Raw genomic sequence first — 72,089 nt, forward strand, 5'->3', positions numbered from 1 at the left:
TCTTAGTCTCCTGCCGACTCCGATACGCAATCAGTGACGTTCCATCAGAGTTCTTTCCTGAACAAGTCTGTGAGTTCTACTACACTGCAACAATTAATGATGAAAACAACGTCATCTCCGGGACTATTGGCCGTGGAAGACACTCAGTCTTTATTATCGCTGACCTCCTCAGTGTTGCGCTCAGATTACCAATCTTTGAACCCTTCTCTGAGCTTCCTCCTATTGAACGCTGTCGACGTCTCTTTGATCAACTGGGATATGATCACTCAAAGGCTGGTACTCGATCAGCTCTCATTCTGCGTCAATGTATGACGCCAGGATGGAAGTTCTTCACCGGTGCTCTGTGCAAATGTGTGGGTCACAAATCTCGCAGTGGTGATCAACTGAGCACTTATGAGCAACAAGTCGTCTGTTCCCTTCTTCTCAACAAACGACTTGATTATGGGGCTTTCTTCTTTGATCAACTTGTTCAACTTCTTCGTGCAAATGTACACGCTGATCATGTCCCCTTTCCATGCTGGATTGCTCTTGTGCTAGATAAATTTTTCGCTGAAGCTTACTACTCACACTCTGGAAACCCCATCCAATGCCCACGCATGTCAATTCGAATGTATCAGGATGATCCGTTGGAAACTGACATCGGCACCTCTAATCGGATGAGAGAATGGATTGCAAATCCATATACTGTTCCTTCACTAACCGCTGATACTGATGAAGGAGCTGATGGTAACAATGAAGATCATGCTGATCAAGAAGTTGAATCACAGATGGTGGTCATCTCTCTCCTCAACTTTCTCATCATACTCTCTCTGTCACTGAGAGAGTTCACTCAGCTCAAGAGGAACCACTAATTCAGGGGGAGCAACCATCCCAAGGGGAGCCACCATCCCAGGGGGGAGAACCCACCCCAGGGGGACCAACCTTCTCCGGGGGAGCAACCTCACTCACAAGAAGTTCCAGGTACTTCATTCCTTCATATTCCGGCCTCATCATTTAATGAGCTTCTGACACTGACTCGGGACATGAGTCAGCGTCTTCTACGAATTGAGGCCGATGTACATCAGCTGAAGGAGACACTGATGATGATCCAAAAGAGGGAGACACTGAATATGTTGAGCTTGGATCTGCGGACAACACTTTAGTCCAGACTGAGTCACCACAGCCGATGCACGAGTCTGATACTGAGGAGCCTGATAGACCAGCAGATACTGAAAAGCTTGCTGAAGATAGTGAGCATGATGATGAACATGATGATGAATGTCAAATGCTAGATATGAAATTCATTGATCCCATTATACCAGTCCAAGGAGAAGATTCAGATGTAGCTAGTGAGGATACTCAACCTCTATCTCGCAAGCGCAAGGCAGCAGATACTGAATTGGCTTCTTCACACACTGATACTTCTCTGCTTTGCAAGAAACCTAAGTCCATAGTCAGCATATCCAACTTGGCAACTGAATGGAACATGTCTCCTGATCAGGTTAAGCAAATTCTTGATGAAGCCAATCAAGCTCAGCTTCTAAAGAATATTGCTCAAGCTGATGAATCTCTCATTCAGCATCAACTTCAGGTCAAAGGATCCTTTGAAGCTCAGATGCAGAAGTTCTTAGAATATCAGTCCGAATTCAAATCTTCCCAGCCTCCTCCCAGTAACAGCAAGTCAAGGACTGAAAATGTTCTAGATAGGATTGATCGAAAGAGGTTTCAAGATGTCCTTAAACGACGAGTGAGTAGTGATAAAATCATCAAAGTTAAAGCTTCTAAACCTCGTAATGAGAAAATTCTTACATTGTTGATCACTCGTCAAGGTCCTCAACATCCATACACTGAAGTTGTCAAGAGGGATGAGCTGATCAGATACGGATATTCTGAATGGATGGAATTACTCGAATTAGCATCCAGGCAAACTTCAGCTCTCTCTTCAGAACTGATATGTGCTCTCCGTCTACTGATCAAGAAAGTTCAGCGTTTGGATCTTGTTCCTATACAGCACTCTCAGCAGCAAGGCCAAAGTTCATCAGTTCCTAGATTCCGAAGGACCAAATTTCAAGTTGACGGTGAAGATGTGTTGGTTCTAAATTTTGGTGCTGAAGGAATAATCAACTCTCTTCCTATCAGTGTTGAGTCGATTCAACATAAGTTCATCTCTGTTCCTGAACATGGAATGTTTTATCTCGATAAAAACAAAAGAATGTGCTTTCATCGCACCACAGAAATTCCAAGAGCTCCAACAGCACATCTTGTTGGCTTAAGACAAATGTACATGAGTCATCAAGATTTATCTGGAGAGTTTCACATACTGACTGCTATGGAGCTGCTGAATAGAAGACAGGAGCTGCTGGATAGTCCTTACTGGCCTGTGAAAATAGAAGCTGAAGCTGAGTATGAAGAATTTTTGTCCAGAGGTGTTCTCGTATAGCTGTTGTTTTGAACATCATCATATTGGGGGAGATTGTAAGGTCGAACCTTATAATATGATGATGTTTGAAACTGATCCATCAGCATCAGCATCAGCATAAAAGTTGTTCAGTATATATATTGTCTTATATGTAATAGATTTAGTATTTATCTTGTTTCCATAGTTATCATATATTAGTTAGTTGGAACATTCCTGATTTGTAGGGATTGTCTATAATAGTTCTATATAATCTTTTGTACGGGTTTGTGAAGAAGTTGTCTTTTACAAAACCCTAACAGTTGCTTTGTGCGAACAATAATCTCTTTGTGAGATTATCATTCTTAGTGAAAGCTCTTTGTACATGATATTTCGTTGTTCTGTTCTTATTATTAGTAATTGTTTGATAAATCGATTGATCTAAGGTCATTTTCATATCTTTATTTATTATGGAGGATATTGACATATTGGGTAGTGGGTTAAGGCGCTCATGCTTTGTGTTGTAGGCCAAGATACCCTGACGGGAGAACAGTGTGTGGCAGGCTAGATGTGGAACAATTATATGTTATAGGAGAGCGGTCCAGGTGTATTGTAAGCCTTGCGAGGCGGTCTAATCAAGCTATAGGCTCATGTGTGCATGCATTGTATGTGTATTGTGGGGTGTGATATTTTTGGGAAACTCACTAAGTTTTGGCTTATAGTTGTTGATGAAATGTTGTTCAGGTACCGATGGTGATCGTGGAAAAGCGAGAGTGTGATTGTACACACTCATCAGCAGCATTGGAGCATCTGCTTTTATTATACTACTCTAATTTTCAAACAATTGTATCTTTGGAATAAATGAGTTTTCTTAATTTGGGTTTTATGAAAATGGTGCTTTTATCTTAATTAAAAATGAAAATTTTGTTTGTGATAAATAGGACGTTACATTTTGCATCTGTGTGATTTTTTAAAGATCAAGATCGATGGTGGAGTTGAGGTGATTTTCTTGTTCATCTTCCTCTTGTCCATCTTCATCTGTTATTTACTTAGGCTCATTCAAATCCATAGCATTTTGAATTCCACTAATTCCATTGAAATCCAATAAACTCTCCCTAGTTAAAACAAACTGAAAATTATGTATAAATAGAGGTGGCAATCGTGTCGTGTCGTGTCGGGTTCGTGTCGTGTCGAAACACTAAACGGGTTGAAAGTGCTTGACCATAACCCAACCCATTTAATTAACGTGTCGTATCATGTCAACCCGTTTATTTTCGTGTCGAGTTCGTGTCGGGTTTCGGGTTAGGGTTATACCTTGAAATATGTCATGTCTTGTGAGGTTAAAAGATTGAGCATGTTGAAAGAGTAGGAGTTTGGTAGGCGGAAATGAAAAACTAATTGTTTTGAGGCAGAATAGATGAAGCCATAGCAAGTTTAGATGACAAATTAAAAGAGTGAGAGTTGGGGAGGCAGATGACAATGTCATGAGGATGTGAGAGTGGTGAAAGAGACTGGATAGTTTGAAAGAGAATAGAAAAACTGAAATGAAATCTTGATCTAGACGGCTAAGTCATTTCAACATTACAAAACAATTCAATTCGAAGGTTTTCTTTTACTTATGTTTTTGGTTTTGTATCTTTATAGTTTATTTAAATAATTCAAAAAACTTGCATATAAATAAACGGGTCATTTTCAAGTCATATTCGAGTTGAAATTCTCAACCTTAACCTTACCCATTTAATTTTCGTGTCGTGTTGTGTCAACCCGTTTATTTAAACGGGTTGAAATATCTTACCCAAACTCGTTTATTTCATGTCGTGTTCGTGTTGTGTCAATTTTTGCCACCTCTATGTATAAAGGGCAAAATAGTCATTTTAAGTTAGGAAGAGAGCAAAACCACAACCAAACCTTGCCACAGAGACTTTTTTAACAAGTTAAAACTTTTTTGGACCTTAACCATAGAAAATTGCAAACCACAAGGACTATTTTTGCAGTTTTCTTAAATAATATTGAATCCCACAAATTTCAAACTTGAGAGGGTTTGCTGTTCAAGATAGAATTGGAAAGAATACATAAATAGATATAAAGCATCATCTCAACACAAGCTTTTAACAAACAATCAACTTGGGTTCTTTGCATTAATCAATGGTTGTCAAAACAAAGAAGCACTTGAAACCACATACATAAATGAATTATGTCGTTTTAAAAGAATGTTAACATCAAAATCCTTAAACAACAATTATAATATCTGATTATGGGTTTTATTCAATTGAGATTAGGTTGTGATTCATGTATCTAAACCTGCATATCTCCTCAAAAAAATCATCAGCACTGCTATGACCACTTTTCATCCTAAGAATCCTTATCTTCATCTTCTTTAAATTCTTCCCAAACTTCACCAAAGACTCAAGTGTGCTCATTTTCTGCTCAGCATTCAAAGGTGATCTCACAGTGATCACTACCTCTTCCAGACAAGGAATCAAGAAGCTCGAATCCACCTAAAAAAACCAAAAACATGTTGTTCATGAACAAAGATTCTTGTTTTTGTTTTAGTAATTAGTAAATTAATTGTTGTTTTGAAACTCACATTCTTTAGACTATTCTTTTGGCATAGAGCAGCAAACATTGCACCATGGATGTCGAATGTTTTTAGCTTTGGATGACTTTTGAAAAAGTCAACAAAGTCAATTTCTGGAAAGGGGAGAAGAGCTTCAAAATCTCCAGTGAATTCGACTTTCATGTACAGATGTTTTACTTCACTTGCAAGATGAAGAATTTTGTTTATTGCATCCCAACACCATTGAACACCTCTTATGCATAACGATTCAAGTGCCATGAGCTTACTACCAAAGTCCACCATGTAAACCCTCCCTGCAACCAATAAACAACACCCACAAACACAAATTTTGATATTGTCATAAAAAATATGATCTTGAAATTATAAGGTAACAAAAAAAGGCTTAAAGATGATCTTGAAATTACCAGCATTGTTTGAAATGGAGAGATTCTTCAAGCAATTGGTGTCACGAACTCTAATCCAACTACACCCTTGAACTTCAAGATATTCAATCTTTGGAGCTGAAAGTGTAAGAGAGCAGCTACCTGATCCATAAAAATCAAGTTTACAGTGCTCAAGTTGAAGAAGCTCAATCCAAACAGTCCTCAAACCCTCACAACCAAGAAGCACAAGATTTGTCAAATTAGGAGTTGCTTTCAAAGCTTCAGTCAAAGCTGAATCCTCCAATTTTGCTCCAACAATTTCAAGATTCTTCATTTTTTGAAACACATCCCATTTTGGAGCACGAACCATTAGCACACCCCAAAGTCTTAATGACTCCAGATTTTTAGCAAATTGAATGCATTCGAGTTTAGACATGCTGTCTGTGTTTTGATCAGCAAGATTATCCATTCGGAGTTCAAGATTCTTTAGGGTGGGTCCCACAAGTGAGAGCCATGAGGTCAGCCCTGTGCTGGTGAATGGGCAGTAAACTACAAGCTCTTCAAGTTCAAAAATTGATGAGACTATCTCTAAGATAATGCAGTCAGGGGTATGACCGTCTTTTAAGTTGTCAAAGATGCTACGAGGGAAGTAAAGGCTTTTAATGTAAGGCATAGAGTCTTTAAACTTTCTTGAGACACAGTTACAAGATGCCACATCTTTAGCATTGTTCATGTTTAGTAAAATGTATTGGACTACAGCTTCTGGTAAGGATTCCATTCTGTGAGGATAATAATAAAAGATGTGAAAGTTAGTTTGAATTCAAACTATATACAAGACTGCAGAAAGATTAGGATTAGATTTCAAATCAGGAATTGGGGGATTAATGGTTTGATACTGCTTAAAATTGTATATCTGTTAAGTTCTTCAAATTTTATTTGAAAGACAAAAGCTATGTGGGTGAAAACCAACCAAAACTGAATTGATAACTTCGAAATAGAACAAAACCCAGAAACTATGATCAAATTGAATAGAAACAGATGAAAAAAATCAACTTTGAAAAAGACAAGCCTGTATATAAATGGAAAATGATTGATTCAATCCGTTATTTCTCAGTATTGTTGGATCTTTAAATTGAATTTTCTTTAGGTTGAAAACAAACTGCTATGAAATTTTACAAACTTAACGAAAGTAACAAACCAGAAATGTATAGGAGTATAGAACGACTCTACTGTGAAGATGACATGGATATACAGATACATCACATATAATATAATTGCAGATTTATTTCATAATTAAAGTAGAAGTATATCTCAACATCTGTCTATGGCAATTCAAGTATATGCAAGCATTAATACCCGTTATTGCGTATCTAGTTGACGATTAATCTCAAAATTGACGTTAAAAATAGTTACTTTAACATCAATCTCAAGATTTACATCTTCAATCAAGAAGTAATTATAAGCGAAATGCAACACAGAAATCCAGACAAATACCACCTTACAAGTAACAAAATGCAAATAGAATCGACCCACGTACAGCCCTAGTAGACAACATAGACAATTTATATAAAAACCTGGATCCAACAAATTTACATAAAACTGAAACCTAAAATAAAAATAATAATAATAATTTGAAACCCCCTTTACTGAAATCGGATACCTAATAAGCTTGAACTTTCAAAATCACGAAGTATCAACCAAATCGTACCTAAAGGGTAAGGGGAAGTTGATCAATCAAATTCAATCACGAAGCTTGAGAAGCGAGAAAGCAGATCTCCGATGCTGAATTTGAAGCTGCAAAGGGAGTGTGGAGAATTTATGCTTTTCTGTAAAAATTTGAACTTTGCCCGCCGTTGTATCCTCTTACCAACTTTTTCTTAATTTTGTTATTTTAAAAATTATTACAAAAAAGTTTGAATTTTGAATATAAGTTTTAGGCTAAATCACAGTTTTAGTCCTTGCCGTTTGGTAGACATTCCGAACTTCGTCCCACAAAGAATTTATAACGTTTTATGTATTTTACAATATTGGTCCCTATGGTTATATGGTTATTCACTTATTCTGAATCAAATCTAATTATTTTCAATTTTAAGGTGGATCGTAGCTGATATTTTTTTTTGTTACATATTTGGTTCATCGATTTGATGTCGTCTTATTTGTACCGTTAAAACCAGGTGAAATTGCTATATACTCGTATGTTTTTAATTACTTATTATTTATTTTATTTTAATTACTAAAGTTTATATCCAATAAAAAGAAACTCACCCCCACCGGCCCTTGTCTTTCGTACTTCTACACCTTCTCGTATCTTTATCTCATAGACATTCATACATCTTCATCTCATTGACCTTCATCGATTCTACTAGGGATGTAAGTGGATCCATACCCGACTGAATGGACCCAAAACCAAAATTTGAATATTAGTAGACTGGAAACCCGACCGGTATAAAGAAACATGTTACGGTTCGATTCTGGGTATGAATCCGGGTATAACCAATATGTAATATGTAATGTTACGGGTAGACCGGACTTGTGGTTTGGAGTTGGGTTAGAATCGGAATTTTGGGTATGGAACCCTGTTGGAACCGGATTTGGGGTTTGGAACTGGAAATTTTGAGTAAATCATGCATAAGTTATTGAAATTTTGAGGTTAAATGGTCATCTTTCTGTTGATAGCTATAGGGACAGAAAAGGGAGCTAAAGATTTCAATTGTTCAAGTAGAGTTCCCTAGGGGCTGTATGTAGTCATGTAGGATAGCCTGAGACTCTTGATCTAGGATATTTAGCCTATTTCTTGTTTGGTTGTGGCTCTAGAGTGGGATCATTTGTTTGGGTGGTTATCTCACCTCTGATTGCTTATGGTTACGCATTTCATGGAGGATAATTGGTAGTGGGATAGTGTGCTATGAGAGGACTAGTAGGCGGTATATGATTGATGTTTGTCTGTATTATGTGCCTACTTGATCCTTGATTGTTTATATGTCGACATATGGTGGTAGTGGGTTGAGGCGGTCCTACTTTGTGTTGTAGGCCAAGATACACGGTGTGGGTTGGCTGTAAGTCGTAAGCACGGAGGCTCGGGAAGAGCGGTTGGGTTGAGGCGGTAGGCCAACAAACCCTGGGTATTCCAGCCCGATGGCTAAGTGGATCCGTTGCATGTTGGCATTCCAGTCTGAGGACTAATCGGGCATAGGCATTCCATTCCGATGATTGTGGGATGTTATGCATGCTTGTACGTTTATAGTATGGGGTATTTTGGGGAAACTCACTAAGCTTTATGCTTACCAAGTTGTTTATTTATTTTTTTAGGTTTTATCGGTGATCATGGGAAGGCGAAGGCGGGACTGTACACACTCATCAACAACATTGAGGATTCCACGTTTCTTATATTACTCAGATTTTCAATAAATATATTTTGGAATAAACGGTTTTCTTAATAATGAATTTATAATTGGGAAGTTTTACACTAATAAAAATGAAAATTTTTTATTGTGAAAATGGGATGTTTCACCTCTCAAGGTCCCGAATCACAAAAACACTATGCTTCCAAAGAAGCAGCACACATACACTTGGGTGCTCAAACAACCACATCTAAACCCTCTACTACTCATCCTAAGTCGCTGCTCTACTATAACTTTTTTCTGCAAGAAGTCTTTGTTCAACCACGCCAATGGATTCGTGTAAACCAATTGTATATAACCCAAACTCAATAGATATTTGAATAAAGAGTTCCACCTCAAATCCATCACCAAACAAGGAATAGGAAGAAGGCTAGACCAAGTATTATGAGGCTATAAAATCTCAATTATGTACAACCATGCAATTTACATGAAGCAAATAGCAATCATAGTTTTAGCCCTAGTTAAACATCAAGAAATAATCTCATATGCTATAAGGCATCACAAAATCATGCAACCCTATCCTGAAACTCTTGAGGGATCCTTAGCCTATCAACTAGCATACATTTCTATCAGCTCAATATACAACAACTATAATACAACATATAACACAAATATGGATATTTTAGGATATCACTTCCTCGAGATCCGGCTGGCTGTACACTCTGCTTCCTCCGTTCTTTTCCTTGAAATTCATTCTTTTTGTAAAAAGGTTTTTATAAAACTTTCATATCCTTAGTTTGAGTCTGGAATTCCACGAGTGTTCATCCAATTCTCTCAAACCAATGCTCAGATACCAACTTGTAACATCCTAATTTTTACCACAAATTTTTTTATTTTTAATATAGAAAAATCCCAAGTATCATAAAGGCCAATTCGATAAAATCTAAGGTATATCTACAATAATCCCAAATCAGAGTATCAAAATGAGGAATCATTAAAAATCTGCAAGCTGGTAGTGTCCAGTCAAGCCTTCGCCTTTCCCCGATCATTAAAAGTAGCTGAAACACATTTAATCCATAACTATAAGCACAAAGCTTAGTAATTCTTTTCCAAAATATCCATACAACAAAGAATATTCAACAAATATGGGTTATCAGCAACCCTAGGGAGTATCAGCAATCCTAGTGAGCTAACAGCATGCCCAATGGACTAACATCATGTTTCATGGGTTAACAACAACCATAGGGACTTTTAGCAATCCAAAAGTTATTAACAGTTTAATTTAATTCACATACAACAACAAATAGAAATTATGACTCAGTTGGTCAACCTATATATCTACCATATAGGTATCCATAGTGAGAAGACTCACCTCGTAAATGCAGTCAAAATTCAACGGCTCAGACAATCAAGAAATAGGTGTTAAACACCACCTAGATAACCACACAAGATAAACCCTTAGTCTACCCACCTAAAGTTATCAATTTGACCAAAAATCAACTAGGTCAAAGGTTAACCCTCAAAGTCAGCGGTCAATGTTGCAGTCAAAATTGCCAACAACAGGCCTCCACGTTGTGGCCTCCCTTTGGCCACGTCGTGGGCACAAAACAAAAAAATAGTTGATTGAACCCCCAGTCGTCGTGTTGTGGCAACCAAATGTCACGTCATGGGATTTGGTCTGAATAGCTTAATCAAGTTAAACTGCTTTCTACCCATTTAAAGGGCTCCAAAGCCTAGATATGATCCTTCCCATGGTCTTGATGGGTCAATTTTACCCATTAAGACATCTCAATACGACAGGATCTCTAAACCTAGGTCCTTAAAGTCTTTAAGAAGCAAGACCTAGTCATTAAGTCCTTAATCACCAAAGATACTCATCCAAACTTTCCAGAAGGTTTTCCTTCACCTAATGGATCATAAAGATTGGTGCTTTATAGACATACATGTCCAATGTATGTCTCTTCCATTTTAGGTCAAAATGTAGATGAAAAGGACTCAAACTCATGCAAGATTCCCAAAGCAAAATTAACTCCTAAATCTATGAGATATAATGTTCTTAGGACACAGAGAAATCATAAAGTTGCAAATATATCTCTTTGCTTCACTCATATTCCACCAAAGGGTTCTAACATGCAAGATATATTTAGATTCACTAAGAAGTAACTAAAAGATTAGATCAAGAAACCTTACGAATGGTCCAACAAGGTACTTTCATAGATTGGGGAGTGTTTCTTGCTTGCTTCTTGCAAGAACCTTCCTCTACTTCCTTCAAAATGCACCAAAACACCAAAGAGAGCTTAAGAATCACCAAAACGAACTCAAAGATCACCAAAAGGGATTAGGGTTTGGGTTATAAGGTTTGAGAGTGATGGAGGTTGAGGGTATACAACCTAGCCCATACTTTTCTTTAAATACTCGAAAATTAGGGTTTTCTCATCAGATGGTCGTCATGTCGTGGCCAACATGTTTCCACGCAATTGGAATCAAATGAAGTCTCATGAACATTCCAGATGTGCCATGTTGTGGTGGTGTATTCACCACATCATGGCAGCCCAAACTCAACTTTTTAAATTAACTAAATAAAATAAGAATACCTCAAGGAATACGGATATTACAATGTTGTTATGGCAATCAACATCCTCACTGAGTTTAACGTAGATATTGGTGAAAAAGTTTCATCATAGTATACACCATTATTTTGCGTGTAACTCTTTGCAACCATTTCTTCTAAAATACCCATTTGCACCCAATTGTTTTATATTAAGGTGATTGATACATGATTTCATCTTGCTTTCCATATCCTTATTCGATGTAGCAGACTCAGGGCCCACCCTAGCATCTCGATCGTTGGTAGGTTCATCATGATCTACCAATAGATCATCACCATCAAATATGAATACCCCCAAAAAAAATTAGGTGTCTGGCATATACTGTTAGACTTGCAGATAGGAGGTGGTTCTATATTCGGATCCTACTAATTATTTGTTGAGGCTTAACAGGTTATACAACATATTTTTTGAGAACTAGTGTAACATTAGGTTATTTATTGGTTAACTCTTGAATCTTACCAACATCAATTTGGCTCCCATTGGCCTATTTGGATATATGTTCCCTTTCAAGGAATACTAGCCCTTCAAGCAACAAAAAATTTGTTCTTAGGAGGTTTGTAAAAGTCATCCTATAACACTCAGATTCAGGTATGTTATCTTGGATCATTGTTTATTTGCAAAAGAGGTCCTTTGTAAGTTGGGCGTACATATATGTACGCGTAGTATACATGGGTGGAGAGATCACGGACTTGAACCATGTATGCAGGGTGTACGAAGATATACGCAGGGCGTACGTGGCCAAAAGCAAAACCCTAAATTTTCGGGCATGAGCCTTATTTAAGCGCATTTATGACCTTTGGACCTTCTCCTTTATTAGCCTCCACACCTCTAAACTTTCCTTAAACCCTAGTTTGCTTTGGAGTGTGATCTTTGAGCTTGAAAGTGACCTTGTGGCCCTTTTTGGTGTGTTTGCAAGAAGAGGAGCTTGGTGTACAATCCTTGGACATGGTTGAGCTTCAAGATCCGACATCAACATCATCTTAGGAGACTTTTGGAGGTAAAAATTTCCTACCTTGTTAATACTTTTGATACTTAGAGTTAGGGTTTGTTAATAAGCTCATTTTGGGTCCATGGATTGTCTTTTGTGCATTCGAGCAACTCCAGAAGCTTGTAATGCTAGATCTTAGTCCCCTTGATGTGTTAGAGGCATAAAAATGCTATCTTGATGGTTTGTTTTGGCACCATGCATGATTATAGGTCCTTAAAGTAAGTCTTAATGCACAAAATGGGATGTTGGGCTCCCATAAGGCATGTAAAGGCATAAGTTGCCAACTTTATGTCCTAGGACCCCTTAAATGACCAAGATCTGGAAGTTAACGAAGCGACTGTATGGATTAAGCACTTAATGGATAAATATGCTTAACAAATTAGTATGTTGGGTGTACTAAGATGTATGTTGCGCATACTACCTGAAGACCGAGTATGCTAAGCGTACTGATGATCACGCTGCGCGTACGCCCAGTGGGCTAGTGGACAAGTTTTGAAACTTCAGGACTTTTGGGCCTTAACTAGTTATGGGCCTTGGTTGTTTAGGATAGGAGGGCCCAATTTTCTATTATGGGCCTTGCATGACATGGTTTAGGCCTTTTAGGCCATAGATTCGTTATTATGGATGGGCCGAATATGGTTAAGCCCATTATGGGATGGGCGAAATGGGGCATATTCTAGGAGTTGGACTTAGGGTTTCGCCCATGTCTTGAGTCTGTGACCTAATTCTAATTAGGGTAATTTGTGTATATTTAGTGTGAGATTGTTGAATCGGTATCCGAGCAGTCAGTATTTACCAGCAGACCGAGGTGGGTTTTCTCACTATATTAATGGGTCGAAGGCACCAATGTCCGCCCATTACTTAACATGTGGAATGCTAGTTGTTTATGTGTTTGTTGACCGTAAGACCTCGGGGGTAGCCTGTGACACTTGTATGGAAGACGATATGGGTAGCCCATTGCATGGAAGACTATGGGGGTAGCCCATGACACTTGGATGTCAGACCATAAGGGTAGCCCATGGTATTCTAGGGAAAAGACCATGGGGATATCCCATGGAAATCATATGTATGTTGTGTGGTATTTTGTGATTGTATGTTATGTGGTATTTAGGAAACTCATTAAGTTTTTGTTTACAGTTTGTATCGTGGTTTCAGGTACTTCTGATACAAAAGGGAAGGGCCTGACTTGATGGTGCAACATTCACTCCCCATTTTATTCTGCACTTAATGATATTGTTACTCTGATAATCAAACATGTTTTTTCTGTAATGGATTTTGGAAACAATTTATGACTATAATCTCCTATTTGAAAATGAAAAATTGCATATGGTTTTTGGGTTGTTACAAGTTATCAATTTTTGGGTTTTTGGGTATGCATTTAATTCAAGCATTTTTATGTTTTTCTCTGGGACTCGACGAGTTGGAGGACCCACTCGTCGAGTAGAGTCGAGATCCGCAGACATCTTAAGTGATCTACTCGACGAGTCGGGAGACGAACTCGGCGAGTAGGCGTTGTGCGAGTAAAACCCTAAATCTGAGGGTTTGCACCTATATGTTTAAACACCTTAACTCAACCTCCCTTGTCCCTAACACTACCTTAGAGCTGGATATCTAAAACCTAGCCGTTTGTGTGTGTGTGTGTTAAGGCCATTTTGGTGCTCTTGGTTGGTTTGTGAAGCTTGGAAGGAAGGAAGAAGCTGAGAAATTCGAGTTGGGGCTTGTTGATTCAGAGATCTTACTTCATCTTCAGCTTGAGCAAGGTAAATGCCCCTGTTTTGGTCTTCCTTTTTTGTTGTTCATCTTTAGGGCTTAGATTCATGGTGCAATTAGGGCTTCTTAAGCCATTTTCGGATTTGTAAGGTGATTCATGGGGTTCTACTTCCAGATCCGAGTCATTGGAGGGGTCTCATGGCATAAAGGTGCAAACCTTATGGCCATGAGAGCCCCATGCACATTGTAGAGCACCTTCCATGGACTTTTGAGCTAAAAACCCCATGCATGCACATTAGGAGGCCAGATCTATGGTTTTGGTGTGTTAAATCCCATTTAGATCGACTGTATAGAAATGGTCAAGGTTGGACTCGGCGAGTCGTTCTTGGGACTCGGCGAGTCGGTGCGTTTTCAGCCATCTTAAACCCTTCTGCGATGGTCAGTTGTTAGAAAAGGGAGTCCCATAACTGTTTAGACGTGTTGGGAGACCTGGAGTTCGTAGGAATCGACGAGTGCTAGAACAGACTCGACGAGTCCAAGGCAATCTCCTTATAGTTGAAGATGAACTCGACGAGTTGTTCATACGACTCGGCGAGTCGGATGAAGGTCCATTCGATGATCATATAGATGAGGAACTCGTCGAGTCATAGCTAAACTCGACGAGTAGAGTCGTGGATAAGGACGGGTAAAGGGTTAGGGACTCGACGAGTTAACGGCCCAACTCGGCGAGTCGGGTCAACTGGAAGTTAACTTTGACTTGGACTTGGTTAGGGGTAAAATAGTCATTTTACCCTAAGAGTAGATATCAGATTCTGACTAAGTGTTTTGTGGGGATTATAGCCGAAGGACTTCTGGAGCAACATCAGACAGAGGTTTCCTGCACAGATTATTAGCAGCTACTCGTACGAGGTGAGTTACCTTCTAGTAGCGGTGGGTCCAAGGCCACAATGCCAGTCCACCAATAGGAGTCATATGTTAGGTGATTGTCTTTGTGATATTCACCTAGGATTGCGAATACCTTATATGTTTATATGCTAGCATGATATGTGATTATGTGGTAGTAGTAGGGGTGAAATAGTCTCCGGTAACCGGGTGAAATAGACCGACAGGTACGTCAAGCACCCCAGAATGGCTTGACCTGGGTAAGTCAGACACCCCAGAATTGTATGACAGTACATTATGTTATGCTATGTGTTTATGTGGTAGTAGTAGGGGGTGAAATAGTCCCCAGTAGTCGGGTGAAATAGACCGACGGGTACGTCAAGCACCCCAGAATGGCTTGACCTGGGTACGTCAAACACCCCAGAATGGTTTGACATGGGTAAGTCAAGCGCCCCAGCATTTCCTGACAGTATATTGTATGGTATGCGGTACGATGGGGGAACTCACTAAGCTTCGTGCTTACAGTTTTCAATTTTGTTTCAGGTACCTCTTCAACGAAGGTGAAGGAGCCGGCGAGGTAGCTGCACATCATACATACACCTCAGATTCCGCATTATGAGATTCCTTGGGATTGTACTCTGACATTATCATTATTTTACGATTTGGGTTTTCAGACATTATGCAATGTTTTATGAGATGTTATGATTCGACAATATTTTCCTACGAATGTTTGTTTAAATTAATTAATTAAAATGAAATTTTTGGACATGAAAATTGGGTCGTTACAAGTTGGTATCAGAGCCTTAGTTTGAGGGATTCGGACACACCCTCAGGGGTATCTAGACTCAAATCGAGGGATTAAAAGCTTTTACAATAAAATGGTTTTCTAAAGAATAAAGTTAAAGGAGTTTTGGGAAAGAACGAAGTGTGTGATGTGCGCGACCGGCCGAGCTCAAGTAAGTATTCCCCAAAGTACCCATACAAGTTTATGTTATGTTTATCACCTTCAGTAGAACAACAAGCTAGAATAGGACTAAGGATCTAGGAATGATGCCTTATGTGCCTACTTATTGTGCTTTAGCTTATGAGGATTGCATGCTAATATTGAGTAGAAGTAGTAGGATAGCATGTTTAGGTTATGCATGATAGTATGAGCTTAGCATTGTATGCCAGTGCAGTTTCTCGTTATGAGAATAGAGTTGCTTGAGTAGTTTCCTGTGTCCGAATGCTACTTGCTTCGTGCTTGCAGGACTCTGAGTGATGGGAGTTAGACATTAGGTGGATACGTCATGTCACATGTGATTAGGGTTGAATAATCTCAGAGTGATGGATTTGGTCCTATTGCGCATCTCTCGTTTGAGTCTAACCGTTGTAGGGACGAGTCTTTTACTCAAAGGATTATCCGAGCCTCGTTACATGCGATGGTATTCAGGTGGTGGCTAATTGGCATTACAAGGAGGCCTTCAGCAGCTGAGGATCGGTTTGGGTGGAGTCAGATATTTTCCCTAGGGTAAGCCTAGGATGAGAATAGTAGAGATCAGTAGCAGTAATAGTGACTTGGTGGAGTCGAGGCGGTTCTTGAGGAAAGTACAAATAGATGTGGAAGGTAGTATGGGCCCGTACTACTGAAAGCAAAGGATCCGTACTTGAATCGAGGAAGGCTGAGGCAAGACCAAGGAACTCGTGATGGATGAGATCCCTCTAGAAGTGTCGGTATCACTAACGATTGTCATTATGTATTACAGAATGGTGGTACTACGTCCGAGGCTAGCAGTTGGCAGCTCAGGAGAGGGATCGGGTTCGGGTTCAAGCTTCGAACAAGTGGATGAGAGGCTATGCGAGTTCATCGCATCCGAGATCACTAAAGGCATCCTTGATGCGACCCCGATCATCTTTGGGTCGCTTAAGGAAGGGATTGTCGGGCTGATGGAGGATCGCCTTAAAGTGTTCAAGAGTGACATGGCGACCATCCAGTCAGGACCACGCACACTGTCATTTAAGGACTTCAGGGGAAGTGGCGCGCCGGATTTCCATGGAGCGAAGGACCCCATTGCTGCCAGACGATGGATTGCAGACATTGAGTCTGCACAGTTGACTAGTTTCTGCCCGGAGGGGTCGAAGGTGAGATATGCAGCAGGGTGCTTGAGAGACAGGGCCAGAGATTGGCGGGAGTCGGTTGGTGACTCTCTGGGAGCCTCGGCTGTTGAGGCTATGAAATGGACGGATTTTGTGACCCGGTTCAGGGCTGAGTTCGCACCCGCTGTGGAACTCCAGCGACTGGCCTGGGAGTTCCTCGACATGAGGCAGACGACTGAGACAGTGGCGGAGATCACCGCCAAGTTTCGAGAGAAGGATTTATCGGTGCCCCAATATGCGGGAGATGAGGACATGAGGAGGACCCGCTACCATGACATGTTGCGAGCCAACATTCGGGAGCATGTTATTTTTTCAGCTTGCGTTACCCTGGACTCCATGATTGTCAGGGCAAGGGAAAGGGAGATTGATTTGGAGCACATCCGGAAGAGGAGGGTAGAGGAGGGGCAGGTGACCGGGGCTTCGGGGAAGAAGCCCAAGGGATCAGATGGTAGGCCGAAAGGCCAGTCGGGACAGGGCCGCTGCAGGAAATGCGGCAGGTCACATGAGGGAGCATGCAAGATAGGATTGTCTGGCTGCTACAAGTGCGGTAAGACAGGGCATTTCAGTAGGGATTATACCGCCCCTGCACCTGCTATTCAGAATGTGACAACCCGAAATTTTCATTCATACAAACCCTACAGTCTAGAACTTCAATTAGAAGTTAAATGCTTTTCTGCTAAATTTTAGCCGGTTTAAAGTCCATTTGAGTATTTTTATTAGTTATTCATGAATCAAACGGATAAAAGGAAGTGATTTCTAGAATATCGGGATAGCAATGGAACAACCAACACCTTAGTTAGGTGTTCACGGCCAAACAAAGGGAGTTTGGGCTATGAACTCCCATAAGGACGCAAACTCGTGCCTTAGGCATGAGTTTACTCCCCGTTTCTTTCATTTCTAACTTCCAAACTCAAGCACACTTACCATTCTCTCTCAAGTAGCATCCTGTTCTTCACCTGATCTTCTAAAAATGTAAGTGTTTCTTAACTTGATTTGTTGTTATAACCTATCATCTAGTGTTTATACATCGTTTCATCCATTCATTATTGATTTTCACTTAGATCTTCAAGTGTTATTCAAAACACCAAGAACACACACTAGTGTTCTTGGACCTTAAACACCAAATCAAGCCTCTATCTTGTAAGTACACTTGCCCTAGCTTCTTTTGTGCTTAGAATGAACTTGTTTACACTTAGAAAACATCAAGAAACACATGATCAAAGGTGTTTATGGCCAAGGGATGTTCTTGGGCCGTAAACCCTTATAAGTGGGGTTAAATGAACCCTAGTCCCTTCCTAAGCCTTGGATGTGAGTTTTGATCCTTCCTTGAAGTGTTTGAGACCTTAAACATTATAGAAACATGTCCCCATAAGATTTTACGGCCGTAATCACCTAAGGAAATGGTCCTTAGGTTGTAAACTCTATAAGGTGGTGATATTGTGCCCCTAATGCTTCCAAAGGCTTGGACTTGATCATAGAATACTTACTCTTGACTTGTAAGATCTTAAATCACCAAATGGCACTTAGTACCATGAGTTTACGGCCGTAAACTCGTGGGGGAAGTGACCTTAGGCCATAAACTCCTTAAGGAGTGGTCCTTGGGCCATAAACTCCAATGCCATGACATACAACCTTTAGATGCAACCCTTTGGTACCTATAACACTTGAATCAAAGTGTTTCCATGTCCTAGGGTGTTTTAACTTGGTTAATTAGTTGTTAAATGGCTAATTAGATACATATATGTTTTATTATATGTTAACTAGGATCATTGTGTGTGTTCAAGTCCTCACTTGACACTTAGCATCCTTTACCGATCCTACTATCACATCACTCATTTCAGGTGAGTTCATACCCCTTAAACTTATCTTTTAAATGATTTTAAATGCTTTTATAGGGGGGAGTACAAGTAGAAAACATGCTAGTTATAAGATCAATCACAAGTGATTTATAACTGTGTTTCAAACAAGGATTTCATATACTTCAAACTGTGTTTCAAAACAATCTACTTTTAAATCGTTTTATAAACTGACATCAAGTCATTATTTATTTATTGCTCAAAACTCTTTAAATGTATTACAAAACCTCTTTTCAATTTATATATACTGTCAAAAGCATGTATATATATGTATAGTTATATACATAATGTTTAAAGGACTTAGGACTGCTAGCTCGCTTTATTTCCTTTTCCTTGTTTGGATGTGGACTTAGGGTATCGGTCAGTTGTCCGAAGGTTGTCTAAATATTAGATATATATATTATGTATACATATGTAGACATAAAAGTTCTATTCAATCAGTTCATTACCTTTGGGTAGCAAGGGTATACATTCATATATTCATATACATAACTTACTAGTAAACTATAATAGGTATAGTTTAGGAGAATACTATCATATACAAATACTATAACAGAGAATACTATAACAGAGCATACTATAACAAAGAATACTATAATAGAGAATACTATAATAGAGCATACTATAACAGAGAATACTAGACAGAGAATACTATACATAGAATATTATTACTATAACAAGTATACTATAACAAGATTCAGAGATAACATAATGTGAGATACTACTTCATGACACATCGACCATTTCGTTATGTCACGTTTTGTAACCAGAATCTCCTGGAGGGAGAGCGTGAGTTTGCGTATAGATCTATACTGGATTGACTATCCTATACCTTTGTTGTTCGCTACAGTGGGACTTACAAGTCTATAGGTGCCAAATGTCATTTCTTCCGACGTCTTTCATCATCGTGTTATATTCAGATTAGTATGGTAACAATCATATCACATTTTTCCTTAATTAAACCACTGGTTTTAAGGTAGTTATTACTTCAATGATTAATACAAATAATACTGTAGCACACATATACATTTTCCCATTATATTCAAATTGTGATCTTATCACTTAAAGGGTAATATAAAACTATATTTTGGTAATGATAGTCATACTTGGGAAAAGCTTTCACTATTACAAAGAGACAAACATATAAAACAATCGGGTCTTGGTAGAAGACTACTTTTTATACTAGTAGAAGATATAGGATTTTCTAGGAGTTTTCAAACATATACAAACATTTACATTGTTCAAATACAAACCTTGTCATCAAACTTATACAGACATTGACACTAAATACTTATGAACTCACCAACTTTAATGCTGATCTACGCTTTCAAAATAACTTGTATTCTCAGGTCACCAGTACACAGGTACCGATAACCAGGTTTTGAGAAGACGGAGCATCTTCAAGACTCGTCTTTTATTTTGATTATTCTTTTTGGTGTCTTATTACTATTAAAGAACACACTTGTATGAAATTATACTATTAATGTAATGGATGATGTTGTTGCTTATTTACTACTTTGCATTTTTATGATACTGTACATGACGTCCTCCACCCCAGAACGTTTCCATCGTTCTTGGTTTTGGGGTGTGACACAGACGTCGGAGTTGTTGTGTTTTCCACTGCAACCAGAGGGTCCACAAGAAGGCCAATTGCCCCTAGTTGACAGCAACAGTGCCAGTGAAGGCGCCAGCTCCAACGACCATGCGGATTACTGATGGCCGACAGGGCAAGGCGGAGGCTCCAGTGGTGAGGAGCCGAGCCTTCCAGTTGACTACCTAGGAGGCACGCGCCGCACCCGATGTGGTGACGGGTATGATTCTTCCCCCTGATCTATTTATACGGTGTTTATGGTATTGATATATGCTCTGTATATGCATGTTTAGGGTCGTTCCAAGTGAACGGTATTCCGGTGCAGGTGTTGTTTGATTCAGGTGCCACTCGATCTTTTGTTTCTCTTGCGCTTAGCAAGAGGTTTTCTGAGTCTTCGGGCATGTTGGATTGCCCTTTAGAGGTAGAGATTGCCGATGATCGATCGGTACGAGCATCAGCAGTATTCCGAGATTGTCTGCTGAGATTATTCGAGGAGCGCTATCTGGTAGATTTGGTTCCCATACCTTTGCGGTGGAACAAGGTTATTATCGGCATGGATTGGCTAAGCCCCAATGGGGCGGTGATCGACTGCGCGTAGCAGTTGGTGCAGATTAGGACCGCAAGTGGGGGAGAGTTGGTGATTCAGGGCGAGAGGCCACATCGAGGACCAACTTTATGTTCGGCAGCGAGGGCTAGGCGTTACCTTCAGCAGAGTTGCGCAGGATATGTCGCCTATGTCATGGATACCCGGGAGGCGGGTAAGGCGAAGGTGAGTGACGTTCCGGTGGTGCGAGACTACGTAGATGTGTTCCCAAAGGAGCTTCCTGGGATACCTCCAGAGCGACAGGTGGAGTTCAGGATTGACCTAGTCCCTGGTGCGACTCTGATAGCCAAGGCACCGTATTGGTTGGCTCCTCCTAAGATGCAGGAGTTGTCTACGCAGCTGCAGGAGCTGCTAGACAAATGATTTATCAGGTTGAGTAGTTCGCCTTGGGGAGCCCTGATTATGTTTGTCAAGAAGAAGGACGGGTCACATCGCATGTGCATAGACTACCGGGAGCTGAACAAGGTAACGGTGAAGAACCGTTACCCACTCCCGAGGATTGACGACCTCTTTGACCAGCTTCAGGGGGCACCTTGGTTTTCCAAGATTGATTTGCGCTCGGGTTACCATCAGATGAGGGTCAGATAGGAGGATGTGCAGAAGACTGCGTTTCAAACTCGCTATGGCCATTATGAGTTCGTGGTGATGCCCTTCGGGCTCACCAATGCTCCTGTCGCGTTCATGGATCTCATGAACCGCATATATATACCGATGCTGGATCGGTCCGTGATAGTATTTATTGACGATATACTTGTTTACTCCAAGACGCAGGAGCAACATGCGGAGCATCTGCGGGAGGTTTTGGATACTATGAGGAGGGAGAGCTTGTACGCCAAGTTCTCCAAGTGTGAGTTCTGGTTGTGCGAGGTGCAGTTTCTTGGGCACCTTGTCAATCAGAATGGGATTCTGGTCGACCCAGCCAAGGTGGAGGCCGTGATGAGATGGGAGGTTTCGAAGTCTCCATCTGAGATTCGGAGTTTCCTGGGATTAGCCGGCTACTATCGGAGATTCATACATGATTTCTCCAAGATATTTGTGCCTTTGACTCGGCTTACGAAGAAGGTCGTAGTTTTCCGTTGGGGGCCCGAGCAGCAGGCCGCATTCGAGACTCTGAGATAGAAATTGTACGAGGCGCCGATCCTAGCCCTGCCTAAGGGCGTAGAGGATTTTGTGGTATACTATGACGCGTCTATTGCGGGTTTGGGGGCAGTTTTGATGCAAAGAGGGCACGTTATTGCATACGCTTCGAGGCAGCTGAAGCCTCACGAGGTGAATTATCTGATGCATGATTTGGAGCTGGGGGCTGTTGTTTTTGCCCTCAAGATTTGGCATCATTACATCTATGGGGGTTCGTTGTACCATTTACACGGACCACAAGAACCTGAGGTATCTCATGGATCAGCCGAATCTGAACATGAGGCGGCGTCGGTGGTTGGACGTGGTGAAGGATTATGATTGTGAGATCCTTTACCATCCGGGGAAGGCCAACGTGGTGGCCGATGCGCTTAGCTGCAAGGCAGCGCTGCTCAGAGATATCTGCATGCGGATAACAGTAGTGAACCTATTATTGGAGCAGATCCGAGAGGCCCAACAGGGGGCTATAAAGGAGGAACATCGGAAGAGTAAGCGTATAGTGGGTCAGGTTTCCTCCTTAGACTATGACAGCAGGGGACTATTGACACTACACCGCAGGGTGTGGGTTCCATACCACGGAGGTGTGCACCAGGTTCTGATGGAGGAGGCGCATAAATCCCGATTCTCCATTCACCCCGAGGCGACGAAGATGTATAGGGATCTTCGTCTTGATTATTGGTGGCCCTGCATGAAGTGGGATGTAGCATGGTATGTGGAGAGGTGCTTGACCTGCAGGAAGGTCAAGGTCGAGCACCAGAGGCCACACGACAAGATGCAGCCGTTGGATATTCCCCTGTGGAAGTGGGAAGATATTACTATGGATTTCATCACCAAACTTCCCAGGACCGCGCGAGGAATGGATTCCATGTGGGTCATCGTGGATCGGTTGACCAAGAGTGCCCATTTTATACCGATCCAGAAGAGTATCTCGTCCGAGAAGTTAGCCGACATCTACATTCGGGAAGTGGTGGCACGACACGGAGTGCCAGTTTCCATGATTTCAGACATGGATGTGCGGTTTACTTCCAGGTTCTGGAAGAAATTCCACGATGAGTTGGGTAATCGTCTGCACTTTAGCACTGCATTTCACCCGCAAACAGATGGTCAGAGCGAACGGACCATCCAGACTTTGGAGGATATGTTGCAGTCATGTGTGCTAGACTTTGGTGGTAGCCGGGATACTTACCTCCCATTGGCTGAGTTCTCGTACAACAACAGCTACCACGCGATTATCGACCGTCCTCCTTTCGAGATGTTATACGGGAGAAGGTGCATGACCTCGATATGTTGGGGTGAGGTTGGCCAGAGGGTCATGGGGAGCACCGAAGTGGTGCTCAAGATGATGGAGAGGATTCAGCAGGTCCGGAGCAGGCTTCAGACTGCCCAGAGTCGGCAGAAAAGTTATGTCGACCAGTGTCGATCTGACCTGGATTTCCAGGTCGGGGACATGGTTCTCCTGAAGGTGTCGCCATGAAAGGGCGTCATCCAATTCAGGAAACGGGGCAAGTTAGGCCCCAGGTACATTGGACTGTTCAGAGTTTTAGCCCGGGTGAGCAAGGTGGCGTACAGGTTGGATCTGCCAACCGAACTCAGTCAGATCCACAACACTTTCCACGTCTCCCAGCTGCGGAAGTGCCTGGTGCACGACTCAACAGTGGTACCCTTAGAGGATATTCAGGTTGATGACAGCTTGAATTACATTGAGCGACCTGTAACAATCCTCGACCGGAAGGCAAAGGATTTGAGGAACAAGAGGATCGAGCTGGTGAAGGTACAATGGCAGCACCGGAAGGGCTTGGAATGGACTTGGGAGCCGGTGGATGAGATGATGGAACATTACCTAGAACTTTTCCAGGAACGAGCATCAGACTTCGAGGACGAAGTCTAAAATAAGTGGGGGAGATTTGTAGCACCCGATTCTTGGTACGCATTTAAGTCAAGCATTTTTATGTTTTTCTCTGGGACTCGACGAGTCGGAGGACCCACTCATCGAGTAGAGTCGAGATCCACAGACATCTTAAGTGATCTACTCGACGAGTCGGGAGACGAACTCGGCGAGTAGGCGTTGTGCGAGTAAAACCCTATATTTGAGGGTTTGCACCTATATAAACACCTTAACTCAGCCTCCCTTGTCCCTAACACTTCCTTAGAGCTGGATATCTAAACCCTAGCCGTTTGTTTGTGTGTGTGTGTGTGTTAAGGCCATTTTGGTGCTCTTAGTTGGTTTGTGAAGCTTGGAAGGAAGGAAGAAGCTGAGAAATTCAAGTTGGGGCTTGTTGATTCAGAGATCTTACTTCATCTTCAGCTTGAGCAAGGTAAATGCCCCTGTTTTGGTCTTCCTTTTTGGTTGTTCATCTTTAGGGCTTAGATTCATGGTGCAATTAGGGCTTCTTAAGCCATTTTCGGATTTGTAAGGTGATTCATGGGGTTCTACTTCCAGATCCGAGTCATTGGAGGGGTCTCATGGCATAAAGGTGCCAACTTTATGGCCATGAGAACCCCATGCACATTGTAGAGCACCTTCCATGGACTTTTGAGCTAAAAACCCCATGCATGTGCATCAAGTTTGGAACTTTACGTATAAAATGGACATTAGGAGGCCAGATCTATGGTTTTGGTGTATTAAATCCCATTTAGATCGACTGTATAGAAATGGTCAAGGTTGGACTCGGCGAGTCGTTCTTGGGACTCGGCGAGTCGGTGCGTTTTCAACCATCTTAAACCCTTCTGCGATGGTCAGTTGTTAGAAAAGGGAGTCCCATAACTGTTTAGACGTGTTGGGAAACCTGGAGTTCATAGGAATCGACGAGTGCTAGAACAGACTCAGTGAGTCCAAGGCAATCTCCTTATAGTTGAAGATGAAATCGACGAGTTGTTCATACAACTCGGCGAGTCAAGAACAGGTTGTTCATCAGAAGAAGGTGAACTCGTCGAGTCCCTAACCCTTTACCCGTCCTTATCCAAACGTGTCGGGTTATTCAAGTTTTCACAAAAAAATAATTTAACCCGACATCCGACCCTATTAAGGTATGGGTTGGTCGGGTTCGGGTTAATTGGGTTTCGGGTTAATAGGGTCGGGTTAGCCAGGTTAGTCGGGTTAATACACTAAACACTTAATTTAAACATAATATATATGGTTTTTTCAAGAGTGCAATCTGATATAAATTCAAACCATTTTTTTACTCTTTTCTTAACATCAAGAATGCATACAAATTGAAACAAATTAAAAATAAAAGATCATGGACCTCATGGTTATTACAACATACGAGAAAGCATGCATACCACAATAGCTAAAAGAGTTCTTCCATTATAAATATTAAATAGATGAACTTTCAATCTCTAGTTAACGTTCAACATCATGTAGTTTATTCATGTTTATAGTTAGTTTAAAGTAGAAATAACTATCAAAATAAAATCTTTACTTTCTCAGCCGCTCCACTAATTTTGAGATGTGGAGGTTTTATATCGTTTTTGGACTTCAACTTCACAAATGGGAGTTACTTGACCCTCATATGCTTCTAGAGTCACAAAAATTTACATTTTCAAAGGATTTGTAGTCTTTTTATATAGTTCAAGCAGAAAGCAGTGGAATATTTAAAGGTTGTGAATTCCTAACCGGGTTATTCGGGTTAACCCGAAACTCGATTTTTTTGTAAAAATCAACCCTAAACCTGACCCTAACTACAAATCGGGTTTGTCGGGTTAACCCGATTTGGAATTCTAACCCTACTGAACTCGACCCTAATTACCTTATTCGGGTTAGGGTCGAATCGGATTATTCGGGTTCGGGTTTTTTTGACACCCCTAAGTGTTGCAACTAAAAATGCCCTGAAATAGTGTTTTATCAGAATTGTTACAACAACACTTATACTTAGACAAATCTTTATTTTTATGTTTCATTGACATGAAAATCAATTTAATGACACAAACATATAAACACGCCTCATTATTTTATTAGTTTGGTTTTCATACCAAAATCATCCAAACAAAATTACAAATGAATCAAATATTAGACTCATTGAAATAAAAACCATTTTTTTAAAACCCTAGAAGTTCAATATGTATATATTATACACACAATTTCCATTTGTGTGTGCAATATCATACCTAGTCAATTTCTACATAAAAACAATTTATTTGCATGCAAGTAATCATGAACAAGAGTTTATGATATTCTTGTTTTCATGATTACTTGCTGGATCATGGTGGTGGTTTAAACATAAACACACACTAAGCAACATAAAAAAAATAATAATAAGAAAACCATCATGATTTACCATAGATCATATGTTCATCCAAAAACTTGCAACGATAGTAATCTAAAAGAGAGTATATGTGCTTTTACCTTAATTTGAATTCTATGAGTCGATGAGGATCTAGAAATCCCTCTTATTGTTCACACCCCAAAGTAGCAATTCGGAAAATCTAGAATGCCTTCTTATCTTATCTGAAGCCTATAACTCAATAACTTGAAGAGTAAGCAAAAACAATGCGTATGTGTGTTTCTTTGGTTAAAAAGCAAAGGAGGGAGAAAAGAGATCATAGGAGAAGAGTGGGAAAAGAGGACAATAGAAGTTTTTTCCAAGTCAACCCTAATTATCTGACTTGCCATTCAGACAATATTTGAATTAACTAGTTAATCACCAATAACACTGAAAGATTAATTATCTAGGCATAATCAAATATCCATAATTAAACCATCATATTGATGATGAATAACAAACTAGACCCTGTATCACTATACCTAATTTTAACTTAGATTGTACTTTATGTGCAACCCTATAGGCCTATGCAACATTTGTAAAGTTAATAACTTGTTTTGTTGATGAACATATTTCCAGCGATAATAACATCATAAGAAGATCCCATTTGATCATCTTCACACTTCTTATCATCAATAATTTCATGATTTTTAGTCCCAATCCATGCTTCTTCAACATGTATCTATTCAAGAATTGAGCACAATTATAGGGTATTGCTCATTCCTTTCGCAAGTGCAATTGCAAATTCATCAATTCTTCCTCCTACAAAATAATTCTTCAATCGTGTAACACTAAGATGAACAGTGTAACCTAAAATCTATATTAAAATTCTAATACCACTTGAAGCCAAAATAAACCTTATCAATCAAACATTTGAATTTCTACACCTACCTATAACATATAATACCCTTTGTCCAACTAAAATCACAACAATTGCAAAATCAAAAAGCAATCACATGGAATTAATAGCAACATTCTAGCATCAACAATGCTAATTACATCCAAACTTGAAAATCAAGAAATCAAAATCCATTTTTTCATGCACACAAAACTAAAGAATCGGCATCTCCCTACCATTTTATCACATAAAAGAAACAACAAATTTATAGCTAGAGAAAGATTCAGTATAGAATTTGACATTTGCATCATCATCATGGGGTGTCAACAATGAGCAGTGCCTCAAGTTCTGCTCGACGACGCTCAAGATCCTACAATGTCACCATGTCTTAATAAGTAAACGGATGAAAGAAATTATACACAAGGGTAAAATGGTCATTTTCATCATTCAGCACTACATCAATTCAGACGTTCTAACCAAACAACATATTAACTTCACAAACTTACCTGCAGATCTTTAATGGCTTGCTGTGATGATACTTCTTTATTTTGGCGAGCACGTTTGAGAAAACCAAGGCAGAGGACACCCTAAAAAAAATTCCAAAATTTAGAATGAAACTTTTTTGAAGTTAAAAAGGCATATATAGCATAATAGGAAATTAAGCTCAAGGACATAAAAACAATGAAATATAGATATATTTCATTTTGTCTTACTGAAAGAACATAGATGAATCCACAAGCAAGGAGCATGTAACTTGCAATGTCCCGAAGAAGGAGCATCTCATGTCTCTCTCCATATATATCAGGATAAGCTCTTGTCATAACAGCAACACTGAAAATATAACATGTATATAAATTACTAAAGAAAAAACTCCAAATATTATTCAGATTGCACATATTGATACCGAAAAACATGTAAACAATGTCTTTAGTTGCAATAAAAAGAAAGCTTAAAACCATAACAAGAAGCAATGAATAAAGTGCCAATCAAAGTAAACATCAATAAAAGAAGGTAAGAATAAGATCTCTCTTGACTTGTTTAATACAACTCTATTACTTTAGTAGAAAGACCAAGTCATAACATTTAACTAATTTGTCATAATGGGGATCCTCTTAAGAGCTTTCTGCTATCACTTTAGTAGATAATTCATAATGATGTTATTGGATAGCTTTTTATCTGTTCAAAAGACATGAATGCCCTCTCATCAAAATTAAATCTAAGTATCTAGACTTGGAAGGCATAAATTACTGCTAACGTATAGGATGGATGATATAATTCTATAAAAGGTAAAGTACATATAAAAATAGACTTACAAGATTTGCAGCATGCCCCTCCCAGCCCAATATTCCAGTACCTGAAACACACAATTTTCAATCAGCAAATCCAACAAGCTCTTAAGAGTTTGAAATCATCTCCAAATTGATAAGATACATGACTAATTTAGAGGATTTTAACTATTCATATGGTGATTCTTTGTTCTTGAACCACTATTGGCACATAATAAGGACAGAAATCAAGCAACGTAGCCCTTTATGTTGATTGAAAAGTAGCATGGGATAATATTTCCATCAAGGATGTATACAGTGTTTCATATAGACTGTAGGCAAGTAAAACGAAAGTCGAGATTCGAGACAACCTTCCAGAATTTGATGATGAATGTCCACTCTGTCTCACCGACAATCACAATAACAGCAATGATCACGGCATAACATCGAAAGATACCATCAAATATCTGCAAAAAACATAATATCACGACGATTTTAGCTAAAAATGTTTTACTACCTGTGTGTAGAGAAAGAGAAATAGATCAACGGCGTACATCTGAAACGTTTTTGAAAGATCTGATGGCAGACAGGACATTAACGATAATGCAGAGAACAGAAGCCATGACGGTTACGAAGCTGAAACACCGACATGTAGCGAGTACCGGGTCGGGTTTGGCCTTAATTTTGGGGTTGGTGCCGCTCGTGTTTGATGAACTGGAGGTGGCAGTAATTATCGGTTGTGACGTCTCTCCTTCTTCGATATCTTTCGCCATGTTTTCCGGCGAACTTCTTCGGCTGTCGGAACTCAGAATCGCCGGTGATCGAATTAGGAAAGGGCTTGCGTTGTGTGTTATTTTCCGGTGGGCTTCTGTTTGTTGTAATGGATCGGCGTTAATTTGCTCGTGTAAATCACAACCATACAAAAAAACGTGTATTCAATAGTATTATTATAAAGAAGATTCTATTTTTGAAAAAATAATTTATAGTAATAACAACGTCGACAAAATTGCAAAAATAGTACCTTTCGTTTGTCAAAAAATTTCATTTTGGTCCAAAAACTTTAAATCTAAATCACTAGTTCAAAATACGTTTTTTATGCCTCCTAAAAACAAAAAGACTTGAAATAAGTGATTTTCCATTTTTAATCGTTTTTCACTTTTCTTTTCATTAGATCACAATTTTTAATTAAAAAAAATTAAAAAGAAAATCACACATACCCATTCACCTCTTTGTCTTACTAGTAACCCAATTTCTCACTAGTAAGCCAATGTCTCACACAAATTGGGAACCATCCCCTCTCTTTCTCTCTCTGAATAACCATTTTTGAAAATCTCTCTCTCTCTCTCTCTCTCTCTCTCAATAACCATTTTTGAAAATTATAACGATCATTAGAGATTACAAGCACTATCGGAGATCCACTAGGTCAGACCAACTCCATCTTCGAAAATGTCCAACCCAAAGTCAGTTATGGTTTCCAGTGAGAAAGTAACCTAGTGTCGCCATACATCGAAATTAGGGTTTTCAAACCCTTAATGGTGGCAGTAGCGTTGACTGGTAGTGATGATCTCTTGGATATGAGCATTGTAAAATATAAGCATGAGCTTAGGGTAGGGGTAGAGATAGTATTTTAATTTTAAATTTTCTAATTGTTGTAGTAAAAATACAATGAAAAATCAAAATAAAAAAGCTAAATCACTTATTTCATGTATTTAAAAAAAATAGACCAAAACCATAACAAATTCTTGTTTTGGAAGAGTGACACTAATCCAAAAAATTTGGACCAAAATAACAATTTTTGACAAATCATTGGACCATTTTTTCAATTTGGTCAAATAGTAAACTTATATTTCAAGTTTTCCTCTCTTTTGGTTTTCTGAAATGCGGATCATTGTAGAAAAGTTGCGTTAACATTGAATTTGTATATTTAATACTACTTTATAACTTGTGAGAATCACGGTTATAAAATTAATTAAAATTTCAAATTAAAAAATCAAACTTATTAATCAATTATTTTAAATAAATTATTACTTAAGATATATTTTTTAGTTATATAAAATTATTATCGTTGATTTAAATAAATACGTAAATTATATCATCTTGTAATCTGTATTAACTTTATTTTATTTTTTTAATCTAATGTTATTAATTTAATATAATTAGAATGAAAAATTTTAAAATTTAAAATGGAGAATCAATTTTTAATTTAATATAATTAGAGTGGAAAATTTAAAATTTAAAATTTAAAATTAATAATTAATAGGTTAACAAGTGGCATGATAGGTGATATATAACATTAATGAATGTGACATCCCCATTTTCATGGCCAGAAAAGACCGATTTTGTTTATTCTTTATAAAAATCAGAGTACCTCTTTTAATAAAAATGTTGTGGAATTTGTTCCCAGTAAAACATGATAAATACGTTATCAAAGCATTTCCGAAGAAAAGTATTATTCATTTTAAAACATTTAAGATGTCATCATCAATACAGAAACATAAGCATAAGCAGAACTTACATTCATTATCACTAGTGATGTATATCTTCTTAATCTTTCAGTGTAAAGTGACTTCATATCAACACATGTGATATAAATAAACTGAGTGGGTCAGGTTGGGAAACCTGGTGAGTACATAGGGTTTTCAACCCACAATAAATAAGTTTATTAACTTTATCAAACCAAACAAACCCGATTACCCATTCCCGTTATCCTCACTTTATGTCCCTAAAACATCTAACACAAGGGACCTGGTCTAAGGACTTCCATCGGGGTGACAACACATGCTTCGGAGGTTCCTCAGCAATTCATGTCAAATAAGGCAACCATGTGGGGGATGGAGTACTGCTGATGAGCACACAGTTCAAATAAACACCTACAGGTTAAAAGCTTGCTAGCGTTCCACTAGACTGTCTAGAATAGTCCGTGGTCATCATCTATACTCCGCTAGATGACAATATCATCAATAAACATCTATATCGAGGCCTCTCATTATTTTATTTGGTTACACAGCAACTATTACATCTACCCATGTTTTACCCAACACATTTTGTAGATATAAAATACATATACAGTTTAAATCATTCAAAATGTGTAAAAATATTTCACCCAACATAGACAGCAAGTATTCAGACAATATGCACACATAGCAAGTAATTTATATTAAATACTTCATATCTATGTGTAAGATGAAAGAGACCATGCACTCACTTGAAAAGGTGGTGATTCCGATCTCAGAAAGCGCTTCGCTTCTTAAAAATAATTTCTTTCGACGAAACCTAGTATTATTACCACTAGAGTTTAGTCTATTATTCGTCGAGACTAATTAATAGTCTAGCTATTATTACTATTATATAAACGTTAAATAGTAATTATATAACCCATAATAATAGCCCAAATACATATTATAAGTTCTTAATAATGTTACTATAATTAAATAAAAGTTATATTAAAAGTAGCATAGGCGTAGCTCACTTACAACGGGTTTTATAGAAAACCGGGCTTTGCTTGGAGCAGCGTTCCTGGGCCAAAAAGCTCTTCTTCTTGGAGCCGTCGAGCACTCTGGGGATTTCTCCTCGTGCTAGGGAGGTTCCCTAGGCTTTTTTTTTGGGGGGGGGGGGGGGGGGGTTCGGGGCTAGAGAAAGGTTCTAGAGAGAGTAAAGAGAAGAAAGAATGAGAAAGGTGTGAAGAAAATAAGGGTGTGAGAGGTTCTATTTATAGGGTGAAATATGGCTGAACTTGGTGCCACATGTCACCATCTGGTGGCAAGACTTGGGGAGAAAGCAATGGCCAAGATTGTGTCACGTCACCTATTTTTGTACAACACACTTCCGACTTCTAAAATTCATAACTTTTACATACGAGCTCCGTTTTTGACGTTCTTTATATTCATGCGTAGGTAAAAATAAGATCTACAATTTTCATTTTGACTCTGTTGGCTAATTCTCAACCGATCTTAAATTTAATAGTACGAGGAGATTATATTGTTAAATGTCTGCGTAAAATTCATAACTTCTACATACGGACTCCGTTTTCGTCTGTCTTTTAACCGTTGAGTTCCTATTAATGAGATATTCAATTCTCATTTAGGTCGCGTAGGCCAAAAACCGCTCGATCTAAAATTCGAGTTTCGAGTTGTGCACTGCTAATCAAAATCTTAGAAAATTCATAATTTCCTCATACGAAGTCAGATTTGGGCGTTCTTTTTTTTGTATGTTCTCGGTTTAACGTATACTACAACTTTTGTTTATATTTCTAAGGCCAAAAGGTCCTCCATTGTAAATTCACTATTTAAATCTCCCAGTGTCGTGTCAGTTTTGCCGTAAAACTTCGACGGACTATAACTTATTCGTTATAACTCGGATTTCGGCGTTCTTTATATGTATGGAACCCTTGAGACGTATTCTAAAACTTGGTTAAGATTATTTATTTTAAATAATATTTTGTCTAAAAGTCGTTTTCGACACCTATTATCTATAAATTGACTAGCCCGGATCTACGGGCGTTACAATGAAAAGTTCTAATATTATGACACCTGTCAATAAGAGAATAAACATATTCATTTATTAGAATATGGAGATGCATATGGGATAATGACTTGAGAGGGTAACATATTATTGCTTTTGTTCACATTTGGTCACTAAACTTTTTTTTCGTGCTCTAAAAACTATTTAACTTGTTGATTCTTGTAAATTTTCCCCTTATGACTGATATTAGCCGGTTTCAAGGGTTGAATCGTTTTGAGGTATCTTTTTTATCCTACGTGGCCAATAAGGTGGCTTGTAGGCCCTGATTTTGTCTCCTTTCCTCATTAAAGTAAAGAGTGAAGTCTCATTTGGTCCTTAAATTCGATTAGGGCACAAAGTCTCATTAACCTCCATCAATCTTCAATCAGTCTCTATAATGGCTTCTTCACAATGTCCCATTAATCGAAGCTTCATTGTAGTGGATTTACACTACAATGGAACGTTTGCACCCAACCCATTAGTATACTTTGATCTCGACAGACATGTAACATCCCAAAATTCAAGACCAAAAATTTCATTTTTGATTTAACAATTCTTAAAACAATTTATAGAAACCAACATCAAGTTATCTTATTTCATAAAAACTGTAGATCATATGTCTCAAAAGCATGTCCTCAGATAATAATAATTTCAGAGTACAAATCCCAAGAATCTCATATGCGGAAAATTGTGTGTGTGATGCGTTACTACCGTTCTGGCTCCTTTCCCTTCGAAGAAGAAGGACCTGAAACAAAAACTGAAAACCGTAAGCACAAAGCTTAGTGAGTTCCCCCATCATACCACATACCATACAACATACAAATTGTCTAACATATACAGGTACTGGACTACCCCTTCGGTTTCTTTCAACCGGTAACTACCTAGCATATCAGGGTGTTAGCCTACTCTTTCGGGTCTGTCGACCGGTACCTAGCCTAGCATATCAAGGTGCTGACATGCCCCTTCGATCCTTTCGACCGGTACCTTGCCTAGCATATCAGGGTGCTGGCCTACCCCTTCGGTCCTTTCGACCAGTACCGGGGACTATTTCACCCCTACTTCTACCACATAGCATCTTAGTGCATAAGCATATACGTCATATACTGCCTAGCTTATCCGGGTGTTGGCATACCCCTTTAGCCCTATTAACCGGTACTGGGGTCTATCCTACTCCTCCTATCATTGTCACATAACATCATAGCATACTAGCACATAAAGCATAACATATAGTGACATACTAGATAATTATCACGAAGACAATCATCTCTATTATAACTCTTACTAGTGGTCCGACATTGGTGCCTTCGACCCACTTCTACTAGAACGTAACTCACCTCAATTTCGTGAAGTAGCTGAACTATCCTTGGCTCTGGGATTAACTCCTCTCAAACTTCTACACATAACAATCTCCTTTAATTACTCTTTCATACTCATAACCCCTTTAAGGGTCAACTCTAGTCAATGGTCAAGGTCAAAGTCAACATCTTGGTTGACTCAACTCGCCGAGTTGGTCCATCAACTCGTCGAGTTCCATAATCCATAAAAACCTTAAATCTCGATCCTACTCGTCGAGTCCTTTCATGAACTCGTCGAGTTCCCCTTCATACAATTTGGGACATTTTGCTTACAACTCGTCGAGTTCCTCTTTATATAAGTCGGGACATTTCGCTTACAACTCGTCGAGTTCAACCTTGAACCCATCGAGTTTGCTCAATAACATAAAAGGTTAGGGAACCACGACCCAACACGTCGAGTTGTATGAACAACTCGTCGAGTCCCCCATAGTTTAAATCCATACAGTCGTTTTAGTCGAGTTGAATGCTTCCAAACTATAGATCAGGTTCCCTAGGGTCGATATATCACATAAAGTTTCTAACTTTACGTCCACGCATGGGTTATTTAGCTCAAAAAGCCCTAAAAAGTGGTTCACAAGTTTCATGGGACTCCTATGGCCATAAAGTTGGCACCTTTATGCCATGGAGTCCCTCAAAGGATCTAGATTTGAAGTCATGACTCCAAAACATGCTTGCATCCAAGAATGGTTCCAAAATAGGCTCCTTAAAGCCCTAAACTACTTCATGAAGAGATCTAGTGAATGAATAGTCAAGGTATATACTTTATACATCAATAAGGCTGCTTTGACAACGAAATCTCTAGATCCAAGGCTTCTTCCTTCAACCAAGCACTTGTAGTTTCCACTCCTTCAAGGAAATACCAAAGAATCACTCTCTTTTCACTCACACACACTCAAAAGGCTCAAGATCACGAATTAGGGTTTTGATGGACTGAGGGAGGCGATGGGGAGTCCACAATAAAGTGTTAAGGTGCTTAAATAGGGTGCAAACCCTGAAAATTAGGGTTTCATTCTGGCAGCCCTACTCGTCGAGTTGAAGCTTCTCAACTCGTCGAGTAAACTTCAAGTCCCGCTTCCAACATCCGTTCCTACTCGACGAGTTTGGGGCCTCCAACTCGTCGAGTCCTTTACAAAAATGAATGAGTTTAATTTAAAATACATACCAGGATCCGGGCGTTACAAATATCCCTTACTTATTTTAGACTTCGTCCTCAAAGTCTACTGCGTATGGGAAAAGCTCGGGGTAGTGCTCCCTCATTTTGTCCTCCGGCTCCCAAGTCCATTCTAAGCCCTTGCGATGCTGCCATTCCACCTTCACTAGCTCGAAAGTCTTGTTCCTCAGATCCTTCATCTTCTTGTCGAGGATAGCTATTGGCCGCTTGATGTAGTTCCATATGTCATCCACCTGAATATCCTCTAGAGGCACCACCACGGAGTTGTCTACCAAGCACTTTCACAGCTGGGAGACATGAAAGGTGTTGTGGATATGACTAAGCTCGGCTGACAGATCCATCCTATACGCCACCTTGCCCACCCGGGCTACAACCCTGAAAGGACCAATGTACCTGAGGCCCAACTTTCCCGCTTCCTAAACCGGATGACACATTTCCAAGGTGACACCTTTAGGAGAACCATATACCTGACCTGGAACTCTAGGTCTGATTGGCGTCTGTCAACGTAGCTCTTCTGTCGACTCTGAGCAGTATGAAGCCTGCTCCAGACCTGTTGGATCCTCTCCGTCATCTTGAGTACCACTTTGGTACTCCCCATGACTCTCTGCCCTACCTCACCCCAACATATCGGAGTTTGGCACTTCCTCCCATATATCATCTCGAAGGGAGGAAGGCCAATACTCGTGTGGTAGCTATTATTGTAGGAAAACCCTGCCAAGGGAAGGCAGTGTCACACCCCCGAACCAGACGGCGGAAACGTCTGGGGGCTCGTGTGACTAACAATTGAATTATCATCACAATGAATATACATGAAACATAACACATTCACCACCAACATTACATATAACAACCAACATTGTTCACATCAAGTACATTGTTATGAATTACATAAATTCAAAGTATTAATTGTACGATGAGTGATGTTACACAAAATAAATCCATACATACTTGAAAATCTTCCTGCTTAACGATTACCTGAGAATACAAGTTATTTTGAAAACGGTCAACATATATAATGTTGGTGAGTTCATAAGTATGTTTGAGTAAAAGTCTTTGTATCTTTCGTAAAAACCCAAAAATCTGATATTTTCTGTAAAATTTCTGAAAATAATGTGAAAATCAAGTATAAATGCATGTATGAATTTCATAGTTGTAACATATATGAATGTAGTTTAGATTTCTTGTATTGTAAGGAAGTGATGATTGTAGATGTATATTTCCCCATAAAATCCGATATTTTCTTATTTATAATAATGTCGAGGTTCTTGTATTGTTAAATAGTTATTTTGTATTGACACAGTCGAAGGGTTAATCTTCGAAATGTTAAATTTGGTATTGAATCTCTATATGAGCCGTTATAACCATGCATGATAATGACTAGGCTGCCCGTCTTGGGATTTTTCCAAACGTCGGTATTGCTCAAGGTTTTGTCGCCCTAGACTGGCCTAGTCTAGCTGTAGCGAACATCTAAGGCGTGGGGGGTCACCCCGTATAGATCTATACCCAAACTCCCGCTCTCCCTCCAGGAAACTCTAATTATAACTACAGACTACGATTGTACACTCAAAGGTGTCAACTGACATGTCTCACTAGATTCTCAACCCTTAGTATTATTTTTAACGTTTACGTGTATGTTGTATGTTTTCATATTCTAAAGGTACATATATAAGTATACGAAGTTCAATGATTATGTAAAGGTACAGTAACGATCAACCAAGCATGTGAATTTCAATCCAAGCCCAATTAGCATGTAAATGGACCACAAATGCCCAATAACATGTAAGAGGGTAATTTGGGCCCAATAGGCATGTAAGTGGACCACCAAGGCCCAACAAACATGTGAGCCATAGATCAGACCCAGATTAACATGTAAATGGGTCGCAATGCCCAATAAACATGTCATGGAAAATATTGGGTTCAATATACAATTAAATGGGCCCTTATGGCCCATTGGGCATGTAATGTGAATATTAGGCCCAATAAAAATGTTATCGATGTATTACATCTATTTGTTATTATTTCGTTGTTTGTTTTAGTTCGAGGTTTACTGAATTGAATATAAAAAGTCCTTTTTTTGTAAAAACGACGTTCTTGGCCAATAAATCTGTCACACCCCAAAACCAAGAACGGCGGAAACGTTCAGGGGTGGAGGATGTCATGTAAAGTATCACAACAATGCAAAGTAGTAAACAAGCAACAACATCATCCATTGCATTAATAGTATAATTTTAAATACAAGTGTGTTCTTTCATAGAATAACAATATAATGAATATTCAAAATAAAAGATGAGTCTTGACTGCTCCGTCTTCACAAAACTTGGTCATCGTACCTGTCTATTGGTGACCTGAGAATACAAGTTATTTTAAAAGCGAGTATCAGCATAAAGCTGGTGAATTCATAAGTATTTAATGTCATTATTTGTAAATAAAACTTGTAATAAAAGACTTGTAATTGTTTTGAGGAAAAGTTTGTATAAGTATGAAAACCCTAGAAAATCCCAAATTTCCTACTAGTATAAAAAGTAGTCTTCTACCAAGACCCAAATGAAAGTAAGTAACTAGTCTTCTAATGAGACTCGCTGAAAGTAAGTAAGTAGTCTTCTCACGAGACCCGCTGTAAGTAAGTAGTCTTCTCATGAGACCCGCTGTAATAAAGTAAGTAGTCTTCTCACGAGACCCGCTGAAAGTAAGTAATAATGTGATTGATAGTCCCCATACAAAAAGTTCTCCTTAGAAGAGATTCTGGGAAACTAAAGGTGACTTCCGCAACGAATCGATAGGTCGAAATCCACGTTTACGTAATCATATATATATATATATATATATATATATATATATATATATATATATATATATATATATATATATATATATACCTAAAACTATACCTATAATAGTTTACTAGAAATATATGAACGTATACCTTTGCTACCCAAAGGTGCTAAACTAACTGATTAGAACCTTTATATCTATATATGTATACATAATATATAACTAATATTTAGACGACATTCGGAAAACTAACCGATGCCCTAAGTCCACATCCCAACGAGGAAAAGGAAACAAGGCGAGTTAGCAGTTCTAAGTCCTTCAAACATTATTTATATAATTATACATATATAGACATGCTTTTAATAATTGTACTAGGAATAGTAAATAGTATCTCCTAACTATACCTATTATAGTTACTAGTAATGTAAGTGAATAACCGAAAGTATGCCTTTGCTACCCAAAGGTACTAAATTGACTGATAGAACTTTTATGTCTATATAAGTATACATGATATATAACTAATATTTAGACGACATTCGGACGAATAACCGATACCCTAAGGCCACATCCCAACGAGGAAAAGGAAATAAAGCGAGCTAGCCGTCCTAAGTCCTTTAAACATTTCTTATATATCTATACATATATAGGCATGCAATTTACAATATAAAAGTATAAAAGAAGTTTTGGTAAAACCTTTGAAAAGTTTAATAAATAAAAGATGATGACTTGATGTCAGTTTGTAAAACGATTTGAAAGCAGTTTGTTTGATAAGAACAGTTTTAAGTATAAGGAAACCTTTATTTGAAACACAATTGTAATAAAGTTTGAAAGGAAACATTCAGTATATAAGACAGTTTGATAAGGAGTTTTAAACATGTAAAAACATTTGAGAAAGCCATTTGAAGTAATCTGTTTGGTAAAACAACTAAAAGTGTAGTAAATCCATTTGTATGCTAGTTATTAATCACATGTGATTGATGTACTAACTAGCATGATTCAACTTGTATTCCCCCCCCCCCCCCCCCCCCCCCCCGTAAAAGCATTTATAAACATTTAAAGGTGAATTAAGGGGTATGAACTCACCTGTTGTGAGTGGATTGTACGGAAGTGTTGGACAAGGTGCTAGGTGTCAAGTGGAGACTTGAACACACACAAAGGTCCTAGTTAACATATAATGAAACACATATGTATCTAATTATCCATTTAACAACTAATTATCCAAGTTAAGACACCCTAGGACATGGAAACACTTTGATTCAAGTGTTATAGGTACCAAAGGGTTGCATCTAAGGGTTATATGGCATGGCATTGGAGTTTATGGCCTAAGGACCACTCCTTATGGAGTTTACGGCCCATGAACATTTCCCCATGAGTTTATGGATGTAAACTCATGGTACTAAGTGCCAAATTGTGCTTCGAGGTCTTAAAAGTCATGATTGAGCATCCGATGATCAAGTCCAAGCCTTAGGAAAGCATTAGGGGCACACTAACACTACCTTGTAGAGTTCACGGCCTAAGGACCACTTCCTTAGGTGTTCACGGCCGTAAAATCTTATGGGGACTTGTTTTGATTGTTGTTTAAGGTCTTAAACACTTCTAGGAAGGATGAAGGTTGGCATCCAAGGCTTAGGACGAAACTATGGTCCATTTAGCCACCTTAAGAGGGGTTTACGGCCCAAGAACATCCTTGGCCGTAAAATCCTTTGTTCTTATGATTCTTGATGATTTTCAAGTGTTATTAAGATCATACTAAGCACACAAGAAGCTAGGGAAAGTGTACTTACAAGATAGAAGCTCGATTGGGTGTTTAAGGTCCAAGAACACTAGTGTGTGTTCTTGGTGTTTTGAAGAACACTTGAAGATCTAGTTGAAAAGCAATAATGAATGGATGAAATGATGTATAAACACTAGGTGATAGGGTATAACAACAAATCAAGTCGAGAAACACTTACGTTTTTGGAAGATCGGGAGAAGAACGAGATGATAGTTGAGAGAGAACGGGGAGTAAACTTGAGGGTGGATGTGAGAAATGAGGAGTTTGGGGAGTAAACTCATGCCTAAGGCATGAGTTCACGACCACACAAGGGTTTACGGCCCAAACTCTAAAAGTTTGGCCGTGAACTCTTTATTAGGGTGCATTGGGTGGGTTTGCTACTTCAAGACCCGAGACGGTACTTCCTTTCCTTCGTTCGTTTGAAGAATAAATAATTATAACACTCAAACGGACTTTTAAATTGGCTAACAATTTATTAAAATGTAATTGACTTTTAATTGAAATGTTTGACTGAACAGGATAGAAAATTTCGGGTTGTCACAAAATCTCAAATTTTCAATTAAGGCCTAAAGTTTTGTAAAAATAACACTTTAGTCCATAATTTATAAAAATTTGTAATTGCGTCCCAAATATTTAGAGATTCACGGATTTAATCCAAAAATTTATATTTTGACATTTATGGCCCAGTTTTGCCAAAAATTACATTTTCAGCCTCTTGTTTGTAAAAATTGTCACTTTCGGCCCAATTTTGATAAAAGTTACACTTTTGGTCCAATTTATAAATAAATGTTATTTTCACCCCTAAATTTGGTTTATTTACATTTATGACTCAAACTTTGGCCAAATAACATTTTTAATCGCAAAACTTCATTTTTCGCAAATTTGAGCCCAAAATCGTAAGGCCCAAATGTTTGGCCCATTAAGCTTAAATTTACATTTTTGGCCCTTTTGAAAGTATGTTTAACATAAAAGTCCCTTTTTATACAAGTAGGATATGTTTGGTCCCTATAAAAACATAAATGTTACTTTTTGCCCTTATCTTTTGTTTTCTTGACAATTTTGACCCTTAACAAGGTTTTTGTTTAAAACTTTTATATCTTAAACATATAATCACTTTTGACTTAATAATATGATGTATAAAGTGTCTTAATTCATGGATCTTTACTCAATGTTACTTAAAATGTCGAGATTTGTTTAGATCTAACACATTTTTACAAAATAAACTAAGAAATCACACAAGACATGCATATAACACATAGATCTACACATTTTACTTGCATTCTCCCCTAAAAATCATATGAAACTAAAAACAAGGGGGGTATGAACTCACCTTTGCTTTGATGTTTCAGTTTTGAAGAAGAGATGAAGAGATTTTTATTCCTAGCAACACCTTGATGTAGATTTCGAGCTTAAGAAGTTTCTAAGGTGTGATCATGGAATAAAGCTACGTAAGAAGGAGTTTTCATGTTAAAATGAAAGGAGATGTTTGTTTTTGATAATAACTTACCAAAGATTGGAAACACTTGATGAAGATCCTTAAAACACAAGCAAAATTTCGAAATTCTTGGAGGAAGAAGGATGATCTTTGAGAGTGTTTGGAAGAGTGTGTGTGTATGTGTTTAGGTCTCGGCCGAGAGGAAGAAAAAGATAGAGAAGAGATGAGTTTGCATGGGAACATGAGAAAGCTTGGTTGTTTGGAGTGTAATGTGCTTAGTTGTCCATCAAATAAAAATGAGGTGGCAACACCAAAGTCAACCCTCATTTCATTTCTTTTTTTTACACATGGGCCAAGAATTGCATTAAGAAGGGGAAGATGATTCATTTTGGCCCAAATCTTGATCCTTATTTGAAATCATGAGGCCCATAGAGAAGTTTCCGGCCCATTGGTCCTTTAGGGTAGTTCACGGCCCAAAATGGCATAAAAGAATGGATTTATGGCTTACTAGGTTTAATTTGATTAGCCATGGCCCAATAAGGCCCATTAGGGTTAGAATGACTCATTCTAGGCCCAAATGGTCCAAAATGTTATGGATTTGTGATCTGGGTCCATTTAGAAACCAAATAGGGTTTCCAAGCCCAAAATAGTTGATTTGAATACTTATTGGCTCATTAGGCCCAACAAGGAAATCCTAGTCCAATATAGACTTAAAGAGGGATTCCTAGGGTTTTCAGACTCTTGTTGAACATGAAAGGTGAATTTAAATGAGCAATGGGTGATATTTACTTAGGGTATATGTTTTACAATGGTTGAATGCTTACATAGGAATATAATTTCCTAGATAAAATGCTAGTTGTGACAGGTAGGTATCCCAACGACCACCGAAGTCTAGGATGCATGCCCGCAGCATAACCTCCCGAGTCTGGATGGTTCGCTCGCTCTGACCATCCGTCTGCGGGTGAAAGGGATACACACCATGAAACGCATCCCTAGATTCTTTGGTGTTGTTGACGTTAGAATACGTGCAGGGAACCCACAATCACAAGTTTTTGGATCGTTTGCTGTTGATTTCTTGCTTGATCGATTGAGGGATGATGAGAAGCTGTAGGAAGAAGCCATCAGGGTATTAGGGCACAATAAAGGAACCACATACGCCCCTCTTTTAATAACATTAGCCCTACATGCCACGTAGGATCAAATTGACACGGAGGATCGATAAATCCTTTGCAACCGGCAAAAAGCAGTCGGAAAGGGAAAATTTACACGAATCAACATGTTAAATGGCTATTAAAGCACGAAAAAAAGTTTAGTGACCAAATATGACCAAAAGCAATAGTATGTTACCCTCTCAAGTCATTATCCCTATGGAGATTTGTTCAAAGAAAATGAATTTATATATTAGAAGCAGACACTTAAGCGAAAGTAAATTTTCTATAGAAAATTTTTAAGAAAGAACGAGCCAAATAAACATATATTACAAAAATTATGTTAATGTTACTAATTGTTTGTCCTTGATTAACAAATAAATAATGTGAAATATATAAACCTTAGTTCCGACACATATAAAAGTAGAATGTAAATCCAGGATCGTTCCAAATATATTTTTGGGTCAGGACGAGAGAGAGAAAAAAGTTCTTAAAATACATAAATTTCATTAATTTTTTTTTATAATAACTCAATAATTGAAAAAAAATTTATTTATACTAGCTTCTAAATATAACATTTTTTATTACAAACATCCATATATTAAAAGAAAATTATTTGTTCTAGCTTTTTGATATGCAAAATTATTACTGATATCTTCAAGATCGATATTTTCTAAAATATAATTAATAAAATTCATCAAAAAATTTGGGCCCCAGACGGTCGTCCCTACAGGCTTTGGTAAATCAACAACGTTATATATATATATATATATATATATATATATATATATATATATATATATATATATATATATATAGGAGAGAGAGAGAGAGAGAGAAAAAAAAAAAGAGAAAGAGAATCATTTGAGACTCATAGTTTCATGAGAACACGTGAAGTAAAGTGGAACGTTCGATTAAAATTTTTAATGACCTAGATTAATGATAACATATTTGTAATTATCAAGTATTTAAATGGTCATCTTAAGTTTTTACAATAAATAAAAAGGGCGGTTAAGATATAAAAAATGAAATATGTATTAAATTATTAATCACTCAAAATAATTTTAGAAACACAAATTGTTCTTTTTTTCTTCACCGTCTCTCTCTCTCTCTCTATATATATATATATATATATATATATATATATATATATATATATATATATATATATATCATGATCTAGAAACCAATCGTCGAATCTTATGTTTTTGTAACGTTTTGAAATCGATTTCAAAGTGGAATTGATCGTCCTATAAAGAAACAATGAAATATATTAACGTGTTTCACCATCGATTCTCTCCTTACATATTCATTGATTCTCCCAAAATCTAGGTCTCTAGAAGATTTCAGAGACCCGACGGTGAAAAAGTTAATACCGAAAATGACTATCGTTGGTGGACAACTCATCGACGTGTTAGAAAGCGATGAGATAAAGCCACAAACGGTGAACGATTACCATTACAAATGACGAAAAGAAAGCGATGAATCCATGGTTGAGGTATCGATCTCATTGTTATACATTATAATATCAATTATGTGTGGGTTTTTTTGTGTTTGGTAGAACTGAATGTTACCAATGGAGTGATAAACCAATCTTTGTTTAAATTACATAAATTCTCTTAATTTGTTTACATCGTTCTCAATGATCGAAGTGTAGATAAATAACTTATTTCCTTTGATGTCTTGTTTCATTCTAAATCGTTTCTTCATTGTTATGTATGCAATGATTTTTTCTATTAAATTCATAAGTTTGGTTGTTTCGTTTGAAGATTAATGGTATTTTGATTTGTTGTATTAAAGTTTTATGTCTAGCACATTTAGGTTCTGTTTCCAAAGTACTAAAAGTTTTTAGTTCCTGTCACACCCCCAAACCAAGGATGACAGAAACGTCCGGGGGTGGAGGACTTCATGTATAATATCACAACAACGAGTATAATAGTGATCAAAGTAAATACAATCATCATAAATATAATCGAGAAAGTTACATGGTTTTTTGAGTACATGTTTCAAAATCAATTACAATATAGTGATAAAATGGTTTGTCTAACGCCGAAGCGTTCCATCCTCAAAAGCTGGTAGTCACCTGTTTTTATTAATTACCTAAGAATACAAAGGATGTCAACGATTATGTTGGTGAGTGCATAAGCTTTTGTTTATAAAGTTGTAAACCATTCTTTGTAAATGTAGTGTATGCACAAGAAAAATCCTATATTTTCCTTATTAAATGAGTTGCAGTCTTAAGACCCAAAGACCGGAATGTACAAATATTTTTCCATACTTATAATAGTGTAAGCATTTTTATAATCATAAAACCCATTAGAGTGTAGATATCCCCGTAAATTATGTGTGTCGTTACCTCCCTAAGTGAGTTATTATAACCATATTGATTGACATAGTAACCTGTTACGACGTTCTTCATCTGTCGGAATGTTATGACATTTGTCACCCAAGAGCTGTCGGTCTAGCTGTTGCATGCCGCTAAGGTGTTGGTTGTCAATCCTAATATAGATCTATATACAAGTATCACGCTCTCCCTACAAGAGACTCTGGTTATATCTACAAGATTTTAACCGGTACTCTAAGAGTACAATGAAGTAGTGCCTCACAACCGGATTTAACGAGTTTACGTGTAGTGTGATTGTAAATCCTTTTTGTAGTAGGAATATAACCTTCCTTATTAAGTTCATAGAGTTGATGTAACATAAAATATACCTATTATAGCTTATCATGTATGTTTGTAGTAAATGAGCGACTCTTTTGTAGTGAATACTAAACCTTTTCATAGTGAATAGTAATTTAACAAAACATAAACTATACTTATTATAGTTCATCTTATATGTTTGTAATGACTAAGAATCCTTATAACGAATGAGTATTTTTGTATCATAAGTGTAACTTAATAGGAAACACAAGTAAATATGTATTCATCATTGATAAACACTTTGCTCAACACATTACAAAGTGTTAGTAAACTTGTAAACTGTTTGTAGCTGGTTTTACTTTTTTGTCACTGTTTTTGTAAAAATCACAGAAAAATCACCGTCAGTCAAAATCTAAATCCGTAAATTCTGGAAGTTCAGAAAATGTGTCTAGTAAGCTCACAATTTATATTATGATTTTTAATGATCCCCAACTAGTGTAAAAATGACCATTTTTACTGACTGGTCCGAAATCTTTAATGTGATAGACAGTTTTGTAAAAATCACCACAAATTGTAGAAAAATCGTATGAACATATGCAAGTAGTTCTTTGAAAGGTATAAACCTGAACTATTTGCATATTGAACATTTTTGAAAATTATTGAGTTTAAGGTGGTCAAAACAGTTCGTGATTGGACCATAACTTTTATGTTGAAAGTTGTTGTTTGTGTTTAAGCATGTTGTGATGTTGTAACTTGTATTCTCCCCCATAAAACTAGATGAAAACATGAAAATATGGGGTATGAACTCACCTTGAGTGATTCTCTGAGATGGGTGGCTGAAGGAAGGGAGGTTTCCAAGTCAAGAACACTTGGAGAATGCTTAAGGATTTGAAGATCCTAAGTACAAATATGACGATATTTGTATAAGAAATCCATGATTTGAGTGAAGGAGTGTAGAATATTTAAGAGTGATAAAGAAGAACTTACCAAAGGTGGGGGAAGAACTCGTGACCTTTTGGGAGTTCTTGGTTCCAGAGAAAATAAATGAGAAAGAGAGAGAGAGAGAGAGAGAGAGAGAGAGAGAGAGAAAGAGTATTTGATTCTTGGTTGTGGCAAATGAAACTTTTGGGAAATGTGTGGGATATAGATTTTACGTGGATTGGATGTAAGAAAATCTAGTGGAGTGTTGGTAAGTGTAGAAAAGGATAATGATTTGACTAGGTAAAGGGTGAATAGTGACATAAAGTAGGTATGGGGTTGGCTTGGTGTCATAACTTCTTGGAAAAGTCAACAACCCTTAGATAATATATTGTACAAAAGATATGATCTATAATAAGAATTTTCCCAAAATATGGATAAAATATGAATTTATGGGTCTAATATGTCAAAATACGAGTTTGGGTGAAAATCCCCTGTCAAAATCATCAAAAACGGGCTTAAAACGCGAAAGTGGTCAAAAACCGAGAAAAGAAGCGAATCTGCGAGGCCGAGAGGGTCAGACGCGAAGGGAGGCTTCATGGGCGAGAAAGTTCGTAGCAAGAGTTTCGGTCCGAGAGGGCTCGCAGGCGAAACTCGTCGAGGCAAAGGTAGGTTCGCATTCTGAGTCCAAAGCGAAACTGGTTGACACGACCGAATCTCCTCGGTTTGCCAAGTGAAGGGGTCTAAAACGAGAGGGGCTTCGTTCCGAGGCTAAGGGAGAAACTTCTCGGCTAGGCACGAAGGTTCCATCAGAAGGGTTCGCTTCTTCAGGAAGGTTCGCCTCAGGAGAGTCCGCCTTTTGAGAGGGTTCGCCTCTATTGTGCTCTTTTTCACCAATACTATCGGGAAATTAGTTTTACTAGCTTCCGAAAACAGGGTTTCCCCATTTTTGAGCACAAATTTTGGACTCTGAATATAATCAAAATGGATGAATGATTATATATTCATATTATGCTCTGTGACACCTTCGTTTCGATATATCACATGTCTAAATCGTAAACGTCGTAGAGAGGATATTATAGCAGAAAACGGTGAGATGTTGCATGATCTTTTCGTAATTTACCAATAATCGATGAATATGTTATGCATGTGAACATGCATTTGTTTTGTTTTTTATGATCACTCTGAACATGGGGAGAGATTTCCATTAAGAACGTGAACTTAACAGGCGTTTTTATGCATGCTTTACTGTTTTTTTACGGTTCGTTGTAGACAATGCTGCTGAATATTCAGATGAGCAAGTTCTCAATTAGCCCGATCATATTGTTGATAATGGAAAGGAGAATGAAATCCAAGATGAAGAGCAGGAGGGTTACAAAATCCCGAGTACTCCCCGATCGGCCTCTCACTGAACTGAGCAGTGTTGTAAAAATCGCTAAACTTGGTGATTAATATATATAATATACTTAATGATTTATTATTTAATACACACATGTGATTATTACTATATATATATATATATATATATATATATATATATATATATATATATATATATATATCTTAAGCTTTCAGTAATTATTCACGAAGTAAGACCATTGTGTTTTTTAGTTTTTGTGTATTCATAGGTATCTGATTTTGTTATATATTTCAATCAACTTATGATTTTAACATATATATATATATATATATATATATATATATATATATATATAATTTCCATAAGAATATTTCTACATGAATAACCGAATTCAATTATTTTCCGAGTACTCCCGAGTACTCACTACTCGGTATTCGGCAGAACAGGTACCGAGTAACGAGTTCTACAACCTTGGTTGTAATTAATCTCGTTGATAATTTGAGTGTATAATTGTAAATTTCAATGAAAATATATAAATCTTCCGTGGAAAAATCAAGTTTTCTGGATTCGTGTTGAAATAATAAATTGGAGGACTATATGATATATAATGTATGAAAAAAAAATCAACTCGAGGGCAATTAAGAGAACGAATCTAATAATATGGTAACATATTGTGCATAGAGGAAGAGTAATAACAATTAAACATAAAAAATAATGAACATGGATATAAATAATGTATGAACAAAGAGATGGAGATTATATACTTATGTCTATTGGTGTACAAAATAAATAGCCAAATTAAGAGACATAAATTTATAAACATTTGTATATCTTTTAAACGACATAAATATTTTAAATAAAAGCATATCAAAGAACACAACCCTATTATAATAAAAGAATAAGTTGATTTCCCTTTTGTCATATGCCATCTTATTAGACCTCATAATTAATGTCATATCACATTTCAATCTATTGATTCTCAATTTCAAATTTTATAATTTAAATTTTCCACTCTAATTACATTAAATTAAATAACATTAGAATAAAAATTAAAATAAAATTAATACAAATTATAAGGTCACATATTTATTTAAATCAACGACTGTAATCTACTTTAATAAATGAATATCCATTTTATCACATGTCAATCTCTTATAAGTTTTGACACTTGTCATTTTGTGGTATTTTTAAAATAAATAATATCCACATGTTAATTTCTAGGTTTTTTTAATTTTTAAAAATAAAAAACAACATAATACATTATATAAGTAAAGTATTAAATGTAATAAATATGATTCTAAATTGCAATAAATATGTTTCTTCCTTCCTTATTTTAAAAAAATATTTAAGAACTGCCAATATAAGTAAAGTATTAAATGTAATAAATATGATTCTAAATCCATACCACCATGTAAATCTTGCATGTCGATTCCATCATCCATATCCATACGACTGTGAACTTCTTCATGATCTTCATTTGCACCAGATAATTGGTCTAAAAAACTGCCAACTTCTGCTTGCTCTTCAAGAATCTATTTTTGTACATTAACACCAAGATGGTCCATATATACATCGATTACACAATCAGAAGCATACCCTACTTCGATTAGTTCCATGTAATCCATGTCATTCGTGATTAACCTTCATCCATCAGGAAAAACAATATCGGGCATGCAAAACTACACATTCACACATATCACATGCAAATCTTTCAAGGAACTCAACAAATTCCTTCTTGTCCATTCCAACAAAATCAACATCATCAAACATTTGCTTTGCTCCATCTGCGTAAGTAATAGAGGGGTACCTAGTAAAAATTCCAGCAAAATGTAGATCAATCTTCATGAAAACAGCCATAGAAACAACAAAGTTCCCCGATTTGAGTGACTAACAATTGAAGAAAAGGATATGACCGAAGAACAGATCAACAACAAATTTCGATGCGGGGAAGTTAAAGAAGAAAGTTTTTGAAAGGGACAGTACAGTATCTCTCATTAACTCCTATGCACACGTGGCAATGACATGGATTAAATCACTCTATTTGGATATGAGGTGGAAATAAAAAATTGCTAGGTAGGATGGGGTCACCAGGTGACCCCTTCGTTTTTCCAAGAGTGCCCTTTTAAAACAAAAAATAACAAGTTTATGCCCTTAAAATGCAAAAAGTAGTCACGGGGGACAATTTAAACCATTATACATAACTTTGTTAGGCTACAGTGACAATAACTCATATACTTATGTCTATTGGTGTACAAATTAAATAGCCAAATTAAGAGACATAAACTTATAAACATTTGTATTTCTTTTAAACGACAAAAATATTTTAAATAAAAGCATATCAAAGAACACACCCCTATAATAATAAAAGAATAAGTTGATTCCCTTTTTGTCATGTGTCATCTTATTAGACCTCATAATTAATGTCATATCACATGTCAATCTATTGATTCTCAATTTCTAATTTCAAAATTTAAATTTTCCACTCTAATTACATTAAATTAAATAACATTAGAATAAAAATTAAAATAAAATTAATACAAATTATAAGGTCACGTATTTATTTAAACCAACGACTATAATCTACTCTAATAAATGAATATCAATTTTATCACATGTCAATCTCTTATAAGTTTTGACATTTGTCATTTTGTGGTATTTTTGAAATAAATAATATCCACATGTCAATTTCTAGGGTTTTTTTTTAATTTTTAAAATTAAAAAACAACATAATACATTATATAAGTAAAGTATTAAATGTAATAAATATGATTCTAAATTGCAACAAATATGTTTCTTCCTTCCTTATTTTAAAATTTAATTAAAAAAATACTTAATGTTTATATTTTGATATTTTTTAAGACAAAATTTCACAATTGGTTCATGTGGTTTACAGAATATCGCATTTTGAGGACTTTCTAGCAAAAAGTCACGCGATTGGTCCCTATGTTTTGTAAAATTACATGAAAGGTCCTTCTGCCATTAAATTTAACTTTTTAGCCGTTAGATTTTAAGGAAAAATACTATTTTGCCCTTGTACCAATATTGCAATACACTACAAACCTCAAGGACCATTTCTATAATTTTATAAATTTGAAATTTTTATATTTATATAAATTATAAATATAAATTTCGTATATGTATATATTATAAGTATAAATTATATATATATATATATATATATATATATATATATATATCATAACTAAAATTATAAAATAAAAATAGAAAACAAAATATTAAAAAGATAAAAAAAAGTATCATGTTATTGAATATATATATATATATATATATATATATATATATATATTCAACAACATGATAATTTTTTTTTATCTTTTTAACAGTTTGTTTTCTATTTTTATTTTATAATTTTAGTTATGTATGGTCTTTTAATGGTTTTATTTATTTTGATTCAAGTAAATAAACTTAAATTCGATAAACCATATTGAAACCTTTTTTTTCTTAGTTATGAAATGAAAAGTTAATGGTTTTTTATTTTTTAAGTTTATGTTTTTACGGTCTATTTTTTTTTACTTTGATGATTCATAGTTAATATCGTTATAACTTTATGTTTGCATTTATCTTTATCATTATTTCACATTTTGTTGTTTTTTTTATGTATATTTAGTTATTTTTTATTCTTCTATTGTTTTTATTTATTTTGATTCAAGTAATGAAAAACAGAAAAACAAAAAAAACAAAAACTCAAACACGAAAATTATAAAATACTCTAATATATTAATACATTTTATACTTTTCATATTTTTTGGTTTTTTTCGCATATTTCTTATTAATTTTGGTTATTTATGGTTTTCGTAACTTTTTTTATTTTGATTTGTGTAAATAAAAAAAGTTAGTTTTATTTTCTTTATTTATATTTGTAAATATAACTATTTTATTTACGCGAATCAAAATAAAAAAAAGTTACAAAAACCATAAATAACCAAAATTATAAAAAAAACTAAAAAAACTCATACACCAAAATTGTAATATACTCTACTATATTCATACATTTTACACTTTTTGGAAAATGTCAAAAAAAAGTTATCAAGTTGATGAAAAATAAAACGAAATAACAAAAAGAATAAAAATAGGAAATAATTAAAAAATAATATGAAAAAATTAAAAAAATAATACAAAAAATAAAAAAAAAACCAAAAAACCAAAAAAAAGATGAAAATGTAAAAACAATAGACGAATAATGAATAATTAAAACAATAGACGAATAATGAATAATTAAAATTATAACAAAAATAAAAAACAAAATGTCAAATAATGGTATAGATAAAAGCAAACATTAAGTTTCTAACGATATTAACTATTGAGTATAAAAAAAACATGAATAGTAACGACATAAAATTAAAAAAAAATAAAAAAAAATATTAACGCTTCAATTCACAAATAAAAAAATTAAAGAAAAAATAATTTCGACATGGTTTATCGAATTTAACTTTATTTACTTGATTCAAAATAAATAAAAGTATAACAAAAAGCATACGAAGGAATCTATAATTAAACGAATAATTATTAATTAAATTTAATTATTATGTTTATCATCAATCTTGTAATTATTAAACTGTTATTGATTCCTCTCAACATTTTATAAGGTTTTAATCAATCACATGGCTTATTTATTATTTAATTTAGCTACTACTCTAACAATTAAAAAAGGAATAAAGAATTATTGGATAAACAAAATGTGAATCTGGGAATAGTTTAGGGACCATTGATGTAATTCATATCAAAATATATTTGGTTGAAGAGTGCCAGACGTAATCGTTAATTTGCTCACTCGCCCACCAGAGTTTCAACACGAATCTGCAAGAAGAGAAATGGAGAAGAAGGAAGAAGTTGGAAAAGAAAATGGAAATTCGGAAGAAGCAATGGGAAGACTGTCAGACGGTTCGATTTGTGGATTCGAATCTCTTCATCGTCTCCTCGAATCATCCCTCTCTCCCCCAGTTTTCAAGGTAATTTGTGCGTTTGCGTTTACTGATTATGAAAGTCATATTGATTTGTTTAAATTTCATTGTTTGTCGGATGGATTGTTGCTTCCTATGTTTTAATTTTGCTGTATAGAATTGTTCCCTAATTTTAGTGGATTTGGTGAAACTAGTAGATTGGTTTGATGTGATCACTTATAAATTGAGGTCAGAAAGTTTAATTTTGACCAGTTTATGATCCTATAGTCGGATTACAAGCTGATGTTAAGTTCTTCCTTGTTCTTCCATTTTGAAATTGGAAGTAGTACCTTTAAATTAAGTCAACTGAGCTGTTTTTGATCTTCAAAAGTTATAAAATTCATAAATTTTTTCTTGAATTCATTCTGTAGTTAATTAGATTTCATAACCTGTACTGAAAAAGAAGTAATCGTGTGCTAAGTTTTCTGCAAAACCCAATCCAATATTGTTATAATCGAAATCTAACATAAAAAAGAAACTCTTAATCGGAAAAGTCACTCGTGGACTTCTTTTTTTGTTTTCTTGGTGGGGTAGAGGGAGAATCCATCCTTTCAACATCACCCGTGTTGAGTTCTTGACTTCTTGTGTACTCTTCTGGCCATATGGCTTTTATCTCAAGCACTTGGCTTCATTTTTTGTCTTGCACGAGGCTTTATATGATTTTGAAGATGAGAAATATAATTAATTTAACCATGAAAGTAAAACATTCATCTATTTAAGGATCAAAGGTAATATGAAAGAAATGAATTAGTTTGTATTGATAATCTTTTGTACATCATATTTCTTTTTGCAGGAAGTCAGTCGCTTGCTTATTGGAATGAATTGTGGAAAACCACTTGAGCCCTTGCCAATAATAGAAATCGCCAAAGGATTGTCCTCACAACATGATTTCGATATTCAGGTAGAGTCATTGCATATTTCGTATAAACAAAACCACTTTGTTGTATAAATTGAGAAAAAAGGCAAAACTTGAAGCATTGATGCATAAATCTGAATTTAACAAATTGAACTATATGTAACTTATATATCCAAGATCCATACATGGTTTTCAATTCATGTTGCAGGCATTCAGGTTCAATGCTGACAAGGAATTACTAAGAGAACCTCGTATAGTGCGAGTTGGACTCATTCAAAACTCAATCTCTCTTCCAACAACTGCACCCTTTCTTGATCAAAAGAAAGCCATATTTCAAAAACTGAAGCCCATTATCGATGCAGCAGGTGCTTCAGGGGTCAACATATTATGTCTACAAGTAAGCTCTCAATATAATAATAACAACTTGTTTCCCATTGATCTTTGGATTAAATGATTAAATCATCACTGAATTACAGGAAGCATGGACAATGCCTTTTGCATTTTGCACCCGTGAGAAAAGATGGTGTGAATTTGCTGAGCCTGTAGATGGAGAATCAACACAATTTCTTCAAGGTTTTGCAAGGAAATATAACATGGTCATAGTAAGCCCAATACTCGAGAGAGATTTGAAACATGGAGAGACTATGTGGAATACTGCAGTTATAATCGGGAACAATGGTAACATCATAGGCAAGCACAGGAAGGTATAAATTGTTTCTTCACTTATTTCCATTTCTTATGAATAGAAAATAAAGTTGTTGCAAATGAAATGTCAGAATCATATACCTCGGGTTGGGGATTTCAATGAGAGTACGTATTATATGGAGGGAAATACAGGTCACCCTGTGTTTGAAACAGCATTCGGGAAGATTGGTGTGAATATATGCTATGGAAGGCATCATCCTTTAAACTGGTTAGCCTTCGGGTTAAATGGTGCAGAAATTGTCTTCAATCCTTCTGCTACAGTCGGTGAACTCAGTGAGCCAATGTGGCCCATCGAGGTATTCTCTTTATGCCTTATCTGGTACACAGGACAGAACAAAACAGAACAGGTTGTACTGACTGTGATTGTGACTGGTACACATGACAGGACAGGACAGAACAGAACACATGACAAAATAGGTTGTACTGAATTACTATGCATGTGGATTTTTTATTTTTTTGTAGGCAAGAAATGCTGCGATAGCAAATAGTTACTTTGTGGGGTCCATCAATCGGGTGGGGACGGAGGTGTTCCCGAACCCGTTTACATCGGGTGATGGGAAGCCGGCGCATGCAGAATTTGGTCATTTCTATGGATCGAGTCATGTTTCAGGACCAGATGCGTCGTGTACGCCATCACTTTCGAGGAATAAAGACGGGTTGTTGATATCGGATATGGATCTTAACCTCTGCAGACAACTAAAGGACAAATGGGGGTTCCGTATGACGGCTAGGTACGAGGTATATGCCGACATGCTTTCGAGATATGTGAAGCCCGACTTTGAGCCACAAGTCATTTCCGATCCCTTGTTGCATAAGAATCATGTGTAAAAAATCAAAAATATTTAACTTTTTCTCATGTATGATGCTGATGTATGATTGTGAAAAGAAAAAAAATCATTTGTCTATTATGGATGTTAAATTATTATGCAAAAAAAAAAAAAAAAAAAAAAAAAGTAAATTTGGTTTAGTGTTCATATGTAACAGTATTGTGATTTGCAGTTGGTTGATTTGTTATTAAGACCTTTTTTTGGAGCAATCTTTAAACGTAGCAGTTGGATTTGTGGTGGTATATTTGTAGAAAGGTCGAGTACTCTGGATGACATGTGACAGTGTAGGTCAGTTTAGATATTGCTATAAGAATAACATTTTTGTAAATAATGTCTACTCTTTAATCAATTAAAGTCAACAAGTCATGTTAATAGCACCTGATTATAGGTGAAAACCCAATCCAAAAAGAAATTCAACGAACTAGAGGTTTTATTTTTGTCAGCTACTCGGGTAACCCATGCATTTACTTAAAATAAATTGTTTTTCAAACTTTGGTATGATGAAAATAAAATTGAAAGAGTCTATTTATAAGAAAAATATTATCTACGGTATGATTCACGTTGAGCAGATTGAATTATGTTTTGTTGAATTGTGTATCAGTTAAGGATTAGGATCCTGAATTATATGTTACTGAATTGTGTCGGATAAGGAATGATTATGAATTATGTGTTTTGGATCAAATAAGTTTTCTATAGATATCATTATTATATATTCAAATGTTATATTTATAGTGCTCTTACTTTCGATTTTCATCCTTTTATATTTTCAAAACATTATTTAAATTTTGTTTATGATCCAATTTTGGATTAAACTAGGTTCTTGTAAACATAATGCTTAGAATGATGTACACAAAACGTATGAAATAATATGGATCTACAAATACCGTATTTTATAACAACATAAAAACATATTTGATCACAACACTTAGGGGTCGTTTGGTTCGCTAGAATCCATTGGAATTGGAAGAAATTGGAATTTAATTTCATCACTTTCCTATGTTTGGTTCAAGTTTTAAGAAGGAATTTGATTCCTTAAAGGGTCCAACTTTCTTGAGGGAAAATAAATTGCATCTAAAAGATAAAGAAATTAAAATTCCTTAAGGTAGGAATGTTGTAGATTATCATATTATCCTTTTTATTTTTAACATTAAATATGAAAAATCTCTGTCACTATTCGCCACCACCAACAATCACCAGCGATGTCGTTGCCACCACCACCTTCGCCACCACCCACCACCATCATCACCATCACCACTACCACCACCATCGTCGCCACCACCACTACCACTACCCATAACCTCCATCGGCACCTAAACCATGACTACCGTTGCTACCACCAACGCTATTATCATCACTACCACCACCGTCGCTACCACCCACACCCACCACCGCCACTACCACCCAACACCACCTGCCGTCATAACCACCACTAGTGATGACGCCACTACCAGCACATCCATTTCCACATCCATTTCCATAACCACCACACACTGCCGCCACCACCACCATCGTCTTCGCCATTACCACCACCGTCGCTTTCACCATCATCACCACCGTCACCATCACCGTTTACTATATTTATAATTTATATAATATATCTTTACATATAATTATAAAATAAAACAAAACTAAGCAAAAACCCATAAGGGTAGTTCTGTCAATTTACACTATTCCAATTCCATTTTCCGCCAACCAAACAAAATATGAAATTGAATTCAAATTCCATTAACGGCTAGTCGAATAGAATATTGAATTAGATTCCAAATCAAGACAGATTCCAATTCCCCAACATATTTCAATTCCTTCAAAAACATTTTGTGAACCAAACGCCGCCTTAGACATTAAACTTCTTAAAATTTGACACTTAGGCGCAACAAAATTATGAAGTTTTATGATATAAAACCAAACACTCCATTTATTTTGTTGTTTTAGTTATTCAAAAACAAATAAAGACTCACTTCCACCCCATCTCACCCCCTTTCTCTTTATACCCTTTCTTCTCCTTCGTTTCTATTTGTGCATCACCGTCGCCCATGAGTCCTTCTAACCCCCAAAAGCAAATCTCTAACCCTTTCATCCTCTATATCATCTAACATTACTCACCTCATATCACCTCATCCTAAGGTTTCGGAGTTATTGGAAGACCGAAACCACCATCTACCAGAAAAGACATTTTAAATCTAGGTTATAGAGAACGGTTTCTTGATTTTCAGTCAGAGAAAGAGAGTAGAAGATATGTGCGTGTACAGAAGTGAGATCAGTTGAAAACTCAAGTTTCCCGAGAACCTGAGAACTAAAAATGGAGCGTTAGATCAAAACTAATTTTTTAAGGGCATGATCGTACTCTTATCAATCTCATTTAATATTTAATTTTTTGTGTTAATGTAAATATTAATAGAAAACTCATTTTATTTCATATACTATATATAATATTTGTAAGGAAATCATAAGAAAACTCATTTTATTTACTTACTAATCTTATAAACACAATATAATAAGTATTTTATTCGATACAAAATAAAATATAAAAAACAAAAAAATGCTACAAAATTTCAAAGTGTTTTCATGTCTTCGTGTCAATATTTCCATATTTTCTTAAGTTTATCATTTTTCACCTCTTTAATATTCACCATAATTTCTTCCAAATCTACAAGAAAATTTTAAAAAAAATGATTGATGCAAAAACACTCACAAAAACACATATGTGACTTACATGTGAATCACATGTAATTCATATGTGAATTACATGTCACATGTAATTCATATGTGAATTACTTGTGATTTACATGTGATTCATATGTGATTTACATGTAAATCACATGCAATTCATATTTGATTTACATGTGAATCACATGTAATTCATATGTGAATTACATGTAATTACAACGTTGAATTTTTTATAAATTTAGCTAAGTAAAAAAGAAACAATCATAGTTGTCCAGATTTAAATGTTGAACTCATTATACAATGTTCTCTTCCAATCTCTCTCATATGGCTTAACATGAAGACAATCTTGTTATGGTGTGGCCAAGATGAAGACATCTCCCAAACGTTGCATAATGAGTTCTTGGTGCTTCAATAACATGCCAATAACAAATACAATGTTCAATGGTAGCAACATAAGTAAAATATAACAATCCATGCATTTAAATCAAGTATTCAATGCTACAAATTTGGCATATTAAGAAAAAATGAAGGATTGTATAAAATTTGAATTGCAACAGTCATATCACATAACACGAATTGATTCAAAGAGGAATACACAAAACATATTACCTCTGAAAACTTTGAGATTGACATAAGAATTCCATGACATGAGAAAACAACTCCTAGGAGTCCACTGCTATTGAGAAACAAATCGCCACTTTTCAACATGTAAAAACCCAATGTTAGATCTTTATCACCACAACCTGCAAGACTATACACTATTCTAGCAACAATAACGGCATGAACACTCAGTTGTATACAAACAAAACACACGCAAATTGATTTCACAATTTAGAAAAGAAAAAAGAAGGATTAATTTTCACAATACATTAGAATATTTTATTAATTAAGGTAGAAATTAATTAATTAATTAATTATAACCTTCACGAATAAAAAGATCACGAAAGAGTCTTTTTAGGTAAGCATAATTTGGTTTATCATCAAATCTTAAAGAACAAAAATAATGGAAGTATGATGAAAACTCTGTAGGGTAGCCTCTACATAAAGCCTGAAAACACGAGGGACAATCTTGTCATTTCCATGCCAAAAACTACTCACCAAGGTATGATTTTTAACAAAAATAACTTACTTCAATTGATGTGGACACCTTCTTCTCACTGATCTTTTCATATTTTTGCTTCTTATTTCCCGCTTTCAGTCCTTGCCATGGGAGACTACTATGTACAAAACGTATTAGTCAAGTCATATATGTAGCAAAAGACGTACATATTTACTCATAAACTAAACATTTGAGAAGAGAGAGAGAGAGAGAGAGAGAGAGAGAGACTAATTTGTGGATTTTTCCATTAACTGATAGTGGTGTTAAATAGAATGGTACCTTCAATTTCAATTGAGTTCCGAATTTGAGGAATTTGAGGTTTGAATTGAATCGTATTGTCCATATAAATCCAATCGAGTTTGTGATTTCTTCCTGAACTGTTCGATTATCGTTGGTGGCGGCGGGGGTAACTACGTCATGCACGTGAATGATTAGGTTATTATGGACGTAAGGTCGGAGGTGAGGGTTTGGAACGAGAATACTGGAATAGCGGCAATCAAAGGAGTTAAGGCAGTTGGTATGACGATATGATACACATATGCCAAGAAGACGATAGAAGTTGTGATATATATATATATATATATATATATATATATATATATATATATATATACTAGAAAAGTTTGAGGCTCGTGCTAAGCATGACCCACGAAAGGCAATCTGATACATCTTTTATTGTTATTTAAAGTGCACTAATAATAAAAAAAAGGTAAAGATACAATGCTATAAATGGATGTATTTTCAATGTAGAATACATGAATAAAAAAATAGCTATTGACAAATCTTATTAAAGGCTTTTGGCACTTGTTCATTGGTCGCCCATTGATCTTAATCACACTTATTCATTCTGCGTGTGCTAAAAAATTAAGCATAAATTAGAAAGATTTCAGACTTTAAATGTTTTTTTTTTTTAATGTTGCAACCGTCAATACATATTTGTTGCATTTGAATAGGCAATTGATGTTTATTTAATTGAATGAAAGTGATTCAGTACATATTACTTGTTAATGGATGTTGTGTAGTGATAAGTTTAATACTCTAAGAATACCCATCCACCTAATGCTTTTTTTGTGTATAAATGTCTGACTTGAATGAAGCAAAATTCCTACTTGACCTCATTTTTTGTCTTGGTATTAAGTTATTCAAAACACAACAATCACTATACACAAAATAGTTCAAGTGTACCTTTGAAGGAGGCGGGAAAACGGAATTGGAGAGAGAAGAAGACGATACAACATGGTCAGCTAGAACCTGGAGTTGAACTCAAGCAAGTCAGATGGTGCTCCATAAATGGGCACATTCCTAATGGACATGACGAACAAAAATTGTTCAAATTTTAGGTTAGTTTAAAATCGACATTCGATTAGTAAGTAACTTGATAAGGGAGAACCTTTTAATCACTGCTTATGAGCAACACGTGCAATGTTGAATCACTGGTTTCAATAAGTTGTAAATTTATAAATTATTTTATAACCTCCACACCTACTACAACTTGGTTAAGGTAATGAAATCTGCTTGTTGGACATATCCCTCCGCACCCACAACTGAATGTTCTATATAAGCAGTTTCAAGTGACAAGTGTCTATAAGTTGTTTGAAGTGACGAGTTTGAAAAAACCTCAAGTACCGATAAAGTTTCAAGATTGTGTATACACATAACAAAACATTAACATAATGCTTTACTCAAAGACCAAACTGAAAAACTTTTGATGTTAGACTAAATATGATAATAACAAAAGGAAGGGATCATTTTTGTGAGTTACAAACAAATTAAGTACAAAATCACTCTTCCTTTGGCAGTTAACTTCTAATTGAGCGACTACTTTTCCTTAAGTTGAAGTTTTTTTTAATAGGCTTAATTGGTGTGCTGAAGAGAAAAGAAGGCAAGATGGAATCATTCGACTTTTGAACAACAAAGTTAACAGAAAAGATAGGTACCTCCTCTTTTACAATTAAACTAATTGATTTTTTTTCCATCATCTTACCTCTTCTTTAATGCTAAAATGCTTGATTTAATTTTACTATTTGTCTCTTCAAGTTTGTTTTCCTTCTGTTTAAGGGACCTCTACATTTCATTCACCTTGTCCTCGTTGCATTTAATGTTTTATGCCCTTCACATAATACTTCTTCACCCTCTTGCAGTTTCTTTCCTATTCCCATATATCCTCTCTTTGTTTGGTGAATGCAGCTTCATATGCTTCTCACCTGTAATAAAGTAAAGTTCTCAAATCAAAAGTTTTAATAAATCATAATCAAAACTTACAACATAATATACCCTACATTGGTGTTCACTCTGTAGCAGGCTTTCTGTAATTGCAAGTTTGATTTTGAAAACAATGTGATGTGTTGGGCAGATCCATAGTTTAGGCATGTATAATCTTGTTTTTGGATTCCAAAATTAGTATATTTTCATTAAAAATACTTCTTTTTTTCTCAAATAAACACAATGTTTCAGACGAGATAATAAATTTATGTAAATATTACTCTAATTTATATTTTTATTAAGGAAAGCTTTACTCTAATTGGAACTTGAAGGGGGTGTACTGAAAAAGTTGAGCATTTATCAGTTAGATGCATTATATTCATTTTTCACAATGTGGGTATGATTTTTCTGCAGCGGATTCACTTTATACCCCACTAACACCCTTCACAATTGAATTGTTTGATAAGAATGTGAATTGTGTTTAGCATTAGGTTTGTTTCGAAACTACATTCTATAACTGAAACAACCACCAAATATAAAATCTTATGCCTAGTATGTTGCTCGAATTCCAGATCCATCCTTAAAGGAACCAGAGTGATGTGATGTAGTCAAAGTCCCCCAATTTAATAGTTATGCTATGAACTTTACAACATTTATTAATAACATAAATAAAAAATTTAATAGTAAATTCCCAAAATCTAGAAACCTAATTCAAAGTAAGATCGGTACAATTAGCATAAATGTGGAGCAATATTAAACATATTCGCCCTAATCGATGAAAAAAACTAACCTTGACCCTCTAATGCCAGGGAAAAGAGAGGGACCTGAATTAACGCTAACCCCATTGATCAGTACTTTCATTTATCCATCTCTGTAACTGTTGTAGAATGTAAGTTATTGGAGAGAGATATACATGATGGGTGTAGGAGTAGGAGACCGCCTTTTCAGCAACAATATGAAACCGCAAGTCAGGGTTCAACACCAAACCATCTAAGAAATCAGCGAGCACACAAAACGACTTAATATTTGAGAAACTTTGAGTTTGTAGATATGTTATTGCAACCAACCGCTTTTTACAAAACCATTTGAAAAAAAAGTTTCAACCAGAAAATAAAATATGAAAAATTAGAAATCAAAATGATAGACACAATCTGGCTTCAAATCGAACGCTAAGTCACCAGAATGGCACAACTCACACAACAAATTACGAAACTCAAATAGGAAACTTATAAAAAAAAATATTATTACCTCATTGCAAACATCTAAATAGAAAAGACACCTATCTATGTGTTTTGGAGTCGTGTATAAATAATTAGGAAGAGGGGAGAAAAGAGAATAATCAGGAATAGGAAGCGATGGCATGGAAATACCTGTTGCGTTCATGGCTATTTATATCGACACCGAATTTGAATCTAACCATCATCTCAAAAGGCGCGTCTCTTCTATGCGTTCTACTGGTTCATTCGCGTTGAATACATTCGGTCTCATGAGGCGATTTCAATCGACATTGATGTATATGCCATCGTTTAGAGATAGGTGATGTGGCGTCCAATAAGCCTTGTAAATTTGAAGTTGGTAGAAAAAAATGGCTTTTATATATATATATATATATATATATATATATATATATATATATATATATATATATATATATATATATATATATATATATATATATATATATATGGCCATTTTCATCGGGATAGAACAAACATTTATGTTTCCCATAATACCATTGTCCTTTTAAGTTAAGATACCCCCGCCCCTATAAGTTTCTTTTTATTTACAAAAGTGCCACAAGTAATGTTGATTATCTGTTTTTTTGATCTAACGTTCCAAATTTAGTTCTTGAAAAACTATGAGTTCTCAAATGATCATTCCCCTCTCTTCTCTTTCTCTCTCTCTCTCTCTCTATATATATATATATATACATATATATATATATATATATATATATATATATATATATATATATAGGAGTGGTTCAAATGAGAACCACAACTTAATACAAACCATTTTACAATAATTCATAAACTCAAAGAAATCAAAAATTCAAACTCTACTACTACCACTACCACACGCTTCCACTAACCACTTGTACCAGCATCGCAACCATCATTTTCTTCTAAATCAAATATGTAAATAAAGTCATATATTAATAACTTAAATACTACATTCACAGTCTAATAAAACCATTTATTTCACTCAATTTGAATTTAATGCAAAACTATTATTAAAACTAATGTATTCTTACATACATATACAACACAAAAAATAAATATATTTTGAACAAAATTAACAAAAAAAAATTATACATAAATCATTCATATTTTAAATTGTGAATTTAATATATTAAGCTGTGAATAAAATTTACATTATTTCAAAAGCAAACAAAAAAAATTATAACATAATCACAACTTAATGTCAATTCATTTACAGCTCAATACAATCAATTCATAATTTAATACACAAAATTCACAGTTTAATATAGTCAATTCATAGTCTAAGAAGAAAATTTACAGTTTAATTCAATCAACTCACAGTTTAAAACACAAAAATCACAGTTTAATATAGTCAATTCATAGTCTAAGAAAAAAATTTACAGTTTAAAACACAAAAATCACAGTTTAATACACAAAATTCAAAGTTTAATACACAAAAAGTAAACATCCACAACCATATTTTCAACTTAAAACTCTTTATATAGTCAATTCAAACTTTATACACAAAATTCATAGTTTAAATTAATACAAGTAACTTCATAGCTTCATACACATAATTCACAGCTTAATCTAGTCAATTTTTATGACAATAATGTCAATTCTCGTAATTTCTATGACTTAAATGTTCATTAAGTTTTTCATGGCATGTTTGTGATTAGCTAAACTAATAATACAAAGGTCCAATCCTAATGGTGGGTAACACAGACGGTCGTTCGTGCTCATGTCTCTAAGGGACCCAAAATTTCTAAAATATATATATATATATACAATATAATTATATAGAGAAAAAATTAACTTATCTAAAAATGTTATGAGAAAATATTTTTCTTTAAATTAATTTTTTTATTGTAATATTTTGACCATATATGTATTTCTTTTTAATATTTATAGTGACTTTGGGCGTCTATTTTTTCTTTTCATTCTGGATCTATTATATGATAATATCCAAAGGCCAAATGTGGCATGCGATCCATATCCATATGTGAACACCGTTTTGTTAAAACATGTAAAATCAAGAAATTGATAAAATAACAATTTTTATATTTAAAAATGATCACTTTAAAGGAGATTATTGAATAACTTAAAACAAGCTGCACCGCCAGATATTCATATTGATTGAATTAATTTATTAAGTTATCATTGAATTGTAGGATGTTTTTGCCATTCATTAATGCCACTAAAAGCACCCATTAGGCCATTACTATTATTATCAGTAGTAATAGTAATTTAGTAATGCAATAAAAACTGGATTTGTATGAGAAAGGGGACATCGCCTTCCTGGAAATGGAAACGAAGAAATCTGCGTAATTATCAAAATCAACAATCTATTTCTGGACTCGAATCAATCAAAAAGATTTCATGCTGATTTTACTCAAGTCGTTAAAGATTCGAATCAATCTTCCTCTGATGTAGTAGGAGTAGGACCTCCCTTTCTCACTTCCCCTTCCCATCCAATCGCCGCCGCGCCGCACCCACAATGTTCGAACCCATCAATAGTCCTCCCACCATCGCCGCTGCCACCGTCAACGGTGGTCCCAAGCGCTACAAACCAAAACAGCCGCCTCTAACCGTCCATGCCGGCTGCACCTGCTTCCGCCTCCTCTGCCATGCTTCTCGCATTGGCGGGGTCATCGGGAAATCCGGCGTTATCATCAAACAGTTGCAGCAGGAAACCTCAGCCAAAATCCGGGTCGAGGACCCGCCTCCTGATTCCGACGACCGTGTGATCACTGTCATCGCCAACAGCGCAGCGAACAAAACAATATCATTCATTGAACATAATAATCAACTAAACAAAAATTTTGATGAAGGTAGTGAATATAGTGAGGTTTCAGCAGCACAGGAGGCGTTGGTTAAGGTATTTGAGAGGATTTTACTTGTTGCTGCAGAGGCCGATGGAGGGTATTTTGCCCCTGGGGGGGTAGCTTCGTGTCGATTACTAGCGGATAAGAGTGTTATCGGGTCTGTGATCGGGAAAGGGGGGAAAGTGATCGAGAAGATCAGGAAGGATACTGGATGTAGGGTTAGGATTTTAGTTCAAGATAAGCTTCCTTCATGTGCACTTCCTACAGATGAAATGGTCGAGGTTAGCATCTCGTTTCTATTGCCTTGAAACTGTTTGATTTATGCCCCACTGAGAAGTAGTCCTAGATTCTTAATCAAACTAAAGGATTCAACCATTGTTGCAGAATTTTCACTGATGTGACGGGTTTTGCATTTTGTTTGCGATTGATTTCTTGAAATCACTATCTTCTTTACATTACGGATCATTGATGATTCTTGTGAAGATGTAGCAATGGCTGTTCTTTGCAAAAAGACTCCGATTATGGGCATGTTGGGGACATTTTTATTCAAAAGGAACACTTTTTTTTTTTCCAAAATTGTTCACTAGACTAATGTTTTTATGGTATTTTTGCCAAGAATGTTCTTTATTGATGGGTGTACAATATGCCCTCAGTACCAATCCAAACACAAGTTCAAATCTTGGGTGTTCTTTGAATATCTTTTTACCTAATTTTTGTCTGGAGACATTTGCTTTTAAGATAACCCCACAATTTTCTATTTTTCAAATCCATTGAAAAGCTTTAAGACAAGACAATTAGTTTATCTTTTTTTTTTTGTGTTAGTATCTGCTTTATTCAACCTCAGTTGGATTAACAAACTTTTTAGGACTACCTTTTATGATGAGTATTAGAATGGCATCAACGTCTTTTGCACACCCGAAAGATAGATATCAAGTCTCTGTATAACACCAAATTTGGTTTTAAACTTTCATGTGTACAATTTGGTCCTTCAAATTTGAGTTGATACTTGATACATGTATTTGTATTCAATATATCTAAATTTAATAATTCATATGTTTGTTTCAGATTGAGGGTGATATTTTGGCCATTAAAAAGGCACTTATTGCTGTGACTCGTTGCATTCAAGATTGCAGCCATGCTCAAAGTCAAAAGACAAGGGCAGTTGTAGGTAGGACCCACCCTACAGCTCCATGGGATCTCATACCCAATGGGATTTCCAATTCCCACACACACACACATTCACACTCAGACTTTGACTTGCCTCCACCACGAAGTCAAGGTCAAGGGTTTCGCCTTCACCCTCACCCCCCAACATCCAAAGATGCTGACTTGGAATCCCAGAAGGAAATAGTTTTCAGGATTCTGTATTCCAGTGATAAAGTGGGTAGCTTGATAGGCAAATCAGGGACAATCATTCAAGCTATTCAAAACGAATCAGGTGCCCATATAGCAATTGGAGCTCCTGTTTCTGATTGTGATGAAAGATTGATCACCATTTCTGCAATGGAGGTTTGCTGCTTACTTACTTCCATACTATGATTTATATAATTTATCATTTTAATTTTTTTTTTTTATTGTGAGAAGAGTGCAGAGTCACGAAAGTCAGCTGCACAAAATGCAGTGATTCTTGTATTCAATAGGTCTGTTGAGTCTGGGGTTCAAAAGGGGATGGATATGGCATCAAGTGGGGCCCAGGTTTCTGCTAGACTGGTGATATCACAAAACCAAATGGGTTGTCTGTTGGGTAAAGGTGGGTCCATAGTTGCAGATATGAGAAAGGTGACTGGTGCTTTTATAAAAATAGTTGGTGATCATCAAGTTCCTAAGTGTGCACCTGAAACTGATCAAGTAGTGTTGGTGAGCACTATTTCTTGCATTTAACAAATTATCTGTTGTAACTATAGATTAAATGAAGCTTTTTTTTTTTTAAAAAAAAAAAAGATGACAGGAGAGATGATAAATGTAAGAGATGCTTTATACAGTGTTACTGGAAGACTAAGAAACAACTTATTCTCAAATAAAATGTCAAATAGCCATGGAACTGGAACAACCAAGGGCACATATACACATCATCAATCTTCTGTTGCCACGTCACATTATCCTCCTAATCAGCATAATACTAATTTAACTCAAACTATGGATAATCTCAAACTCTCAAGTAGTAGCATTAGCATAGATCGTCCTGTGACACCTGGACAATGGCACCTTCCGGTAATATTCTTTTTCTTTTTTCTTCCTATTTTTTGATGTTTGAGAATTGAATTGTTTCTTTATTTATTGCAGATGGGACATGATATTAGCACAGGGTCAACTTCTGTAGGTAGATCTGCTATAGTGAGTAACATGAGTGTGGAAATTCTGGTATCCCAAACTGTCATTGCTTTGGTTTATGGGGAGAATGGAAGCAATCTCACTCGTTTAAGACAGGTAATTGTAATTACATTTTCTTTTGTAGATTGCTATAAATAAATAAATAAATAATAAGGATTTTTGTTATATGTAAAAGCAGATTTCAGGTGCAAAAGTGGTAGTGCATGAGCCACGTTCAGGAACAAGTGATCACATTGTGGTTATTTCGGGTACTCCCAATGAAACCCAATCTGCACAGAGCCTTCTTCAAGCCTTCATACTTGCAGACCAATCATAACAAACAACCAAAATTACACAATTTATTTTACATACAGCAAGTTAAAAAAGTAATTTCATTACATCTTTTGTCTTTTTGAAACTAAACCCCAATGAATTCAAAGTAATTGTAAACATCTCGTAAGTTATAGCATCTTGTATCATAGACATTGGGGGAGTTTTGGTCTAACATACAAGAAAAGTAAAACATGAAAAATGTAGACTTTGTGATTATGGATGAATCATGCTTCTGCTTCTTTTAGTATGATCTCAACATTGTCATGAACACCTTGTAGTAGTAACTCTCCATCATATGTCACAATTTTACGTTTTTTGGCTGCTCTTAGTGTCCCTACAAGCGCCTCGAAGATGTTTGCACATCTGTCATCGTTGAACAGCATGCCAAATGTCACCTTCATCATCAATTTTAATCAAATTTTTGTATCAGAAATGAGAAAAAAAAATGTTGATTGAAAGTTTTAATCATGATATCAATAGAAAAACCTATAATGTGCATATAACGCATTATTGCACTAAATTTATAGATCCGCCATTAGCAAACAACAAATCAATTACACCAAATTTCCCATCAAATTCTCTGAACATTGATGTAAATCTGAAGAGCATATGAAGAAAACGTATGTGAATTTGTTGGGTGAGGTTACCTTGTAAGATCCATCGTTTTGTTTGTGGCCAAGTCGTTTGATTTCTTCTTTGAGTTGCTCAATTTCTTCATCTACGTTCATGATTTTCTTGAAGCTTTGGTTTGTTTGGTTTTCACTTTTCAGGGGATCTCGTGTTGTCTCTCTCACAAATCACAATACATACAGAGAACCATTTATATGGTCATATTGGGAATACAAATTAATAATACGAGTAATATTATATCTTCAATATATTTCTTAAATTTAAACTACTACATGATGACCAATGTGTAAAAGTTTTAACGTCTAATGATATCACCAAATGTCATTCACCAACATTCCTAGGAGGATATTCAAGAAGAATACGTTGCATTATTTTTGTTATATTTGCCAATTGCATATATTGCCAAGAGCGGTCCAAGTCGATTTGAGTCTGTGGCAAAACAAAGAAAATAAGACCCTTACAATACAAAAAGTTAGTGTATGAGGGTAGTTTTATTGTTTTTTTTTTAGTTAGGCCCTTGCTATAAATTTGCTCTTAGATCATTTTTGTAATAGTAGTAGTTGCTTGTTTTTTCTTTTCTCGCAGCCATATTCATTTTTCAGGTAATATGTTATTATTTTAAACTTATAAAAATAAAAAAATAAAAAAAAGGAAACAAAACACCTAATTGTGAACTTTTGATGTGAATCTTTTTCCAGTAACACATATAACGATTTTTGGTTTGTTTTCTAGGCTCCAGTTTCAAAAGTTGTAATGTTGAAATTTCAAGTTATCTACAAAAAAATTAAAATGAAAGCACATAAATTAATTTTTATCAGAAAACTAATATGAAACATTAACGAAATCTTATAATCCAAGTTTTGAAAATCGCATCGGACCGGCCGGTTCGACCGGTTCAACCGCAAACCGGTCCCGGATCCGTTTTTAAAGGTCAAAAAACCGGTATTCGTTTGAACCAGTGAAAACCGGTAAAAAAACCGGTCCGGTTCAACCGGTCAAAACCGGAAATTTTAAAAAATTATTTAATTTTTCACTTTTTGTATTTTTTATATAATTAAATATAATTATGACATCATCCGGTTTTTTCAGTTTTTGAGATTTAATTTTTCACTTTTTGGACCACTTGAACCATCGAACCAGTAAGACGACCGGTTCGGTCTTCGGTCCAGTTTTCAAAACATTGCTTACAATTTACACGAATAAGAAACCACATTAACATTAATATGAAATCATAAATCAAAATTAGTGAAGTTGCCTGAAATCAAATTAACACGAATGCAAGATCAGTTTTTTTGAATGATGCATGAAATCAGAAATCGAAAATCAGAATGTTGCGTGAAAAAACCAAAATCGATTTATTATGAATCAATTTTTTTGTTACTGTTGAAAAAATCGAAATTAATTCATAGTCTTTCGATCGATGGTGGTAAGAAGCTTAATGCATGATTATTCCAGAAGAATTGCACATGTTTTAGTCTTCTATGTAACTTAGATTATGGTTTCATTTTCTTTCATTTTTCCACTCATTCGTTTTTGGTTCCATTTTCTTTCATTTTTCCGCTATATCATTTTTTCTTACATTAAAATAATAAGGTATATAAAAATAGGGTCTTCTAAATTTGGAGGCAATGGGTCGTCGTCTATGCTATCCTATTCATTGGCACAATCATGCTTATTGCAACAAAAGATTGATTATTTTTATATGAACCAAGTCAAGTAGAAGCTTGCCTACAAATTCATGGACGAGTGCAATCATGAAAATGGCTTATGGCTCTATATTTAACATTTTTTGTTTTGGTCTAAAAGTTTCTGGTTTTTTTTGTATTTTCGACCGCAAAATGAAATCAAGAATGAAGAATACTAACTGAGGATTTATTACTAATTTTTAGATACTAATGAAAGGCTTACAAAACATTTTTATATGGAACTAGCTAAATTTGATAGATATATGAAATTTTGAAAAACTGAAATTGACATTAAAATCTTTAAATTAAGCTCCTAAATAAAAAACAAAAAATTCAGAAAGAAATGAAAACAAATATTATGTCATTAAAACATAATAAAATGAAAATGAAAATTAGAATAAAGTGGAATTTGAGGATCAAACATGGACAAACTCCTTCAGTAGTTTGTCAAAAGATTTAGCTTGTTGAGAGCTTCCCGACGATGTATCACACACCTCTAAACTCTTGATGGATCAAACTCGAGAGCTTAAAAGAAATTTTATATGGATCAAAGACTAACCATCACAACAAATCGAAAAATAGACTATCCCATCAAGAAAAGAACTTAAGGGTTGAATTTGTGACTTTTTGTAAAGTACAGGTGCCATTTATGTAATTTAATTTAGTCTAAATTTTTATGTATTAATCGTTTTATTATAATCCAACCAAACAAACAATGGTAAGCTGCACAAGGTACATGTCATTAAGCATAAAGAGTGACGTCATATTTTTAAGCCTACCTTCTATGTTCTATGGCACACAGAGTGCATATACCAGTAGTACCTAATCGAATGTTGTGAAAGCCTCATCCGTTTTCTCGTAATCCTAATCCCTACTACGATTAGGGTTCATCCTGTACTTCAAAAAGGTTGTTTTCCCCCTTTACGCCCTTTCTTACGTTCCTCTTAATTTCACAAGAAGCTTAATTCTGATTCGATTATTCGGTTTTATTTGTTGGATCTCATTCTCATATGTATCTATCGTAGAATTCTGTAAATTTTATTGCATTTTTGGGGTTTGTTTGATGGTTTTGGAGAATGTCGGAGGCCAATATTAATAATCAACGCCATCATCAAGCATCGATTTACGAGGGCGTTAATCTACAACCCGTTAATTTGCATCATCATCAGCAACATGGAATTAGCATCAATAATGACGATAATCAACATCACGTAGTTGAAGATGTGGTTGTGCATGAAGATGATGATGTTGCCGTTGGCGAAGAAGAGTCTATAGACAACCCTAGTCGGATCCGCTACGACAACCACAACTCTCATCATCACCACCAGCACAATACTTTACAGAACAGCGGCAGTATCGAAACCGGCATGGAGGATATGAGCGTTCAGCCGCATGCTTTGTATGTACAGGACGCTGAAATTCAGCCTGTTAGCGGTGGAGTTGCAGGTGCAGGTGGAGGTGGAGGTGCGGATCAGCTTACCCTGTCGTTTCAGGGAGAAGTTTACGTCTTCGATGCCGTTTCGCCTGAAAAGGTTTATTCTCTTTCTATGGCATTAGGGTTTTGTTTGCTTATATTGAAAATGCCTTGTTCGTTATTCATTACCGACCTAATTGAACAATTTCCATTATTTATTGTGTTTTTCCCCCTTTTTGGGATGATATTACCAATGCATGCTTACATCTGTAGGATTGAATCATGATATTGATGATTGATCTAGTTCTTGATCTGCCACAAATTTACAGGTGCAAGGTGTGTTATTGCTTTTGGGTGGTTATGAAGTACCAACTGGTGCCCCTACTTTAGGGATCCCCCCTCAAAATCAAAGGGTATGAGTACAGCAGATTGTTCATACATACAAGTTTGGACTTCTGATTTTCATGTTTGTTTTAAGAGATTTTTTTTTTTGGTATAAATGTAATAGGGTTTAAATGAGTTCCCTGGAAGATCAAGTCAACCACAAAGGGCTGCTTCTTTGAGTCGATTCAGGGAGAAGAGAAAAGAAAGATGCTTTGATAAGAAAATCCGTTACACTGTACGGAAGGAAGTTGCTCTTAGGTAATATATATATATATATATATATATATATATATATATATATATATATATATATATACACACACACACACTAAAGTTTGATGCAGCTATTATATATATCTGATTCATATTTTATACTCCCAGAATG

General features: G+C 35.9%; 6 protein-coding genes and 1 long non-coding RNA gene across 10 annotated transcripts in view; 3 read left to right on the plus strand and 4 right to left on the minus strand.

Annotated features, from left to right (window-relative positions):
* Positions 1–4,480: 4,480 nt before the first annotated feature.
* Positions 4,481–7,181, minus strand: LOC145053959 (F-box/RNI-like superfamily protein). Its single transcript, XM_079002089.1, has 4 exons — positions 7,023–7,181; positions 5,357–6,093; positions 4,962–5,245; positions 4,481–4,872 (listed from the first exon to the last, which is right to left on the minus strand). Exons 2-4 carry the CDS (start codon positions 6,090–6,092, stop codon positions 4,636–4,638), a joined length of 1,257 nt encoding a protein of 418 aa, XP_078858215.1. The 5' UTR covers position 6,093; positions 7,023–7,181; the 3' UTR covers positions 4,481–4,635.
* A 20,179-nt stretch (positions 7,182–27,360) lies between these two features.
* Positions 27,361–29,462, minus strand: LOC145053960 (vacuole protein). The gene is made up of 6 exons (XM_079002090.1): positions 29,085–29,462; positions 28,902–28,997; positions 28,579–28,619; positions 27,979–28,096; positions 27,772–27,852; positions 27,361–27,635 (listed from the first exon to the last, which is right to left on the minus strand). The coding sequence occupies exons 1-6, from the start codon at positions 29,301–29,303 to the stop codon at positions 27,579–27,581; spliced, it is 612 nt and encodes a 203-aa protein (XP_078858216.1). The 5' UTR covers positions 29,304–29,462; the 3' UTR covers positions 27,361–27,578.
* A 22,915-nt stretch (positions 29,463–52,377) lies between these two features.
* On the plus strand, positions 52,378–55,031 carry BETA-UP (beta-ureidopropionase). The gene is made up of 6 exons (XM_079002091.1): positions 52,378–52,574; positions 53,359–53,466; positions 53,630–53,818; positions 53,898–54,125; positions 54,198–54,422; positions 54,589–55,031. The coding sequence occupies exons 1-6, from the start codon at positions 52,437–52,439 to the stop codon at positions 54,952–54,954; spliced, it is 1,254 nt and encodes a 417-aa protein (XP_078858217.1). The 5' UTR covers positions 52,378–52,436; the 3' UTR covers positions 54,955–55,031.
* A 1,339-nt stretch (positions 55,032–56,370) lies between these two features.
* Positions 56,371–59,243, minus strand: LOC145051543 (uncharacterized). 4 transcript variants are annotated; one of them, XR_013683691.1, is made up of 3 exons: positions 58,999–59,243; positions 58,750–58,834; positions 56,371–58,317 (listed from the first exon to the last, which is right to left on the minus strand). It is a non-coding gene; the product is annotated as an uncharacterized LOC145051543 (long non-coding RNA). The 4 variants fall into 4 exon arrangements; XR_013683689.1 differs by having other exon boundaries at positions 56,371–58,668; XR_013683692.1 differs by having other exon boundaries at positions 58,750–58,837.
* A 5,120-nt stretch (positions 59,244–64,363) lies between these two features.
* Positions 64,364–67,835, plus strand: LOC145053962 (KH domain-containing protein HEN4-like). The gene is made up of 6 exons (XM_079002092.1): positions 64,364–65,229; positions 66,014–66,457; positions 66,533–66,805; positions 66,890–67,159; positions 67,232–67,375; positions 67,458–67,835. Exons 1-6 carry the CDS (start codon positions 64,621–64,623, stop codon positions 67,593–67,595), a joined length of 1,878 nt encoding a protein of 625 aa, XP_078858218.1. The 5' UTR covers positions 64,364–64,620; the 3' UTR covers positions 67,596–67,835.
* LOC145053963 (costars family protein) lies at positions 67,816–68,459 on the minus strand. Its single transcript, XM_079002093.1, has 2 exons — positions 68,239–68,459; positions 67,816–67,986 (listed from the first exon to the last, which is right to left on the minus strand). The coding sequence occupies exons 1-2, from the start codon at positions 68,317–68,319 to the stop codon at positions 67,816–67,818; spliced, it is 252 nt and encodes an 83-aa protein (XP_078858219.1). The 5' UTR covers positions 68,320–68,459.
* A 2,201-nt stretch (positions 68,460–70,660) lies between these two features.
* Positions 70,661–72,089, plus strand: part of LOC145053964 (GATA transcription factor 24-like) — a 2,441-nt gene continuing 1,012 nt past the window's right edge. Inside the window, exons 1-4 of the mRNA XM_079002094.1 lie at positions 70,661–71,438; positions 71,650–71,733; positions 71,829–71,962; positions 72,086–72,089. The exon at positions 72,086–72,089 is cut by the window's right edge and continues 104 nt beyond it. Of these exons, the coding sequence (XP_078858220.1) occupies positions 70,983–71,438; positions 71,650–71,733; positions 71,829–71,962; positions 72,086–72,089 (678 nt within the window). The 5' untranslated portion in view covers positions 70,661–70,982. The remainder of the gene's footprint in view (positions 71,439–71,649; positions 71,734–71,828; positions 71,963–72,085) is intronic.

This window comes from Lactuca serriola, chromosome 5, assembly GCF_051521515.1.
Source record: "Lactuca serriola cultivar US96UC23 chromosome 5, Lser_US96UC23_V15, whole genome shotgun sequence".
NCBI classification, from domain to species: domain Eukaryota; kingdom Viridiplantae; phylum Streptophyta; class Magnoliopsida; order Asterales; family Asteraceae; genus Lactuca; species Lactuca serriola.

Excerpts from the sequence above, each read along its gene's own strand:
- LOC145053962 (XM_079002092.1), top strand. The coding sequence starts at position 64,621 with ATGTTCGAACCCATCAATAGTCCTCCCACCATCGCCGCTGCCACCGTC. Across the intron at positions 66,458-66,532 it reads TCACCATTTCTGCAATGGAG|AGTGCAGAGTCACGAAAGTC; the intron begins GTTTGCTGCTTA and ends TATTGTGAGAAG. Across the intron at positions 67,376-67,457 it reads ATCTCACTCGTTTAAGACAG|ATTTCAGGTGCAAAAGTGGT; the intron begins GTAATTGTAATT and ends ATGTAAAAGCAG.
- LOC145053959 (XM_079002089.1), bottom strand. The coding sequence starts at position 6,092 with ATGGAATCCTTACCAGAAGCTGTAGTCCAATACATTTTACTAAACATG. Across the intron at positions 5,246-5,356 it reads CTCCATTTCAAACAATGCTG|GGAGGGTTTACATGGTGGAC; the intron begins GTAATTTCAAGA and ends TATTGGTTGCAG. Across the intron at positions 4,873-4,961 it reads AAAAGAATAGTCTAAAGAAT|GTGGATTCGAGCTTCTTGAT; the intron begins GTGAGTTTCAAA and ends TGGTTTTTTTAG.
- BETA-UP (XM_079002091.1), top strand. The coding sequence starts at position 52,437 with ATGGAGAAGAAGGAAGAAGTTGGAAAAGAAAATGGAAATTCGGAAGAA. Across the intron at positions 53,467-53,629 it reads AACATGATTTCGATATTCAG|GCATTCAGGTTCAATGCTGA; the intron begins GTAGAGTCATTG and ends TTCATGTTGCAG. Across the intron at positions 54,126-54,197 it reads TCATAGGCAAGCACAGGAAG|AATCATATACCTCGGGTTGG; the intron begins GTATAAATTGTT and ends ATGAAATGTCAG.
- LOC145053963 (XM_079002093.1), bottom strand. The coding sequence starts at position 68,319 with ATGAACGTAGATGAAGAAATTGAGCAACTCAAAGAAGAAATCAAACGA. Across the intron at positions 67,987-68,238 it reads AAAACGATGGATCTTACAAG|GTGACATTTGGCATGCTGTT; the intron begins GTAACCTCACCC and ends TTGATGATGAAG.
- LOC145053960 (XM_079002090.1), bottom strand. The coding sequence starts at position 29,303 with ATGGCGAAAGATATCGAAGAAGGAGAGACGTCACAACCGATAATTACT. Across the intron at positions 28,620-28,901 it reads TCATCATCAAATTCTGGAAG|GTACTGGAATATTGGGCTGG; the intron begins GTTGTCTCGAAT and ends TGTGTGTTTCAG. Across the intron at positions 28,097-28,578 it reads AGGGGCATGCTGCAAATCTT|TGTTGCTGTTATGACAAGAG; the intron begins GTAAGTCTATTT and ends TTATATTTTCAG.